Raw genomic sequence first — 72,089 nt, 5'->3', positions numbered from 1 at the left:
CTCCTTTATAATCATCATCTGTAATTTAATGAGACATGTTATCTCAGTAACTTCTCCGTTACATGTAACACAGTGCTGTTACATAACCCCCAACACTGATAATAAAGATAATTCATCCTTATTACTGCAGCACATTCACATAGATTTTAACACTTTGTCAAACTAAACAACTTCCTCATCTCAAGCTTTTCTACAAAAGTGGAACGAAGCCATGGCGGAGCGTTGTTGTGGATTCATTTAGTTGAGTATTTATTTATAACGTGCTCTGCTCACGTACGGAGCTGTTGCATTATTTGACGCCTGTAGCACACAACAGATTCAACATACACACAGACAGTAGATAAGACAAGTGACTATTCTCTACCACAGCATGTATATGTTCTGCATGGTGCACTTTGTGCTAAATGAATTGAGAAAGTGTTAATGGGTAACCTGAACCTGAATGTCTTATTCATTAATCTAGTGAATGAAATACCTGACTAATTAAACGTAGAGAGCCAAATATCATTTAAAAATCCATAAATGATAAAGAAACTCTGCTCATTGATTTGTAAAATTTCCCACAGTGGTCTAATGAGACCAGAGGGAACATATATAGATATATAGAGATATAAAGATATATATATATGTATATATATATATAAAACTAGAGGGAAACAATAGGTTGGTTTTTGCCTCTGTGTCGAGTTAATTATCTTTTCATACAAACACAACAGCACTAAATTCATTAATACTTTTGGGCTTTCCAATTGATTCAACCCAGATGATTATAAACAGATAAAGTATCAGCAGCTTCTCTTCTTAGACTTATGTGACTGAAAAAAGAATCTATTAAAAGCATCAGACCGTCGAGCCCCTTCACTGACTCCAAGGAGCATCATTAAGCTCCAGCTGCAGTAAATAAGTTCTTTAACAAAAGGGAATGAGATTGACTTTCCATTAAAGCCACTGGTTTAGTTGATGGGAGGACTGTTGCCATTAGAGCTGCACACGACTCGCTGGATGTAAAACAGGCTGCTGTGAATGAATCTTATAGATGAGATTCAGGTTTCACACAGTCACACAGTCTCTCCTGTTGAATACCACAAGCTGCAACACAACATACTGTCCCACGAGTGTATGTGTGTGTGTGTGTGTGTGTGTGTGTGGTGTGTGTGAGCCCTTGTATATACACGTGTGTGTGTGTGTGTTTGTGTGTCTGAGCATATGCATGTCGACAAGAGCGGCAGGAGTGAGAAAGCAAAGCAACGAGAGGAGCAGCGAGACGATGGATCAGGATTTTGGCTCAAATACAATCTGTGGAGGAGTCACTCAATGAGCTGACAGCCGTCAGTGAATCCTGGTGGGGAGAGGGCTGATCCACTGTGGTCAAACACACACACACACACATACACACACACACACACACACATACACAAACACAAACACAGAGAGGCTCCATCAGCACCGGGAAGCTCAAACAGACAGATGGGCTAATTCGTGACTGACTGTGTGTTATGAAACATTATCTCAGTGTCAGTGAAATCAAAATAACATTTTGGGTGTAAACGCCGAGCTTGTAACTGCCAACAGAACGCCACATGGCCACGATAGATGCATATGGACCGTGATGCATGGCCTCGGGAAAAAAAAGAAAGAAAGAAAAAAAAAAGAATGTTTTGTTGCTAAACTGCTGCAAACACTGTTTATTGAGTCATCTGGGGTGAACTGCATATGTTTGCCAATCGCATCCCACCTGCCAGCGCCAAATTAAGTCATCGAATCAATTTCAAGAGTCTGGAGGAAAATGAAGGCCATTATAGGCATTGAATTTTATTTGCTCTCTATTCAAAATTAAAGGCTATTTACAGACAGCTTTGTTTTGTTCTCTTTCAACCACTCTCCGGTTAGAGTGGGGATAGGTGCTCAATGCTGCATTTTTAATGGCCTGGCCCTTTAACGGACGGCTGCAGAGCCACTTTATAATCGCCCTCCCTGGGGATTTGTGTATGCGGGGAGTGTATTGTAGCTAACTGAACCTGGCTCACTGCTCTCCGCCGATGTTTTGTTGTCAAATAATGGGAGAGTGATGGGGTCCTACCCCGCTGCGAGCCACCGCAAAGATTAGACAGATCTTCACACTGGACGATTGGTGAAATTTATCACTGTCACTGGGTGCCAATCCAGGCAGTTTTTCTTTTTTTCTCCTTCTTCTTCTTCTTCTTCTTTCTCCTACCGCCGCCCCCCGCCCCCCTCACCCACACTGTTTGTGGAGGTTTCTCATTTGGAACCTGCAAACCAGTTGTCATGTGTACTTTCCACTCCGATAGTGATAGCTTTAAGCAGCGCCTCAAAAAATCACCCTCTGCTTCATGGTCTCTGCACAAATGCTCATTGCGTTCTCTGTCTGCCATGCATGTGAAATGTGTATGTGTGTATATGTATGTGTGTGTGTGTGTGTGTAGTGTGTGTGTGTGTGTGTAGTGTGTGCATTAAGCAAACATTTGGTATGTGATGGGTAAACGTATAGTGCCTTTCTCTCCCTCCCCTCCTTTCAAGTGATTAGCTTATCATTTCTTCACTTTACTTTACTTTAACCACAAAATGCTGACTTGACTAAAATATCCATATATTTATATTGATTGTGCAAAACTCTTTATTCTTTCACAGATTTGCTCTGCCAATAGGAAAATAGGTGTGTGTGTGTGTAATCATAATGCATAGAGTGTGTATAGTTTGAAGAATAACATCCAATCTCAAATTCCCAGGTTCAATCTCCATATGTATTCGGGGGTCTTGAACCAGCTGACGGATGATTCAAGAAATACCACGGCTGTATTTTCAGGGTGTTTTTTTTTTTTTTTTTTTTTTTTTCACACCTATATTTCACTTGCTTTGGTCTGAATCGGTGGATGAGTCGCCTTCTTTGTTGCATATGCGCTTTGGTTCGGTTTGGTTTCACGTGGCAAAATTTAAAAAGGTATCAACAGAAGCAATGTGGGAGCTGTCACTTCATTCATTGGTCAGAAATCTCATGGGAGGTTTAAGCGGAGGCAGAAAGGAGATTTTTTTTGTCTTCAGAATTGGCTACGATATTCATAAGGGACTTGATTTCTCCTTCGCTCCCCCTTTGTGGTAAAGAAAATGAAACTAATGTCTGAACCGTAGCACAGGTGTACTTGTTCCACACAGGAGGCTGGATTAGTCAAACGCTCTTTGAACATATTTTCTATCAGCAATAAAGTGTGCTACTGTTATTACTGAAATAAACAGTGTGTCTCTCTCCCTGCTCACTGCGCTCCACGCCTCTGTGCTGCTAAAAGACGCACAGCACAGTCTTCTTCTTTTCAACTGTTTTCTTATTCTTGCTATTCATATTCTAACTCTAAGAATAATGACAAATAAAAAAAAGCAAAATGGAGTGCTTTATAAATGGTGTGTCTGCCGTTTCTGACCATGAAAAACATATTTAACATAAGTTTTTCTTTTATTCCCCCCCCCCCCCCCCCAATGCCAACTATTGATACTCCAGCTCAGTTGTTTGGTTCACATGACAAGCCAAAACACACTTCAAGGCAACGTCTATTGCTTCACGTTATTCAAAGCAGACCTTCAGACAGCTGAAGAGGAGAAGGAAGAACATATTGAGAACGTACCATGACATAATAATAGATAATAATAATAAACAGCTGACTACAGGAGCCGAAAAATGCACAATGCTTCCTGCAGTTGGGTCAGGTCACATTCATACCACAAAGGAACCGTGCCGCTGTTTGTTTGTAACTAAACCGATTCCACATGTTCAACAAGGTCTCACATTGGTTTTGACCCACAACCTGAGTACGATAGCTGCGTTCACACCTGCACAAATGAACTGCACCAAGAGGGGTAAAAGATTAAACCCACCTAAACAAGACAGGTGTGAAAACGACACTGTGTGTGTGCAGCCGTGTGTTAACATGCATATGTGTGCAAACTGCATCATGCAGCACGGAGGATTTTTCTTTCTTTAGTGAGTTGAGAGGCCATGTTTCTCAGCTAGCAGATTTTGATCCCTTTCGAAGCGCCGGTGGAATTAGCATGCAGAAGAGAGCGCTGAAATGTGCTCCGGCCCTTAACTCAATCTCTCCCTCTCTCCCTTACCTCTCCCTCCCCTATTCCTCAGGTAAAAGTAATGGATTGTAGCTGGCTCTGGCCTCCGTCCTGTTGCGTCACGCCTGCTAGCCAGCCAGCCAGCCAGGCGAGAGGGCAGAGCTGTAGGCTCTGTTATTTAGCGTCCATTCCTCCACAGTCACACCCGCTAACTCTGAGGCCAGCTGTCCAAGCACACCAGGCCTCGGGGATGGCAGCGCCACCTTAACTGAGAGGTGACAACCCCCTCCATGTTCTTTAACAGATTGCCACCTCTGGCCAGCATGCCTGAATACCAATGAATGGAAAAAAAAAAAAAGAAATCCTGACTGCGGCAGTCACAGTGAGGTAAAATAAAAAAGATTAATGACAACAAATAATGAAATGTAAGTAGATGCGCAGTGAAATGTGCAAGTCGGAGTGAATGTTGATGTACAATCAGTGCAGAAGTCTCTCACCGAACTGACAGCTGTCTGTGAATCCTGGCAGAGAGGAGTCTGAGCCACTGTGCTTAATGATTGTGTGCTGCCATCAGCTCAGGATCTCAAACAAAGCAGCACACACACCAGCATGTGCTCTACTGTCACATTAGCCAAAAATGTAAAATAACACTGAAGAGAGAGAGAGAGGGAAAAAAAGTTGTTCATAGGAACTTTATCACAATTACTAACATTGCTACGGTGAGTCATATTAGGTTGAATGCCAATGAGGAGCATTGTAAGCTAGGAAAGAGGTCTGGCAAGCAGCACATACTTACTAAATGTGGTATTTCAAAGTAACACAACAGTTCTAAAGAGGAGAAATCATCAGAGCCCACATTACAAGTGCATCCGTCAAAAAAAACAAAAAAAACAACAACAACAAAAAATCAGCAAAATGATTTACTATCTCAAGGGGAGCGAGTCTGGAAAATGAGGACAACATCTGCCAAACACAAACTGCAACTGCAAAGAAACAAGCTGCAAAGAAACGAGCGGAGACTTCCCAATAAGCATGAGACAGACCTGCAGTGTTTAAAGTCACCTAATGACAAATGCTGCAAATTCGTATGAAGCCCTTGTGTTTAGAAATGTTATTGTATATTATATTTAGTATATATTTTACAATGCAGGCTTTAAAAGTAGGACTCACACTGCCTACATTGAAATTGTTGAATGCATTTAAATGTGATTGACAGCCAAGTAGCTCTGCATTAAGCGTGACAGTTGTCCTTTAAGGCCTTCCTATAATATTTTCTATTGTGTCCTGTATATATATATTCAAAGACACAAAAGCAATACTGTGGATGCACTGTGGTACAAAAAAAAAAGCTTTGAAAAGGCTTTTGAGAGGCACTCATGGACCACAAAAATGAGCAAAACACTGAAGTTCAAATACAGTTCTCAACTAAAAGGAGGCAAAAAGAAACAAATAACAACAAACAGGAAATGGATCAGGCTGAATACAGATTCAATAAGCTGAAAAATGCAGGAATCAGTCATGATGCATGAGGGAATACACTCCCAGTTATTAGGTCTATCCCCTGGACTATTATATTAACCCATACATACAGTACTGTTCATATTCTGACTCATAATTAGTCTCTCATTTACTTAATTCCCCATTAGTCATTAATTCAAGTTTGATTAATCTTATGGGATGATAAAAAAAAGACATTCACAGTCACTGATTTATGGTCCAGGAGAAGATTTGATAGAATATGATGAATACAACATATTTGAAAGTCACATTTGTACATTTGCATATATAGAAATGTGTATCAGCTGCACACAAATTTTAAAAAAAGATGAATTTTATTTCCATTTTTGTACACTGTGGGTCACATTAGGAAAAGTCTGGCTATAAGAAATGTGTATATAGTGCTTTTACAGCTCTTAAATGTAAAAATAGGTCAAATTTAGGGTTAAATGTTCTCACTATATCTGCAGTGAAAAGGAATTCAATGATAGTTTAGCCTCACTTATGACTATATTATTGTTTATGATGATAAAAATCATGTATGTATTTTTCCTTTCATGCTTCACACCTGAAACTCTTCATGATTACAATCCACTGGCAAGACTAAATTATTGTTTTCTTTTTTTTTTTACATTAATGTTTTATGATTGCTATTGTAAGACCACCAAACCTCACAATTACCCTGCTACACTTTAACCTGAAGCTGAACAGTGAAAAAAGGATCATGATTAAGATGAGTTCACAAAGAGAGACATTTGCTATAAGCGCTAGTTTTCCACAAGTGAGCAGAAGTAGCTGAAACACATGGGGGAATATAACTATATAAACCCCCCACCCCCCTCTCCTTAAAATGAAACACAACAGATTCATCCCATTTGACAGAATTCAACTTCAGCGTACTGAAGTGAAACAAGAAATATCCCCGCTCACTTAAGGTGACAAACAAAAGCACAGTCCATTAGAAACAGCATGCAGAGACATACTGCTGCATTAACAAATGTAATCGTGTCGAGCAGCACATGTATTTTTCATTTCTCCTGCCACTGCTTCATAAGGCCGCAGTCACGCAGCGGCAATCATATCACAAGACAAAATGAATTTGAAGAGCTCGCTGTGTGTATCTGCCTTCCACGCTGCCTTAACTTCTGTTCTGCCTCTTCACTGCCAGGAGAATTAAACCACAGTGTGCAGTAATGGCAAAAGTGAAAACAGTCCCCATTAAATGTGATAATAAGCTGTGTAATAAAACCATGTTCGGAAAAAACAAAACAAAACGGCAATACATGTGTCGTTCAACTTGATGTATTAGTTCAGGTAGCAATTTGTTTCTGCAGGGGCTGTTTTAATGGATTTTTTTTTTTTTTTTTTTTTTTTTTGGAGTCTAGGACTTTGGGAAGCGATGGCAAACATGCATTAAAAACAGATAGTACAAGCTTTGAATTGGGACATTAGTGGGTTTAGATAGGAAAGCTTGTTAACGTAACTTTGGGAGGGAGATTGTGTAATTGTTGTCAACAGAGGAAGAAAAGTGGGGTTAAAAGGACATGTCATATGGCCAACACGCCGTGACCCCCCTCCATCTGGAACTAAGAGCCAAAAAGCTTAAACTTTTTCCATCGACCGAAATCTGTCACACAGTCATTTGGCTGCAATGACAGCCATCTCCGAATGTCACCTAAGCAAACAATTAACAGAGCAGCAAAAATGTGAGGTCAGATATAATTAACATATGTGCTGCTCAGCTATAATTGCTCAAGTCGAAAGCAAGTAATAAAATCATTCAAAGCGAGCCATGCAGACAATGATTGAGGTTTTCACATCTGCAAAAGAGTGGGAGGGGTGAAGGTGGTGATGGGGAGGGGGGTGGGGGGTGGTATGAAGGAGCTGGTACGCTTTTGCACCTCCCCATCACACCACCCCTGGGACTGCCACAGCCGCATATTCACTGCACACACACACACATATACACACACACACACACACACACACAGAGCGAAGAAGCATTAGACACTCTGCTTGTAATCGTCTGGCAGGAATAGCTAATATTGAGCGGATGGCGGTTCTCTTCTTCCCATGAGCTAGTCGAGATCCTTCACCTCTTTCTTTATTCCCAGGAATCACAGAAGTTCAGTCACATGCTTAAGGTGCCTCTAATTGACGGCACGGAGAACCGCTCATTATGATACATGCGTCGGGCCAGGCTGTCAGGCAGAAGGAGGTTGGAAAGGGACCGGCATTACTGTAAGCGAGTGGCAGGAGCATTATCAGTCTATATTTCACAGGTGTCAGCGGGGACTTGTCCCCGTTTCGTCCTCTGGGTGTCATTTATTAAATGGAGGAATGAAAGGGATGTTTAAGGTAGAAATACAGGCTGCTTGGACAAGGGATTATACATTGTTACAGGAGGAAAAATTACATTTGAACCTCGGATACAAAATCCAGACTCGAGGGTATTTCATTAATTTATTGTGCTAACAGCTACTCATGGTTCCAGCTTGGTTAAAAAGTAGACGGCAAAGAAAAACTCACCGGACAGGTTTCTGAAGGAAGCGCTAAGCTAAAGGCTCAGACCTGCCAGCAGTTATAAAATCATTTCCATTGAAATTAGTTCGATCAGTGGATTTATTTGCTTTGCCACATATGAAATTCATCTTTTTTTTAAAGAAATATATCATGAATAAAGAGCAGTCGAGCAAATGCAAACACCTCTGAGCTTCAAGGGCTTTAAATAGAGGAAGCTACAATTTTAGCTGTGTGCACCTTCTAATTTCATGAGTTCTTTAAATCAAATAATGGAAAATGTTGATTGTAAAAGTTCAACAGTGAACACATAAAAGCATTTTCTGTTCTGACCAGGCGGGGAGTTCAGGTCCTCTGAAATGAGGCCAACGCGGAAGTAACTTAGAACTGCATTCTATCAAAAGGCCACCAGGGGGCGACCATCTCTATACAAGTCAATGGAGAATTCACCAACTTCTCACTTGATTTCTAACCTCAGTAAACGTTTTCAAAATGTGTTTATGGTCTCAATCGCTAGTTTAAAACCTTCTTCAATGCAGTATGATGTTCATTTGGGACATTTTGGCCTCCCTGATTTTATATTTGACGATAAAGCAGGGTATGCATTAGGGCGTGGCTACGTCCTGATTGACAGGCCGATTGACCAATGTCCTCGAGATCCAGCCCTCGCAACCATAGCAACCTCCCCGCTCCGCCCATGGCCATATAAGTAAAATCCGTGTTTTTATTTTTCCCAGCATGCACCTGAAATTTTCAAGATGGCGCTGCCCAGATCTGAAACTATTGGCTTCCGAGCAGCAGTCCACAAACCAATGGGTGACGTCACGTTTGTTACATCCATTTCTTCTATACAGTCTATGGTTCTGATACATCTATCAGCAGGACAACAGCATTAGTCAGTGTCTTCCAAAGCCATTAACACAGCTTATTGGGGTTAGTGGAAGCTGTGGTTTGGGTTCAAATAATTACTTGATAAGAGAATGACTGGCATTGTTAGATGAAACCAATGATCGCTGACCGGTGGGGGAATGGAAAGCAAACAGCGGTCACAACTCCAACGTGTGAACCCAACTCCTAACTCTGCAGACTGCCACCCTACTGCCTCATTTCATTTCTGACTGACAAGAATCACACTTCCTATCTATGAACACCGGAGGCCTTTATCACTTCAACGTTAACATGACGATGTCGCTGAAATTACAAGGAAGGACATACTCTAAGCTCGTGTTCTGCCAAGTGAGGAGAAACCTCAATAGATCCAAAGTTTGTTTTCATTTTTTGCCACAAACAAAAACCGGCAAGTACAAAACCTGCAAATCAATCAAATCCTTTTTTTTTTGGATTTGTGTTAAATTCTGTCTTTCACTTTTCTATTTCAGCACAGAGGAGAAAAATAAAAAACCAGGCACAACCACAACAAATCGGAAAGTAGTCTCTTTCTCTTTCATATTTTATGACAACGCCAAAAAAGAATTGTACTGTGCCACTTTCTGGTGCAACCAAGCACAATAAAAATACACATTCTCATTCATACATGTTGGTAATGTGGAGTCTTCAGTCCACCAAACTGGAGCACCCAAGGGAAACCCACCACAGGCATGAGGAGAGAACGTACAGCCCCCACACCCACACACACACACACACACACACATACACACACACCCACACACACACAGGGAGCAAAGTCTTTCCTGAGGATTTGTTTCTGTCAAATGAAGAAAGGCGCTGGCAACTTTTGACATTATGTTCTCAGCGGACCACGGATGAGGTCAGAAGCAGTACATCATCTTTTCTTTTTCCTTTTTCAATGGTAAAAACACAGCTATAGAGTGCCTTGTTACGGCTTCTGCTCATAATAAACCCGAGATGCTTTCAACCTGTCTGTCTAAGGCCTTCTCCAGTTAATTCAAAACACTTTGCGTGCGCTCTGTTCTTGACATTTAAAACCATATGAAAATGAAAATGGATCCCAATTAGAGCTGCAGGAAAGAATAAGGCCCTCTTGGTTCTTTTAGTAACTAGCTAGTTTAAACATCACCCCCACCTCCCCCCTCCCATGAAATGCCTTGAAAATTGACCTTCTCATTCTGCCAGCGGCGATAAAAAATCAGCCTTTAGTGGCCTCAGATACTGTAGTCGTCTATATTTTGATAGTTGACTACGAGGATGAAAATGTGGAAGTAAAAAAAAAAAAAAAAAAAAAAAGTGATAATAATAATAAGCAAAAGAGAACATAATCAGACAGTGTACGCTTTCAAGAGGTGGTGGCCCCGCACTTAAATGTTCCACATATACTCTCAGTAAAGAAACATGACATTAACCGCTGGGCATTAATGTAAATCACAGGAGCGGAAGGCACTAATAGCCACTTTAGGACAGGTGATCATTATTGATGTGATCGTCGGCAGTTTGACATTGTGTACTGAGAAAAAAAAAAAAAAAAGAAAATCTAAAAATGACATGAAATAATACACGAGTACATCATAAAGGGTTACTGACATAAACACAAAAGGCTAACGTGAAGGGATTGGTGGGAGAGAGAGAGAGAGAGAGAGAGAGAGAGAGAGAGAGAGAGAGAGAGAGAGAGAGAGAGAGAGAGAGAGAGAGAGAGAGAGAGAGAGAGAGAGAGAAAAAGTATGCTATATTTAAACTTGAGGGTGCCGAGGCAGTGATGTCGCTTGGATCACCTGTTGAAGAGCATTCATTTCAACAGGGGAACAAAGGTCAGCGTCCTTGCTGGAGCTTTGATTGGCAGGCGGGGGAGCTTGATGCCCACAGCAGCAGCCCAGCGGAGCAGCCAACGGTGGCGTGTGGCTTGGCTGGGCCACATTTCTGACTCAATGCTGACTAACTGAGTGTGTCTGCTGACAGTGTGTCTGACTGATAGGATCACCCCGGGAGGCTCTTCCAGGGCCTTTACAAAGTGTCTCTGATAGGCCAGGCCCGTAGCACTGCCGCGAGGGTCCGCCGACAAATTCAATTTAAGCCTTGCTAATGCATAGCGTAATCACGGAGTGAGGTGGTGATAAATTTTTCAGCGGGGTTACCATGGGCGCAGCAGAGGAAGAGCTCCGTGTTGAATCCGAGATGGCAAAAAAAAAAAAAAAAAATAGAGAGGAGAGAGGAGGAGAGGCGGCGGTAGCAGAGGAGGGGGGGGGGGGGGGGGGGATAGCCGAGTGTGACCTCAGCGCCGCGCTGAAAAATCCTGCGCTCAAAAAGCCAAGGACTCGTATGAAAGAACAACAATAACACGCCATTATGAGATGTAACATTTTGCGACGACCTGCGTTTCCAGGGGGAAATTTGAAAGAAAAGCAATTTCACATTAAACTATCTGACACAATGCAGGTCTGTGGAGTAGAGAAGGAGGGGTAGGGGAGGGGGGTGAGGAGGGAGGGGGGGGTGGCAGATAGCGAGGAGTGAGTGTCTGTGTGTATGTGTGTGTGTGTGTGTGTGTGAATGGTTGGAGGGTTGGTGGTGGCAGCGAAGGTGGCGGGGAGAGAGGGGAGAGGAGGGGGGGTGGTGGTGGTGGTGGTGGTGGGGGTGTTCAGGAGCTTCCCAACAGCCATTGGCCAACTGGAGCGAGACACACACATCCCCTCCGCCGAGTTAAAATGGATGGATTGGATGAAATTTCAAAGCCTCCCCTGCAGACACATACTCTGCTTTGCACACATCAGCACTGAGATGTTGAAATATTCGACTCCGCCGTTCCAGCCTGGTTCCCCCTCTCCTGTACGACGCTGGTATCAGACATGCTTTTTTTTTGCTGTGATTAATGAGAAAACCAAACCCAAAGAAAGCGGGCGGCTCTCCGTGCATATATATATACATGTGTGGCTACGAACACTCTTTACACAAGTCTAAATGCCCCCCCCCCCCCCATTCCTCCTCCTCCTCCTCCCCCTCTTCTCCTCCACGATGCGAAAAAACTGTCCTTAATTAAAAACTGTGTCTCTGAGTCACATATTCCCCATGATTACTTGCTGCAGGCTGTACAAGAAAGTGAAAGTCACTGTGAGATAAGAAGAGGGAAGTGGCTGACATTCACCTATTAAACTCCATTCACTTATTATGACCAACAATGCCCGCTCTGATTAACGGCCACATTTACATCGTTATAAGACACATTCCAGAAGAAGAGTACCTTCGCTGCCCTTGTGCAGACAATACAGAGCCCTCAGAGCTGCAGCAGCGTGTGTTCAGCTCTCCCTCCTCCGCTTTTATTTCCTGACTTGACAGCCTTGATTTGACCACTCGCCTCCTTTTTTTTTTCTTTTTTTTTCTTTTTACGAGCATCTCGCATACGCAACATCTGTACAGCCAATGTCACAGCAGCCTGAGCTATAAAACTAAACGCGGCACCGTTTTACTCTGATATACTATAAATCAAATGATAATATTCTGAGATATTCTTTTTAGTTGTTGTTGTTGATGTTGTTTTTTCTTTGTTTTCTTCTTTTTTTTCATGTTGGCAGCATCTTTGTTGCTAAGCAGTCGTTGCTGTGGTGATTTTGTACTGCACTTCCCAGAGATCACAAGTCATTCAAGAGTGTGGTCGACGCTGTGACGTCTTCCTTGGTGTATCTGATGAAAGGGGGGAACTTTTTCTTTTCTTATGCAAGTTGAATGCCTCACACCCAATTATTTTTCAATTTATTCCACAAGCACTGGAAGCATGAAACACATCATTTCACCATCATCAAAGGACTAAGCAGCATTTGTAAACGCTGTGTAGTTTATCAGCGATATAAAGTATCAAAATTGCAAACATATTCACAAAGAAACGGCTCGGATTTTTGACTTTTAAGACGTAGCACAATGTCATTCCTTCTGCAGACGGATGTGGGTAAATTGCTTGACTTGCTGACACATCTGGAAGGCTTTTCTACTTCTTCCTGTTGAGAGATCTCTAACATCGGAGGGAGTCAGGTTCATCTATCGACTGGTCTTCCACCAACCTCCCCCCCAAGCCGCCCCTCAGTCGTCTACTGGTATATGTACTCAGACTCAGACGCACCTCCAGAATCACTGTCACCCCTCTCTGAGTAATTACAGCGATTAATGCACGGATGGAGCTCGCCTCTGGCTTTGGACACTCTATCAAGACGCGCGAGATAATGGATGAAAGTACAATCTTAATAGAGAATCCATAGTGCCGAAACCTAGGAAAAGAAAAAAAAAAAAACATATACCTGCCTTTACCCACAATCCTCTTGGGGGAGATCGTTTACCAGCCTAGAAACAAGAGAGAAAGCGGTCAGGTTCTTCTGCCCTTGTCGTTGCGCTCACGCTGACCTCTAAAAATGGACAACAAAGATCATATCACGAAACCAATACTAGCGCCAACGGCCTTTGCACAAATTGATTTAGCCACCCAGAACTCACTCCCATCTCAATGAGGTGGCAGGATGCTCACAGCATATATCACTGTCACACAAGCACCCTCTAGTGAAATGTGATTTTTATCTTTATGAGCCCCCCCCCCCCCCCCCCCCACCCCTCACAACCATCCCCCCCCTTCCCCCTTTTGTGGTACAGCATGTATCGGGTTGTGATAAGTGATGAGAAATAAAGGGTTGGCACATTACGCTAATACAGGTGCTCTCAGTACATATGGGTGCTATCACACAGGGAGAATGACATTGTTGTGGTCCTGTGCATTTGAAAGCGGCTGGCGAGGCAGCAGGGGGGCCCCGTGGTATATGGCTCATAGATCACTAATGTGTGGGTGAGAGTTGTCACCAGCCAGCGCCCCGGCTGCGAAGCACAACATAGTTTATGGCGCACAACCCGCTAGACGTAAGCATGAATCGTGGCCCAGGCAACAATGAGGAAAAGCGCACTAAAAATAGATGATAAGCCTTTTTTTTTTTTTTTTACGTTCGCCCCAGAAACAATGGCTCCTTTTTGATTTTTCATGTGTTCAAACCGTGCTACAAAGGATAAAGGGAGCAGAGTATAATGTCTGACTGGGCCTGGAAAGATCAGAATAAATACAACTGAGAGAGGCTCACGCTAACCTGAAACGCACCCTGGTGAAAGCTGGAAAGACAATAAATGTTGCACTTTTAAGTGTGTTAAATGCACCAAGATTTAGGCTTTCTCCCTTTCCAACTGACAACCTCTGTTACACAGTTAATTACAGCCAAGTGCAACTCAGCGCTGTGTCAATTATCATCTGCTTTAGCTCTCTCCCAATGGATATTTTTCCTGCCTGGGTTTCACTGCTAAAGTTTCTACCTTCTTTTATTGCTATTCTGCCCAGGTCTTGAGGCTGAATTACATTCGGCAGACAGAGCTGTAAAAACAGAAGGGATTTAAGGATTCAGATTGGTGGAGGGTAACCTAATCTTCCGTAATTGGGGGAATGGTTCTCATTTATATCAGCCTACTTTAGAAAGCAAGCTCATCGGCAAGCTGGTATCATCCCTGGCGTTTTACTCTGACGATTCATTTTCATAAAGGCCGGAGAATGGGAGGTGGGCCGCCACGGTTACGAACGCACACATATTAAACACAATCATCATTAATCAAAACACTACTCTTACTTAGCAGGTTGTGGGAATCAACATACACAACAGAAACAGTGCACAAAGATCCCTCATGTGCTGGTTTTTCCTGAGCCGGCATGCTGCTGGAGTGCTGTGAAATAACACATTCTGGGCTGCGTTGTCTCAAAATGGAACTAAAATGGTAATCCTCTGCCAGGAGAAGCGTTCTCGCCTCGCCAGATGCTTAGTTCTGAAATTTGCCTAATTGCCACGCTCAGATCAATCCCTTTTACTCTGCCAAATGAATCTGCGAAAGGGTGTTGCGAGCATTTTTGTTGGCCCAATATGCTTTTTCACTTGCAAAAGATTTGAGTGTTTTTTCGTGACTCCCGGCGAAGGCCTGCGAGAAGGTTTCGGTCTCGGTGACATATCCACACAGCCGGATGCGTGTCCACCCCTGCTGACCTGTGTGCCCATTAGCCATGGCGTTGCAGTGAGGGCACAGGGCCTATCCATCTCAGCCCACACACACATACACACACACACACACACACACAGTACACCCACTCTTCATATGGCTCAGACACATGCCGTGGGCGGACTAAATGTGGCCCTTTGATCAAAGGCCAGCGTGTGGGAATGGACACTGACTTACTGACCCACACACACACACACACACACACACACACACACACAAGCACACAAGCACACAAGCACAAGCACACACATATACATACACATATATATTTATATAGGGCATATATATATATAGGCTATAACTCTATATATATTCTATGTGTGTGTGTGTGTGTGTGTGTGTGTGTGTGTGTGTGTGTGTGTGTGTGTGTGTCTATATCCATGTCCTGTATTCTCATCTCATTACACTGAGTGCATAAGATGATGACTCAGATGATGCATAATTCTGTGGCAACATGTTTCCTGCAGGCAAACACACACTCTACAAATGAACCCAAACTGAAAGTCTTTCACAATTATTGATACACACACACACACACATACACACATATGCAGGCACAAATGTTGAATGAACAAAACCCATTTGTGCAACTGCTACTGTACTCATTCAAACTAAGTGCATGTTATGAATGGCACATGCTAGGCACATCTTAATGTAGGTACAGTGTGTTCAAAGACAAACATCCATCTACAGTTCATCTTCCATCTCCACACACAAGACATGTCTCATATAATGATGAGAAATGACTATATGATACAAAAGTGCTCATGCCACAATGATGAGCAATGTCAGTAAGAGAGGGAAGAAGACAGAGGAGAGGAGCCTTTGTGTGCGTAAATATGGAAAGTGACGGATGAATCAGAAGTTTAGTCAACAGAGAAAACCTTGACTCCAGCTGCCCGGCTGTCTGATGAGCCACTCTATGCTTGTCAACATCATCCCCTATCATTCTCACACAACTATCTACTCACAAAACCAAGACCCGCCCCCTTCATCCCTTCAGCAATTCCACCATCCCTCCAAGAGAGAAACACCTCCGAAAGCAGAACGGGTGGCTCGCAGCAAGCAAGCAGCAGCAGGAGCAGCAGCAGCGGCAGCGGCGGCAGCAGCAATCTCTTCCCCCCCCACCACAACCCCCCCTCCCTCCTCCTCCCCTCTTCCCTTTTTGCTCTCCTCTCTATTTCTGTGCATCCTCTCTCATTCCTTTTTGTCTCCACTTCTTTTTTTTTCACCCTTCCCGCGCTGCCGCTGCATTTGGCGCGGCGGATGAAAACATAAAAGAGGGAAAGAATAAGAAAAAAAAGAGAGGAGGAGAGAGAGAAGGAGAGAGAGAGAGAGAGAGAAAGAGAGAGAGACAAACCGTCGTTAGGGAGGCTGGAGAAGCCAAATTAGCATGAGAATACTCACAGTGTTGTTGTTGAAGGAGCGCAGGGATGGGAGCGCAGCACCGGTCCCTCCGTCAGATACAACCTGCACACAGAAGATTGAAGAGGAAAAAAAAAAGAAAACTAGGCTGTGAGAGCGGCAAAGAGAGAGGAGAGAGGGGAGAGGAGGAGGAGGAGGAAGAGGAGGAGGAGAGAAGAGCAGAAAAAAGGAGGAGGAGGAGAAGAAGAAGAAGGAGGAGGGAGCAGAGCATCCAATGCACGCACCAACAGGAGCCCAAATAAAGAAATAGAGGATTCCTCGAGGAATGTGTGCATGTGTGTGTGTGTGTGACTGTGTGTGTGAGTGAGTGTGTGTGTTTGGCCAGTGTGTTTGTGTGTATTGTTATGAAGGAGGGGGGTGTGTATGTGTGTGTGGGGGGGTGAAGAGGTAGGTTGTCTCTGGGAAATATGAAACACACACACACACACACACACACACACACTCACACTCACATGCGGGGTTGCACTTGGGTGCGCAATCACATCTGACGGGTCTGATGTGCAGTCCACCTACCTCCTTATCGCTACCTCACTCTTCCACAGCACTGTGCTCTCTCTCTCTCTCTCTCTCTCTCTCTCTCTCTCCCTCACTCTCTCTCTCTCGCCCGCTCTCCCTCTCTCTCTCTCTCTCTGTTGCTCACACTGATGCCAGAGATTCAGCCGCTACAGGGGAGCTATCGCCTTCATCGCTGTATGCTACCAAAAGAGGGAGGGCACCGTCGGATCTCCCGTCCGCCCACTCCACCCGGCCCAAACTCCACCCCTACACCCCCCCACCCACCCTCCACCCCCCTTCATCACCACATAACTCTCCACCCTCCCCTTCACCTCCAGCTCCACCTCGAATGTACAGAGAAAGAGAATGCTTCAATTGAATGAAAACAATCCCAGTGGCATTGAGGCAATTATAGAGGCTGCTGGCGCTGTTTTCTGCTTCTTCTTTTTTTTTTTTTTCGTCCTCCCCTCCTCTTTCTCGTTCCCTCTGTCCTCTCTCAGGCTGGTGGAGGGTCTGTTTTCTCTCTCGTTCGGTCTCTCTGTGCCCTAGACATATGCCACTATTAATGTGGCTTCTGTCACTTCAGCTGTTTTGGTCAGATCACTTCTGTCTCCGCTTCTATCGGCGCTCGGCCCACGTCGAGTCCGCCTCTTCCTCTACCTGCCTGCCTGTGTGCCTGCTACAAGTTTCTTCCCACCTCCCAAACCCCTCCCCCCTCCCAAAAAGAAGCTCCACAAAGTCTGAATCTCAACTCCACTTTGCACAACCTGACAGCACTATTCAGCCCCAGCAGCTACAGAGAGGTAAAACATATTAATCCTCCTGGCCTTATCGGGTCTTGCACGGCACTGCACAGCACCAAACAGTGCAAATGATTCAGGAGAAATTTTAATAACTGTCTTTTAGGTGTGTTTTTTTTAAATGCATGCTGTTCCTGTATTTTCTTTCTTCCTTTTTTTCCCCCCGTAAAATCTTGTGCAGTGCGTACATCATCGAAAATAAAAGAAGAGCAGTAAGTCAAACACCTCAGCCTCTAATCAGGTAGCCCTCCCTCCTTCCCCTCCACCCCCACACATCGCATCCCTCCAGCCACTACTGCACTTTATCTCCCCTCAATTAACATCTTCTGAGCGAGCCTCTATTATCTTAACCACACAGAGCAGAGGGGTCCTCCGAGGAGACGCTGTGGAGGACGGCTGAGCTGTGGACAGAGGGCTCCCAGCCCTGCTGCCGCCGCTTCAATTCGCAGGCCTAATTAAAGCCCGAGTCTGACATGACAAACGGCGAGTGGAGGTGCAACAGAAACAAACACCGACAGAAGCGTTGCCTGGTGCGGGAGAGTGTAGCCTGCAGGATTCTCTTTGTGAGGATTATCTGCCAGAAAACAGGCACGTTCACGTCAATGTCATGACAACATCATCTAAATCTCTTTTGACTGTTTGCTTAGTTTGATCGTGTTTATCTTCTACCTTCTGTATAGGCATCACCGCAGTGCCAAAGCATCCACTATAAATCATTCTCCATATGAAGGAGACGTGGCGAGACAATGCCGCTACGCTATAGCCCAAGGATTGCTATAAAATACATATGTGATACAGTTGGTTGCCGTCATGCTTATATATAGCTAATTTCTCTGAATAATGCCCCCGGTGCCCTGTTTCATCTGTTTAGTTGCCCTCACCAGCTTCAATTTCACCCTATGAAGCCATCAAACCACCCATTAAGCCATCAAGCTGCCCTCTTTGTCCTTGCTTCCCTGTCTGACAACAACAGGGAGAGCCGGTGTCGCGTCCCCCCTGCACTCTCACCACGGAGGTAGCCTGGCTATTTGGCCGGCCCTGTCGCTGACTTTGGCTCGGGCCAGACTATTAAGAGTATTCTATTACTGTTGGGTTAACCTGTCACGCTTGGCTGTGGCTCTCTTTATTGTCTGGCTGCTCTGAAAGGGCAGGGGATAAAACTCCATCAGCGGGACAAACGACCACACATGCCGCCATTCATCAGATGCTCGGGGCTTTCCCCCCATGGATAGTGGCCACTGCTACCTCTCTGACGCTGCAGGGGTACCACCACCCCCCACCCCCACCCATCGCCACCTTAAAATGTGAGCTCCTATAGGGGTAAATATACACAACAGCGGATGGACAGAGTGTCTTTGATTGTATAAGGTTTCCCCTTCTTAATCATGACTTGGGGAATAGCAGTTCTGAAGGAGCTAATGTATTGACTAAGATCAGGTAGTGCAGCAGGCGGTGTGGGGAAGTGATTAAGAAAGCAGACTAGTGATCAGTGGATGACAGGGGTCAATCCCCTGTTGGGCAATTGGGTAGTGGCCTTGGGCTAGGTACTTAGCCCCAACCCACCAGCTAGACACTCAACTGCGCGAGTGGATAAAATGTCAAATTCAGCTTCACCCTTTGCAAAGGTTCAAAGCAAGGAGATGACAGCAAACGCTTTGGTTATTAAAAAATTCATATCGTAATGAAACAGCCGTGTTCCATCTTCACACATCCCCCTGCAGCAAACACGGCGCTCCTTTTTTCATGGGATCCATCAAGGGAGGGCCACAATTAAGTGACTAATTTGATTAGGAGATAATGTGAGTCCCACTTAATGGAAAGGACAGACTTCACAACACAGGCAGATTAGTTTGGTGGATGCCTGCTTATTAATTAAGACAGCCCTCCATGCCCATATTAAGTCAAATGCACAGATGCAGTTTTAATGGGTCAGGGTATGCACAAGTAAGACAAATGGAAATCAGAATGTGGGAAAAAAAAAAGAAAAAAGAAAAGAAAAAGAAAGCTGGTTGAGGTTGATGATGAAAACTGAGGATGACCATGAAATGTTTTAATTAAACTTGAAATAACTGCTACTTATAAAAAAGAAACAAAAGCATGAGTATACACTGAAAGTATTTACCCATTCATAATGTAATAGGAAGCTGGGCTTGTTGTTAAAACATGCCAAAGTACTTCTCATCTTGCATTTCACTGTGCTGTGTCTGTGTTTCCACTGTGTGTCATTGCACACCATAGCAACAGCCAGTCATTATACTTGTTCAAATTACCTCTCTTGCTGTCATTCAGTTTTTATCTCTGATACTACATAAGCCCTTCAGTAGAACTCTTGCTTTTTATTTATGATTTGATCTGCGCACTGACCCACTGCTTCAACTTGTGCTCCATCTCTCAGAATAATTGCCATGAACATACAATGAATAATTCATTAATAAACTAATTTAACCTTTTGAGCAAAAAGCTAATCAATGGGGCCAATTCTGACTTCTGTAAGCTTTGATTCAGGCTGAATTCTCGCCTTGACACATATAGACAGTGGGGTTTCCTGTGTGAACAACTCTGTACCAAAGTAATTTTCTTTCAGCTTTCTCATATGATATTTCTTTTCAGAAGTCCAACAGATTTTGTTTGTAGCTTATGTCCTGCATGCCCCAACGGTTGCCCGCTGTACACTGACAATCAGCCAGACGGATCTCCAGTGCGACGATTTCTGAGTCCCTGTAGGAGAAGGTAAAAACCACAGACCTAAGCATGAGAGATTACTGTATTTGCAGCAGTCCTTGAGTTTGTGCTAGGCGTCTGGCTGGCGTGTTCAGCCGCTGCGGTGCTCTGTCATTCCGGGCACAACGCACACTCCCAAGCGCTCTATTTACGGTGGCCGAATCCCCGCTGTGTGGAGCGGGAAGGGTATAATCTCCCAGCGGTATTCTGGGTGGTGAATCTGCCGGTGTTGTCTGTGCATACCAATGGCAACCTCACCTCTGTCTAAGGAGTTATGATCTATAAAGAAAGGGGGGGGGGGGACAACAACTGCAAGGCAGTCCATGATGCGTCAAGATGTTGGGAGGGGAAATGGAGGTGTCTGGAAATCCCCAGTGAAGAAAAACATTCACATCACTCCTATCAACACTGCTAGTGCCAGTGTTACCTCTTTGGCGGCTGCTACTCCTACCACCTGCCTTTGTGCGGTCACACTGCTCTGGATTCAATCAAGCAGCCATGTAACTCAGTGTTTATGCATGCCGCCACCTGCAGACACGTGACTCATTCCAAGGGCTATGATCGTCTCAGTCCACAACAGTGTGATTGAATTTATTTGACAAGTGGAACATTTTATGCACACTGAGAGGTTAAGGAAGATGTAGGTTAAACTGCTGTGAGACTTATTGTCTTTGGATTACATGAAAAAGGAACAACTCCCTGAGAGAATATACACACGGCTCTAAAATCTGTTTAGTAAAACTTGCAGAGTTTACACCACACATGCGCGTATAGTTGCCATATACATACATCATGTGACAAAGCCCCAGAGTGAAAAAGCCCACTGAAGCCATGCGAAAGGCTAGTGTCTGCAGAGCGAGGCGTCAGGTGACTTCCCTCCTGGCTATATGCGTGTCTCATTGGTATGTGCGGCTCGATGAGGCCTTGGCTCTCTTCTGATTATGATGTCTGCTGAGAGCTGGGCCAGCCCAGGGTGAGAGCCAAACCGACAATGCTGAGATGGAGGGAAGATTCAGAGAGCCTCTGTTCTCTCACCGGGGGATCCCCCACATCATTTAGCGCCTCATGCAGATCGCTGCTAGTGGTAACACAGCCCTCTGGGCCCAGGGAATTAATGTACCAAGCAATGGCAGAAGTGATTTATTAAAATAACACACCCTGATGAGAGAGAGGAGCCAGGGTTGCTCTTCCTCAGCTTGTCCCCATATGCTGCAGAGGGAGGAAATGGAATCATATACGTGCTACGGAGAAAAGCAACAGAGGAGAGACTGAGAGAAAGTGGACAGCCACTGCACAAATTGTGCGACAGTCCTCGCTGTCATTGCTTATTTATTTACCCTCTTTCCATTTGAGTCAGGCCTTGTATTAAATTGATCCCTCCTGCCGCGTTTTGCCTTGTTGAACAAGCGCAAAGCCCCGTTAAGTGTCTGTGAAAGGCTGGTGATTGTGTTTGCGGCGCCCCGGGTGCGCCGCGGCCGTCCGCTCCCCTCTATCTCCCCCGGACAGACGGGATTAGAAGCTGGGAGAGGGGCTGAATGACCCTCTGGGGGGGACGGGAGACAGGCAGGCAGTGAGCAGCTTGATTCGGGGCTCACACACAAATACGCACCGACAAATACAAGCCTATGTATGCTCATGCACACACATTTTCCCAGTCACACGCACACAAAGTGTTTAAGGTTGAGCTTAGCTTGCCCCTAGACAGATGCATGGCAATCCAGAGGCTCGGCCACGTGCAAAGGTAGACGTGCACTTATCCATGAGGTCACACATTAGCTAGTGTATAATCAGAGGACTACTGTATGTGGCTTCCCACTGCTGAGGATATGTAAACATCAGCTGTGTAGCTAAACATATGCTGTTAAATAGCTCAGAATGAAGCTCTGATACTCTACTTTTTTCCTTGTATTCCAACCAAACCAATCAAGTTTCTGCCGACCTCAGCCCCGAATGTTACTGTAAGCTGGATACACAGAGGTGCTGAACACTGGGGCACTCTGTAGACAAATGAAAGGAGTTGATGTGATTCCCTACTAGAGCTGCTGATGGTTATGCACAGTCAGACATGGAGCTGTGCACAGGAGTTTTCACATTTACATACATTTACATCTTAGACATTTAGCTGACACTCTTATCCAGAGTGGCTTACTCTACCTATAAGAGTGGAGTAATTTCAAATTACTGAATTGCAAACACCGTAAGGAGCTGACAATAAGGAGTGCAGAGGTTAAATTAAGAGTAGCTAGATGACAGAAGAAAGAAAATCTCTCAAAAGTGTGATAAGCAAAGTTGATTTTTTTTTGGGAGACATTGGTAAAATCAGATTCAAGAATGCAGCAGCAGTCTGAGATTTGAAATGTTCATCCTTGAGAAGAAAAAAATGAATGCCCAGAAAAATAGATGTACTGTACATCTCGGATTCTGGAGAAGCCACAGCACACATCTCCCAGCCTGCTCCATCTGAGACCCCAGGGAACATTACTGTACGGCTCCCCCGTCAAAGCAATGGAGCAGCACTCATTCACATCAAGGAGCACGCTTTGAATCCATTCAGATCAGATGATTACGATGCCGGGCACCTGCCTCGGCGGGGCAGATAAGTGGAGAGGCTCCATTCGACATTTACATCTCATACACCTCATCAAACACCAGGTCTTTGTAGTCATGTGTAACATTTGAATAAAGCAAAGTTAGAATTTTTAAGCACTGTGGAAATTCATCAAACCTCCCGTCCGGTGAGGCCCTTGTCTCTCCTAGCAAATAACTCTTGGTTACCTTATTCAAACTGAAAGTGGCAGGGCTCAAATGAAATCAAGTCAAATCAAATTGTGCTCAGATGAAAAAGTGAGGCGTGGGGAAGGAGAGGAAAAGGGCTCGAAAACAGTCACATTTTCTAAGGCAGTCCAGGTTTCTTTCTACCCTTTAATAGCTCAGAACAGCAATTTACTAAATCATGCAGATGAATTTGCACAAAGCTAGCTTTAAAGCAGCAACAGTTTTATTGAAGTCAATGTCAAGTGTGGAGGAAGGTAAGGAAGCCAGTGCAGAGAATACAGAGATCAGTAAAAGCTTTTGAGTTTTATTCATGTTGCGCTCAATACTGCGACCTTTTATTGTGTAATTGTTTCTCGGGCTGTGACAATAACTGCCTTACAGCGATACTGCGGGATGCCTGCTGCAAGGTTGAGCTCATTACTATTATCACTGCAATTTAAAAAAAAAAGAAGTTTTAATGTCAAACACGACTGGATAGTTACGTTGGAGAATCTGTGTTGTCTTGCTCCGAGAGCCAGACCATAAGACCTCGGCATTGTCAGGAGGATGCTGAAAGTGTACAGTGAGCCAGCATCCAAGCTAAGCTAAAGGCTAACGCCAGTCAACCAGCTCCCCCGTCAGTCTTCTTCACCAATGTCCACTCCTTCAACAATAAACTACATTATACCTAAGACTGCTGTACCCCTAATTTTCACCAAGACAAGGCTGCATCAGTGTATCGCTAACTCTATTGCTATCAAGCTAGCCTGGCTGGTTGGAAAGGATGGCTTCAGTGTCTGGTAAGACTTGAAGTGTGTTTATATCAGCAAAGTCTGGGCGTTTTAAAGGGGGAGTGCATCCCAAAACCTTACACTCAAGCACACATGGAAAAAGATTGTTGTTCAATGACATGTCTTTATGCTATAAAAGTGCATTTTCTAGGATGAACAGATCCAGACATAGAAAGAGCTGAATGGAGACAAAGGCAGAGGAGGTAGGCAGACTAACAGACACAGAGTGAGAGGTAACCTTGATGATTCGCACTGGGTTCCTCTGCCTTCAGCTTGAACTTTCGTGGCAAAGATGAAATGAAATAACAATGGGTTACCATAGCAATAACAGTGGAGCACATAACTAAGTAGTATGAGAAATGGGGAGCATCTCGGGGGGGCATCCAGCTTTTATCTGTCAGCCGCAATCCTCCATCATCAAAGCTCTTCTCCACTTTCAGTGCCAAGACTGAAAGACGCCAGTGGATCATTAGTCTCCAGTGAAGAAGACAGTCATTTATCCATATGGCTTTTTTTTTTTTTTTTTTTTTACCCCTTCTTTTCCACAAAAGTTAAGAGTGAAAGAGGGTTTGTGTGGGTAAGAAGAAGTGAAAGAGAGAAAAAGAGTAAAAAGAGGGAGTAATCTTTTTTTTCAGCAAGTCAATTTCTCTGGGCGCTAACCTGGCTCCCTTTGGGCTACCTGTGCAGGTATCAAGCCTGCGGTCTGACGGGCTCCTCTCTCTGTGAAGCGGCAGCCCTTTGCAGCACATCAATACACTGAACTTTTCCTGCCGAGTACCTGAGCTCTCCTGCATGACCCGCTCCTCCTTTATCTATTCTGTTTAAAGATACCGGTTGCAGGAGAAGGAGCTTGATTACCTCCTGGGACAACCCCGCTCCTCTTTAAGTTTGCCAAGTGAGAAAGTCTTCAGAAGTTTGTTGACAGATCTCTGCTGCGGTGGGAGGGAGCAATGGACATGGTAACCTTGGCTCTCCAAAGGACAAACGGGAGAGATTTGAAAAGATCAAGTGGGAGGGTGTGTGTTTATGGAGGAGACGGACAGGAACAGGACGCAGGTGTGCATGGGAAAAATATATTATACAATACGCAAAGCTTTCTGGGATTCCTATCCTACTTATGGATATGATCGAGATAAAGCGGCGTCCCTAGAATTCCTTTTACATGAAGAGGAATACAAATGAGAGCCTAACATGTTAAAGAGAGCAATGCGCCAAGCAGGACAAAAGACTTCATTTAAATGTGTTAAACAGGCAAGCTTTCATTCCTCTGCTGCATTGATAAATTTTGGTACGGCATGTTCCTGTACAGTCCAACAAGGATGCTTGATAGTGCAGGAATGCATATATTTTTAATAATACGTTTGTATTTTCATGTGAAAGTCTCTGGCTATCTTTTTGTAAAGCAAAAAATAAAAAAGTGCTTCAGGCAAGTGTTGGACAGGCAAAAAAAAGTGGCATTTCAGCATTGGAGATGTTCGGCACTGAGGATGCAGCATATTTTTCGGCAAGGTAATAAATACTAATTATATAAAAAAAGGAGAAAGCAGTGTTTCGCTCGAGATTCTCTTCGGCAGTGATGGTGTTGTGAGCATACAGAACCCTTGAGACATAGACACATATTTGCGCACACCAGCAGGAGAATAACTTAAAACTACATTTGAATTGTTCCAGATAGGTTTAGCAGTAGCATAAACCATGTTTCCACCACAGAAACTTTCCCCAGGTACTAAAAACTTTTTAAGGAAATCAGTTCCACTACCTGTTTCCAGCAGAGACACCAGGGTCTAAATTAAGTTCCAGGGAGATTATTTTACCCCCAAAAAAGTCCAAGCTCAGGGCGTGATACTTGCCAAAAGTACAGGAATTTTTAGGGAAGAGTTTGCACATCACAATATTTCCACTTGCAACATCCCAGCCAGCATGTCCATGTTGGCCCCATAAGGGTTACATTTGGGCTTCCATTGGGTTCAGGTGGGGCCCAACTGTTTGAGACGAATCTAGGGCCCATATGTTTACCCATGTGGGGTCTAACTGGGATCAGAATGGACCTTAAATGGGGCCCATGTTTCTGAGACAATATGGGGCCCATACAATTTGCCCTGTTTATGCCTATGCCTGCTTAGCCCACTTACAGTACATCCCTTAATGGGGCTCATATAGTCGGCCCACATTACTGAAACCATGTTGGACCCACAATATTTGGGCAATTCAAACCCAAGCCCACTCAGCACCTACCTAGCCTGCATTTAACCCATTGACAGCAAGTATTGATACTTTTATTTTTCAGATTTTTAAATGCAGGACCTCTCAGAATTATTTGAGCTACTTTGTCTTACCATTAGCAGAGTGCCACCATCCTCCATCTCAAGGCAATGAGCATACTAGTGACGGTCAACTGGAAGGTAATTGTAGGTGGCAATGAAGAAGAGATGCAAGCAAGATGACCAGCCATGAACAGCTGCTGTCATACTCTCTGTATCGACACTAGCAACACATAAACCGCTAACCATGACAGTCACTAGAAGCACATTCATGGGTTATCGGTGTTGTAGCTGAGATAAAATAGTATGCTGATATTTATACAAACTGAGGCTATAGTTAGCATTATTGTGATATTTATACTTAGTGGCATCTCTTTGCTATTAAACTAATGTACCACATAGTCTGATTATTATTAGTTCCTCTGGTTCTAAAGTACCTGGAAGCTTTGGTCACATATGTGTTAATGGGCTCTGGAGGCCTGAAAGCTATATATTATATTATATTATATTTTTCATTGAATATAAATATGATATGAAAATAGATAAGATATGAAATAACAAAACAGGGGACATAATAACAGTGTCTACTCAACTACTACACCACAATCCTATCCAACATATTAATACCACTGTTCGCTATACAGTAGTAATAACCACTTTGACTAGTATCACTACCTTCTTCACTGTATACCACCACCTCTCTCTGCTCTGACACAATTGGTTGTACATTCACTCTTTCCAGCAACATTATTAGGACACGCTCTGTAGCTATGGTGACTGTGTGTATGTGTGGGTGTGGTGTGGCGGGGGTGGGTGGGTGTGGGTGTGTGGGTGGGGGGGCACGGTGTTCCCAATCGCTCACCACCACTAACTCCAGTCAGCTGCTGAAAGCGTTTGGAAAAGCGCACATGGTTTGCATTCATTGTAATTATTATGTACAATGTCAAACTTCAGCAGCAGCATTCATCATTTAGCAGCACCAATGTTGAAAGCATATAGGTGAAACAGTGTGAAAATGGAGACTGCATAAAGTAAATGTTAAACAAGTGATTCATTTGGCGTTTATTCAATTCAGCATTTGGGAGATTGGGTCTAGCCTGGCTTAGTCTACCCTTTATAATGGATCAAGGTGTCAGGGTCGGACAAAGTTCAATAGTATATGTATGCTTTTTACAATCTGTTCATACTGTTTGTGAAAGCTTCTCTCAATACTTTCAAAAAGCCAATACATGTATAATGCAACTGATAAAAACTGACAAGCGAACAATTTGGTGTCAAAGCATTTCAGCATTTGGGCTGTTTGATGTTGGACTGCAGAGTGTTTGGTATGTGATGGATAACATATATCTAGTCGAGCCTGTATAATGGATTCATGTGTCATAGTGTGACTTCTAGTCCAAGAGGAAAGTATTATAATACAGAGATTATCATTACATTACATTACAGCCCTTGTATAATGTGTATATGAGAGCTTTTGTTAGCATTTTCAAAGGTACAGCCGTAATTACATGAAACATCTGTTACACAGGTGAACAATTTGTCGTTCAGGCAATTCAACATTGGCACTGGAGTGTATTTGGACAAGATGATGAATATACCATACATCTAGTCAAGACTGTATAATGGATCCATGTGTCAGAGTGTGACTTCGAGGTGTTTCCTGAGGAGCACTGTGTGTCTCCGGGCCTTTATGAGATCCAGTTGGTTGTATAAGTGTGTGTGTGTGTGTGGCTTTGTAGCTGCTGGGCTCCACAGGTACACAGGCCATCGATCACACGATGTGACCATTATACACAGGCAGGGGTGGAGGTGGATAATGCTCCCACCGCTGCCACCGCCAGGGCCTCGACTGCTTGCAGGTCAAGCGTTTGGCTGGCCAGCGGTAATCAAGCCGACAGCGGGCTGCCTGTCTGCATGACAGATAATGTCACTAACACTCATCTGTACTCACGAGCACGCAAATACACCCAACCCACCCACACATACACACACACACTTACACACACACACACACACAGTCTACTGGTTGGCTTCTGTGATCTAAAAATAACCTGTTTTTAGATTAACTGACAACATTTCACAATAAATTACATCACATAAATTGATATTAAAAGATAAAACCTACTGTATTTTTCATGAAGAGACCATAACCAACAATGAATTTATTTTACCAACAAGCCCCGTCTGTGTTGCCACAACCTAATGTTGCTCAACGTGTATTAAAAACACATAAAAGAGCAATACTGTAGCATTTGGGTGACGCATTCTTTCATTTTGAAAAACACTTTTGTTTTTCTTTTAGCTCATCTACTGCAGTATGAATACTTAAAATCCTCCCAGAGCATGCTCAGTGACGTCTCGCCAACACACAATTACTCTCCAGAGATCAAAAATGCTATCATAGAGTTCTTCCACAATGAAACATGCTTGCCATATTCCTCATAATGAAGTAATATGTTATTCTTGTGCAATAATGTGGCTGTCTGTGTGTTTTTAATACTTTTTCTGCACAAAAAAAAAAAACTATGAAAGAAAATAAGATATATAGCATGAAGGCATAAGCTACACAGGCAATACTTGTTAGCAGGATAAACTCATTGTTGGTTTTGGGCTCTTCAGGGGATTTGTTTATAAAATTAAAAAGAAAAAAAGATAAAACAGCACCAGCATTATCCTTTAAAGCTGCTGTATGAGATATTTCTGCAATAATACAGTAACCTCATTAACTTCAAACCAAGGAAAGGAGGCAACATCAAAAGAGTGTTTCACTCCTAATTTTAAGGCTAGCTGAAAGTGAAGATTCAAAACGAGCAGGTTAAATATAAAACCTTTACACAGCACCTGTTCAACTCCTCCGCCTTCACTACTCAAAAAGACATTGACCATGACCATGAAGTGTGCATGCACTGATACATAATCATCCCTTACATCCAGATGCCAAGAATTTAGGCCGGAAAGATGTGTATAATGCAGTTATTTTAGGAAGAAAATGCAAATAGCAGATAACAACAACAACCACACACTTAATTTCAAGTTTACTTTACGCCAGATTGTATTTGCTAAATTTCTAATTTGCAAAAGCAGACAACATCCATGCAAACCGTCTACTCAACGTCAAAGCATCTGCTGTTTGAGCCTCCAAATGGCAGGTGGAAGACCGAGCGAAAGGAAGCAGGTGAGACACAGACGGGGAAAGGAGACAGAAAGAGATGGAGACAGAAATAGAGGAGAGCAGATAAAGAGAGGGGAGAGGATGTGGTGAGGAAGCAGAGCGTAGTAGAGCCGGCCGCTGGGACTGTGAGGAATGAGCTGGCTGTGCTATAGGAGGCCTTAATGAGCATTCTCTCTAAACCCTGGAGAGTCTCTCTACAGCTCTCGCCCAATCTCTGTCTTTTCTCACAGCCAACAAGGTACAGAAACACAAAGCTGGTTGCATGATGTCGTATGCACAGATTCATACAGAACTTAAAAGAAGGTTGATGCAGACACAAATATGCAAGCGCACACATAAAGCGGCACGGTAACTCACACGCTGCGGTCTGAATTTGTCCGGTTATAATTCATTGTCACCTCTGCGGGGCTCACAGCCGTCTAAATCCTCTCTCATAATGAAACAGCATTAACGGGCTACATGACACAGTTCTCTCTGCTCCTGCAGTAAACACTAATATCTTGCTCTTTTTCAATTCCATTGCATTAAATTGGTACAGTGAAGTCAGTGTGGATCCTAATGAACCAATAAACCTGAACCAAAGGGAGAAGTGTGGCAGCCGTGCTCAGATAATGGCCACTTTATGCATTAGCAAAACACCTGTGGTAATAATGGCTTCCTACTGTAGGTCTCTTTTTTTTATTTTTTTTCCCTCTGCAGACTAATGCGCCCTTGATTCTCTCTCACTTATCACTCCTCCCAGCTGTAGTTATGGATGGAAGGGCACGACAGAGGTACCCTTGTAAGTGTTTGTGTGTAAAAGCCTCGGGTTCTTATCCCCACCCTCTTAAAAAACAGCCCCTTTATTTTTCCCCGGGAAATGGCTGAATGACAAGGTATCCGGCGATCCTGAATTATGGCTCGACGCATGCGGGCCTGAAAAATGGAAAAATGATGAACAACAGGACAAAAAATTCAGGGGGAACAAGTTGCAGAGGCGACAGGGACAGCTGTAAATCTGTTTCTGGGACAGCGCAGGAGATGAGGCAGAAACACGACTGGAGGAGTGTGTAGAGATACATGTTTGTTTTCTCTCTTATCACCTACATAGATATCTGCAGTGAATGAAGAACAGACCACCCTCATTTAGCAAAGTGATTAGACCTCTGTGTTACCTCTCAATTCTAGCCCTGAGTGGCTATGAGGCTGCTGCCCATGAGCTGGCCAGGCCTTGGAAACCATCCAGAGCCTCTGAACGACTCACTCTCATTAACTATTAACCAGTGACTCGGGCCTTAAATCATCTCAGTGGTCCCCAGCCTGCTGACCCTGCTGTGGATGGTGGAGGCAGCGGCCGAGTGGTGTTTCATCAGAGCCTGCCCACCGGACACCCTGCTGATTTAATGGGCTACAATTACACTGCTTCTGACACAATATACGGCAAACATTTATAGATTTCCCTCCCACCAACTCCACAGCCAGCAGCGCCAATACATTTTTTTTCCCCCTTCGCCAACCTGCTTGACAACCAGAGCGTTAGTATGACTAAATTACATGTTGTGAATTCAGCACCGGGCTGACCCAGAGGCCAATGCATATGGTAAATTCTGCCTTGCCTGAGGCTATTGTATCATGTATACAGTACATATAAACATACTATACAGTAGACCATCACTGTACTCATTATGCAGCTAGTTATTATTTATTTCATTCCATGCTGGAGAAGGAAGACTGAAGACAGCAGCTCACTAGTTGTTTTAAAGAAGTCACGTAATGAGGAACTAGCCACGGTGGAACCATATGGCTGGCCTGCTATTTATGTATAGATGGTCTGATTAAGTCAGGTCTGGAGGCCCAAGAGTACAGCAGTTAGTTGATGGTGACTGGAATGGGCTACTAGGACGCCACCGAGCCCAATCAAGCATGACGGGAAAAAAATTAGACAACACTCCCCCGAGAACCGTGCCTTGTTTTTTTGTTCGTTCGTTAAAGAATACATGCTAATGTGTATCATATTATAAGTGGATCACAACTGGGATAGTGCATGGGGCTTTGGGTCATCATCAATCATACTGTTGATGTCTATTGATTCTGTCCAGACTCATTATGACAGACGCCTGGCCTCCACATGTGTCCTGTACGTTACTGGCATCATTAGGGATTTGTAGATTTGATGCTCAGATGAACATGTAGTAGAAAGTTTTTGGTCCGAGAGTGACAGCGGCCTTTCATTTTTTAAATTAGCTAATTAATGCAAAAAGTTGTACACTGTAAAGTAGCCTTTTCATGACATTCATGTTTGCTTGTTTTCCGGATTTGGTTTTGCAATTACATGGCTCAGCAATGCTGCACCAAGAATCTGAATGTCACCTGGGCTAAAATATCACATTTATAACTTTCCTTTTCTATCATTTTAACTTGTTTTACTTTCTATCCCTCTTGCCCAGAACAACATTGATTAATGGTGGCTATTTTCACTGTTGTTTTTTCACTAAATTATGCTGTAGCTTCTTCAAAGAGCATGAATGAATGAATGCTTGGAAGCCTGATCAGACGTCCCATTTCAGCATCAACATTTGGTACTCACTCGATACCCAACCCCTTTAAGATATCAACTGCAATAAATAAATCGATGCCAAGTAGTATCGAAACATCTGCCATCAAATGATACCCGCGATCGATCCTCTTCTGCACCCAGAGCTAGAAAATATGACTATTTATATGGACTTGCTCGCAGCCAATCAACACAAGCATTATTCAGTTTAATGCGACATGTGATTGGCCCACTGCCACAGCAGCTACGACCCGGCTGTGGCGGTGAAGTCGTGGTGAATTTGAGTTAGGGCACTTAGCAGTTAAGCAGCCAAGATGCTGCCTAAACGATCTAAAGTGTGTCAACACTACACACCTGTTACACCAGATGAAGAAGCAGGTGCACAAAATGTGTATTGGATTTCCTCTTCCTCCATTGAGTACTGCAATTAAAGTGCTCAATTGGTTTCGGTATCACTTTAAGGGTACTTGGAGTGGTACTGGTATGGTAATTTTTTAATTGATACCCAGTCCTAGTAGTGACCATAGACAGTATAAAAGAAATGGACGTAACATCCGTGACGTCACCCATTGGTTTGTGGACTGCTGCTCGGAAGCCAATAGTTTCAGATCTGGGCAGCGCCATGTTGAAAATTTTAGGTGCATGCTGGGAAAAATAAAAACACAGATTGTACTTATATAGGCATGAGGCGGAGCCATGATCGGAGCCATGAGCCGAGCGGGAAGGTTGCTATGGTTGCGAGGGCTGGATCTTGAGGACATTGGGCAATCAACCTGTCAATCATGATGTAGCCACGCCCTAATGCATACCCTGCTTCATCGTCAAATATAAAATCAGGGAGGCCAAAATGTCCCAAATGAACATCATACTGCATTGAAGAAGGCTTTAAACTAGCGATTGAGACCATAAACACATTTTGAAAACGTTTACTGAGGTTAGAAATCAAGTGAGAAGTTGGTGAATTCTCCATTGACTTGTATAGAGACGGTCGCCCCCTGGTGGCCTTTTGATAGAATGCAGCTCTAAGTTACTTCCACGTTGGCCTCATTTCAGAGGACCAGAACTTCCTGCCTGGTAGTGACTGGTGTTAATTTCTTACCCTTGAATCAACCCTGACCCATGACACACATACAAACACAACCAACTGTCCTCCAAGTATATACTAATCTTGTAGTATTACCAAAGTAATCTCATTGAAATACTGTTTATGTCTCCAGAGTTTTGACAGCAGCCTGGAGTTTTTTGGTTATCAACATTTCGTGGAGGCAGACCCTCAGAGGAAGAAATAATTAGTCAGATAATCAGATTGCATTGCCTCTTTGTTTTCTCTACTTTATTTGGTTTGACATCATGTACGTGTTAACTATTTTTCTGTTTGGTAAGGGTTATTATTTCTCCCAAACAAATCAGAAGTGACTAACTTATCCATTATGTCAGTGTAATGTTCAGTTGACACAGAAGCTTTATCAACATTTTTCATGTCAATCAAAGAAATGTGTCAGTTAAAAAGTTGACATATAGTTTAATCTGAAATTTAATTGCCTTCTTCTCCTCTCCTACAGCATAAAAACTCTATAAATCACCTGTCTTGTGAGAAAAATGTAGTAACCAGGTAGCAGAGACTTCTTTAATTAGTTACAGCTGAAAAACTACGTCATCAAAATATAAACAGATAATGTATATACCACTTTATCAAAACTAAATATCACAACTTATTGATTGCATATAGCACTGAAACAACACTAGCTAAATTAGAACGACGGGAAAATGGATATAAAAGAAGACATTGATGAGTTGGATTGGAATGATAATTGTTTGAAAAGCACAAAAACAGATAATAAATACAATATACATTCAAATGACTCCAATATAAGTGAATGTACATAACTCCTGTCACATTACTTCATATGTCTAATAATATTCTGGTTTGTTTGCACTAAATGTTTGGATGAGAAATGTCCTCTATCTGTAGCATTGTCCAAAAAAAAAAACCTTCTGAAAAGATGTTGTAAAATGTTCTGTACTGTAAGAAATGTTTAACACCAAAGTCCCTTTAAATGCCAAACTCTGTGTGCTTGGAATATATCCAACAGACTACGTACAAACTACAAACTCTTGAAGCAAAGTAAGTAAGATTTGGACTTCTTAATGCCAGGAGAGCTATTGCATTATGCCAAAAGAGTATGGACGCTCCATCAATAGGAGTTATCTACTTGTATTGGGCTGGAGAGACTAACTTACATCACTAAGGGCAACCGTATATATGTGTAATAGATATATTGTCTGTCTCTTTGAACTGTGAATGAATGAACTGTGTCTCACTGCCCCTTATTTATATATTTATTATATTTTAGAACACATATTTAAGTTTTATGGGTATTGATATGAATGTGTATACTGGTGATGGGTATGGGTGAGATGAGTTTTGGCTCGTGCGTGTGTGTGTGCTAGTGTTAGGTGTATATATTTTAATTTTATATTTTATATTTTTATATTTTTATGCCGCATTGGACTGCTGAAACAGAGTCTCATTGTATAGAATAACAATAACGATCTATTCTATTCTCTCCTTTAGTCAGAGTGTTGTATTGTTACCGTGTTACTGTAGGTGTCTTGTGGGAAGAAAAAATAAACATGACAATAAACATATGGTAGGTGACGAAATTTTAAATCCTTGTTCATGTAGGCTGAAGTCTTTTTTTTTTAAACAGCAAACCAAATATTAAAAAAAGCAATAAGATGGTGTGTAGTATTAGGGTTAGAGCAGACAGTCACACTGAGCCTGATTGCATCCTGTTACACAACACAAAAACCGCAGACTCTGAACAACAACCCACATTAACTTTCCTGTTAAACTCTCCTTCTTTATCTAACCTACAAAACATGGACCCACATCTCGTCCTGCACCTTAGCTTTTTGAACGAGCCACCAAATAAACATTCACCGGGGGGGGGAAAGTGCACCTAGATGGCTAATTAGATGCTCAGCCGCAGCATATTAAATAGCATGTAAACATACCTATAAATGTCCCTTCAGACCCATTAGATGTTGGTTTGGTGCTTGCTCATCAAAATGTTAGCTTGTTATCCTGCATGTTACCCTTTTGGCAACATGCTGTCTGTCCATGATTTAATGCTTGGGAGGTTTCTTACTTTCCAGTTTCTTTACTTTATCTCCATTTGATGAATTTGAAAATTTGAACATCTACCAGCCGCCGTCAATCAAATAAGCCTCCACCTTTCCCCTACCTCCAAAAAAAAAGAAAAAAAAGAAAAGAGCATTTCTGATATTTCCCCAATTCTAACAATACAACACATGCTGGCATTACGTTTGACTGTAAAGAGGGATGATTACATGTGATTTCAGTTGGACTGTAAAACAACTTCCATCCCACATTTGGTGCCATCCAGAGGAAGACGGAGAAACAGCCTTAAATGTGCAGCAACAACAGACCTATTTGAACTGCTGAAAAAGTGGAGATGTTGATAGCAGTTCAGTCTGGAATCAGGATGAGATATAAAAGACAAAAACTTAATATTTAAATATAAGCTATAATGAAAATGTTAGCTAGGGTGACATAATAAAGTGATACATCTTTAGTACTTTAGTAAGAATACACTCAGTAAAAATGGTGAGCTCTTTCCATAAAAGTTTACTTCAACTCGTGCTATTATTCCTGCCTGTAGAGCAGCTCTGCCTTTGAGAAAAAAAACACAGTATTCTCCTTCTTTTCTGTCATTATTTTGCAGGTAGGAAGGGAATGCATCACATTTCTTTCGACAAAGAACAGCAGACAGGGGTTTTCAGAAGGCTACTGTCTGTCAGAAGAACACCAATCTCAGTAATGTAGGAGTAATACAAAATTCTGACAAAAAGTGACAGTGACACCTGCATTATCCATTAGCTGGTTTTAGCTCTGTCACTATTGGGCTCTGTGGAAAAGCCTCTGTAAGACTTAATGATTCAGACCGGGATCTAGTGGGAGGGAACCTGCTGGGTAAAACCGGCCTGTAGGAGTTGGCCTCCGGGCATGTAGGAGGCCTTTGTGCCAAACACAAGGCCTGAATCCACCACACCACCGCACAGTGACAGGAAGAAGGAAAGAGCTGAGATATCGGGCCTGTCCTCCTACTCTGTACTTCCTGAGATGAGTGTGTGTATGTGTGTGTGTGCTTACCCGCTCTACGAGGTGGTGTATATATATATATATATATGTGCTGTATATGTCTATTGTAAACAGAGTGCCCCTCTGCTAATACTCCATATGTTGTATAACATTACTTTGAGGTGTGTTTGCTGGCTTTCTGGGTTTTGTTTGGTGGGCAGTGTGGATGCTTCAGGAGCAGAGCGGTGTGGAGGCGACCACAGCGTTCTCCATGGCTCAGGCCTGGCCTTTGGACCAGACGTGCAGTGTAGGCCTGCTGACAGGAATGGGACTGATGCACTTCACAGCTCCTTGTGACCCCCCCTCCCCACCACCACACACACACATACACACACATAGTAGAAGTGAGCTTGACTTGGCCCCTTGATTTAGCACTGTGGGTGGTAGAAGCCAGAAGACAGGAATCTAAAAGGAATAGAAAATGGCCTGACTTGTCTGTCGTTTTCTGCCTTACAGTATTTTTTATTTTTTTTATTTCACAAATCCTTGAGCTACACTCGGTATGAAACTTTGGCATCTTTAGTCTTCTTCTTTTGTATGCTGGCTGTCATTAAAAATGTGAAAGCAAATTTCAATGTGATACCTGTGTTTCAGTACGGAGCTGAAATATATATTTAAAAAAATATAACTTTGAGAAATATAAACATACACGGTAACCAATAAAGTTGGAATATAATATTTTTTACCTCTTCTCATGAAATGATTGTGACAATGTGATTTATTCTTGATAGATAAAGTCTATATATTCTCAAAATTGTATTGATAAATCTCATTATACCTGATCAAAGGTGATTACTGATGTGTATAAATAGAAAATAAATAGAGGAATGTGTCTGAAAACTAAATTATTCCAACTTTATGGGCAACAGTATATAAAAACTTTTCTTTAACTTGACTATTAATGTCTCAACTTTGAATAAATACAACACAGCCAGAAAAAATGAGCTAAATGAGTATCAATATCATGGATGGGGGTCAATAATTAACCTGAGACAGATTGCCTATTAAAACCAGGTGTAAATATGTTTACAGTAAGTTATAATTCACATGGGGGCTTCCAGGCAGGAGGAGGAAGGGTCTTCTTTCCATAAGCAATCAACCAAGCTTGAAAACCTGATAACCCGTCTGGGGATAGTTGATATTCTGAGCAAATATTCAAAATTTTAATACAATCTCCACATCAAACATCCCACATTTGTTCTTTTTTTCCTCTGTCTCCTCCACCGCTTCATTTCTCCCATACTTTCCAGTCATGCTTTGTACCTTCATCATTTGGTTATGTTTTTATAACCTTGATTTGTCATTATTCTTTATTAGCTCATCATATTTTTTTTTTTTTTTGGTTCTATTTTCTGCTGCAATAATGCTGTTTCCTTATAGACACAGTTTAATGATTTCCTCAATTTTTCCGAGGCTTGTCAGAATGGAAAAGCCTCTGTTAAAAAAAAAAAAGAGCTCTTCATTAAAGAGTAACTACACCCAGGCTAACAGTCCTGCTAACACTGCCAACAGTTTCTGCTTGTTAATTGATCGAATGAATTGATAGCGCATCAGGCTGCTGCCAGTCTCTCTCTCTCTCTCTCTCGACTCACTCTATCTATCTATCTATCTATCTCTCTGTCTCTCGCTCTCTTTCTGTCTCTCTCTCTCTCTCTCTCTCTCTCTCTCTCTCTCTCTCTCTTGTTATCTTCGGGTCTATTCCACCTCAGGTCAGGTGTCTCTTTTATGAAAATGAATTTATGTACATCAGGTTTTTCGAGTAGCTTTTCTGAAGCCATTTAAGATTGGGTCTATTATTTTGGACTCATAGAGACCTCTACTGCAGACTGACTGATAATTCTCTGTAGGTTCATCACTCCTCTAACACACACTGTCATCCATTGTTATTGTGGATATGATGATTATAATAGTCTCTTTATAGCTGAGGAGAATAATAATGGCATTACATCATTTTGTAAAATCCATCTAGGAAGTCACACTGGTCTCATTTCAGGTTCTAAAAAAAAAAAAAAAAAAAAAAGTAGAGCATTGATGATTATCATAAAGATGTTATCACACACACACACACACACACACACACACACACACACACACACACAGCTTCATCATAATTGGTTTGGTGACCAGGCAGAAGGATTTTTTAATAACTTCTTTATATCAACAAATTGGCTCTGTGTGTCCAACCTGAAAAAAAGGTACACTGGCCTTTACAGACAAAAGGAAAACAACAACAGCAAATCTCAAGAGCGTGCTAACTTTCACCATCACCATCGCCATCACCATCGCCATCACTTGACGCGGGTCTATCAAATATCTTTCAGTGCTGCAACCATGACAACACAGACTCAAAGCAAGGCAGGGTGAACTGCTTCTTTCTTCCTTTCCCTTTTCTGACAGCTGGCCTGAAACGACAATTTTAAAGACTGAATATTAAAGGTTTCGAAAATCACTTTAATCTGATTACCTGTCGGCTGCAAATTACCACACGGGGAAACTTTATCGACCGGGGAGAGTGAGAAAAGAGGTAAAAATACATCCAGTGCACAATATTTTGACAAATGCGATGATAAATGGAAGTTAACCGGTCGACAGAAAATAAGTGTAGAAGTGCGGCTGCCTGCTGCTGTCTGTTTTAGATGTGGGGAGGAAAAAAAAAAAATGTTTTCAAAGATGATATTACCACTATCCATCACTTATGTGTCACCATTACTCATGCATGATCCATCAATCAGATTAGCTATTATGCAGCGTCTATAATAATGTTTACTGATGGTGCTCCCAACAGAGGAAATATAATAATATATATTAGTATGTTTTATATATGTCGTCCTCCTGGGTCAAAGTGACCCTGTTTGTTGTTTGTGACTGTTCCTTCCTTCCTTCCTTGCTTCCTTCCATCCTTCCTCCCTCCCACCCTCCTTCCTTTCCTTCCGCCTTCATTCCTCCCTGCTTCCTCCCCTTCCTTCCTCCCTTCCTTCATTTCTTCCTTTGTCCCTCTTCCCTCCTCCTTTCCTTCCTTCTTCCTTCCTCCCTTCCTTTCCTTCCTCCCTTCCCTCTATCCTTCCTTCTTTACTTCCTCCCTTCCTCCCTCCCTCCCTCATTCCTTCCTTCCTCTCTCCTTCCTTCCTTCTTTCCCTCCCTCCTTTCCTTTCCTTCCTTCCTTCCTTCTTCCTTCCTCCCTTCCTTCTGCCCTCCCTTCTTCCTTCCTCCGCCCCTCCTGTCCTCCCTCCTTTCCTTCCTTCCTTCGATCCCTCCTCCCTCCCTCCTTTCCTTCCTTTCTTCCTTTCTTCTTCCTTCCTTCCTCCCTCCCTCCTTTCCTTCCTTCATTCGATCCCTCCCCCCTCCTTTCCTTCCTTCTTCCTTCCTTCCTTCCTTCCTCCCTCCCTCCTTTCCTTCCTTCTCCCTCCCTCCCTTCCTTCCTTCCTTGACTCGAGGACAACAGGAGGGTTAAATAAGCACAGATGCTGCAGAGATCTGCCCAGATGTTGGTGACCATCCTAGTTTATATAGTGAACACCTTCATGTTTGTTTTAAGAGCATCACTGTCATCAATTACCACCAAACTGGCATGGAAATATGTCCGCCATCCACAACCAGCAAACGCCCCTCAAAAACCACCTTAGACTGTCAGACAGAGGTCCAGTCAACGCTCGCTGGCACCAGACACAATTAATTGGACGAGTGTTTGACTTCCACCGGCAGGCCCTGACAGTCAAGGTTGTTTTTTGATTTATTTTGTTTGTTTTGTTCTCGGTGTTGTCTTTCTTCTGTAGCCAAAAATCTACAGACTAAGTTGCTTCCTTGTACTGTAGGCACACATCGCACATCAGAATAATTAAATGCTCTCGTTATTTTGATATTACAAGCTTCTTCTTTTTTTTTTTTTAAAGATAAGATTCCTCATTTTCCTCAATTGGATATTGCTCTGTGTTTATTTGCTTTGCTGTTTAAGGTCATTTTTATCATTTAGATTTTATCGAAACCAATTCAGATTCAGATTATGCTTCTCAGTTATGGTTCATATTAATTCCTGGATCAGATTTTTGGCCCCAAAAAAAAGAGAGACATATTTAAACCAGAAATAACCTCTATTTTCCGCATCTCTACGCTACCAAAGGCAAACTTGTCTCGTAGAAATTACATCCATTTACTACTAATTTGCAACCACAAATATGTTTTGTGAGAGATGAACGCTGCCAGGAAAATATTTTTATGAACAAAACGCAGCCAGTTTCTGCTGAGTATTCACACTGATCTCTCAAGTATTTGATTTGTTCTTTCTATATTATCAGCTCACGGCAACCGATTCATAATTTAACATCTTATGGTGATGTTTAGGTTACTCGAAGCGCTTGCCAAAGGATATGGAAATAATATTATCTTAGTTAAATAATGAAAAACACAATAGTGATACAACACAGGATCTAGTCTTTTCTTTTCAAAATCCTACTACACACACACACACACACACACAGACACACACACACACACATACACACACACAGGATGAGAACTGGCATACAATGTAAAAACCCTGCATCTTACATTATATGCCCACGTCCATCCTGACAACCTCCCTATAATTTCTGCGTGGTTTAAACATTTCCTGGACTCGGAAAAACACAATTATGTTTTTTTGTCCAGAACATGTGAGATGAGACTATTCAGAGATGTGTAATTGTAATTTCTAATCATCTGGAATCTGCTTGTTTTCATCTGCTCTTTAACCTTCTCTCTTCCTCTTTCTTTCCTCCCTTCCTGTCTTCTTTCCTTCCTTCTCTCTTTTTTTCCTCCCCCCTACCGTCCTCCCTTGCTTCTTTCCTCTGTCCTTCTTTCCTTCCTTCCTTATTTCCTCCCTTCCTTCCTCCCATCTGTCCTTCCTTCCTCCTTCTCTCTTTCTTTCCTCCCTTCTTTCCTCCCTCCCTCACTCCTTCCTCCCTTCCTTCCTTCTTCCCTCCCTCCTTCCTACCTTCCTTCCCTCCCCCCTACCTTCCTCTTTTCCTTTCTCCCTCCTTCTTTCCATCCTTCCTCCCTTTCTCTGTTCCTTTCTCCTTCCCTCCTTCCTTGCATCTTTCCTCCGTCCTTCTTTCCTTTCCTCCCTCCTACCTTCCTTCCTTGCTCCCTCCCTTCCTCCTTTCCTTCCTTCTTCGTCCCTTCCATCCTTCCTTCCTCCCTCCCTTCCTTAATGCAAATACCACCTAATATATTTGTCACTGCTTAATAATTCTGACCAACCAACAAGTGCTAGAAGTGTGAAAACAAATAGGGCCAAAAAAAAAGTATGTTGCGAGACAGAAACACGGATTATTAAAGCTGATTTTATTTTAAAGAATTTATTAATCTTATTAAGTTGTCAAGTAATTGTATCCTCTCTACAGGAGCCATATTGTTATTCTTCAACACTCCCAGACAGTAGTGACAAAATAAACTTTATTTTTCTCCTTTCTGCATCTGAATTCAGTTATTAAAACTGGCATGTGAACAGAAAATAAAGTCACTGTATTAAGGGTACAGTCATATCTAATGTGAAGTATGAAAAACCTCGTAATTGGGCTGCTGCTCTGATGAAAAGTTAAGATTGCATGCAGAGCACCACGGCCCACATGTCAGGGAGCTAGCTGTTTGTAGCAACAGCTGAGTGGGGCAGGTGGTATTTAAGTCGGGGAAAAACACTTTGAAACAGTTGACCGGTCGGAGTGAGGATGTCACCGACTGGCAAGATATCAGCCTGATCCACAACTCATTAGTCAAGGTACAGAGACCAGCCAAACAGCTGTGGAACATTTTAATTCCAGCCCCAAATCAGCAGCTTGGACCTGTGCTGCTGCTGCTTCCAATGACCCGCCGCCTGCTTCCACTGCAGAGAATACAACACACGCACCAACACGACTATACAGTGAATAATTCTTCTGTCCCTCATTTACCCCTCAGCTCCACCCATGCACCCCCCTCACTCTCCCCCCACCACCACCCTCTTCCTCTGCTCCTCCCTTATTCTAGCAGCTACTTCCAGAGCCCAAGGCCACGGTGTTGATATTGCTTACCCAAGTCTCAATGAGCTAATTAAGGGGGCTGTTTCTAAAGTGCTCTTGCGTTTTGTTTATCTGTGTATCACCGGAGCCCCACAAATTACACAGACCAAAGGCTTGTCTGAACTTTTAATCTAATCACGCCTACCGCAAGCCCCCGTTTCCTGGTGTCAGTTTGCTTTAATGAGGCCTGGTCTGAGCCGTGGCCATTAGTGGAGCTCAGTAGTGGAACAGTACCGCGACGAGACAGGCTCGGCGCGATGCTGCTGCTACAGAGCCTAATCCCCGGTCGCTCCCCGCGGACCCGCGGCCATGAAGTGAGTTGTAAAAACCCCTGCTGTGCAGAACATGGATGACATTTGAAAACATACAGTCTGTGTGTGTGTGTGTGTGTGAGTGTGTGTGGTGCAAATTAAAAGATGAATGCATTAAAAACCGGCACTTAAACGGCATAAAAACGACTGCCAGGTGCGGCGTGAATAGATTATTGAGCCATTTTTAGCCATGTGACATAAGCGGAGAGGCAAAATGCTGGGATCAGGCGATGTCATGTTAGCTGTCGAGTGCACAAACTTTCATGTGTAATAGTCATATTAATGCAGGAGTGTTTATTATCATTGACAACATGATGGTTTAATGCCACTTACCTTTTTTTTAATATATCAGCTTGCATTCTATGAACTAGCAGTATTTTTGCTTTGGACAGTGGCACTAACATACCCATTAGTACAATAATCATGTGGAGAAGGTCCCTACACTATTCATTTTCCATGTAACTTTCATTAATTCAAATTCTGAGAGAATTTAGTGCGCTTTCCCGTTTCCAATTTAAAGTGCTTTGAATTCTGCTCACTGCACCCGTTTCTGTGTCATCAGCCCACTCAAAGCCTGAATAATTCATAACAATATTTATTAGCACTCTGAGGTACAATTAGATGAATTGGGATTAAGAATTGGCTCGTCTGTGGAAGAGAAAGTAGAACAGCTCTGCCGATGGATTTGGGCAGGCGTAGCTCTAAAACATTATCAAAATAAAGCCAAGCGGATTAATTCCCTTTCTCTGCTGTTCAACCCCCCCCCCCTCCCCCTCCCCTCCATACTCCATCCCCCTCCCCACTTCTGTTTAAAAGAACATACTTAATATTCCATCTGCAAGAGTAAATCAGAGATGACAAGTTAAAACAGAGGCAGAGGAGAGACCTCACGTTTTTACTTAATCTCATATTCTTTGGCTAACGTACAATTCTACCAAAATCTCTCTTTCTTTCTTTCTCTCTCTTTTTTTTTTTTAAAGCACTGATGGATCATTTCATTTGAAGTTATACCTTTACATTTCAACACCATCTGACCCCCAGGAAACCACTGAATACTAACAAGATTTTACTGTTTCTGCAAAAGGAGCAACACTTTTCTTCTTTTTATAAAGCATGCTTTGATTCAAAACTAGATTTGTAGGAATAATATCATGTTTAATAGTGTTTATTTTGGCATCTAATTTTAATTTCACACTTTTTACTCAGTTGATGACTGATAGTTTTAAAACATTCATATTTTAAGTCATCAAAAACTAAAGACATGTTACTCAGGCTAGCTTACAAACATGAAAAAAAAGCTAATTGTCAGTAATGTTGACCTTAAAGAATGTCACGTTGATGCTAGCTAACGTTTTAATTAAATATCGGAGTGCTGGCTTCCTGTTTTTGTGGTTTGTGTGAAATGTCTTTCTTCTTGTCTAATTAAATTCAATAAATGTATGTTCCTTTCAAGAGACAAAAACATTTCATTAGCATTACTGAAATGTAAGAACAAAAAATGACAAGCGCCCACACCAGGCATTTCAGCTTGTCCCTGCAAATACCTCGGTCCACATTAAAAACGGGTAATTCTCCTCCTAATAAGCTTGCTCAGAGGCGAGTGAGCCAGTCAGACACAGAAAACTAGAAAAGAAGATGCAGTAGAAGAAGTATACAATTTCTGTTTCTCTGCTGGTTTCCTGCAATTTGAACCAAATTGTTTATTGCAAGTTGCAAATTACAATAATTCAAGTGAGAGAAGGGTGGCAGATAGCTACCTTTAACTCTAGACAAGCTATCAAAGTAAACAATAAGCCATCCACCATTGTTGTCATGCATGATGTTTTATTTCTTCTTCTCCATGTGGGTTTGATTGAGGCAGGGAGGTCTGGTCCTCTGAAATGAGGCCGACGCGGAAGTAACTTAGAACTGCATTCTATCAAAAGGCCACCAGGGGGCGACCGTCTCTCTACAAGTCAATGGAGAGTTCACCAACTTCTCACTTGATTTCTAACCTCAGTAAACGTTTTCAAAATGTGTTTATGGTCTCAATCGCTAGTTTAAAGCCTTCTTCAATGCAGTATGATGTTCATTTGGGACATTTTGGCCTCCCTGATTTTATATGTGACGATAAAGCAGGGTATGCATTAGGGCGTGGCTACGTCCTGATTGACAGGTTGATTGACCAATGTCCTCGAGATCCAGCCCTCGCAACCATAGCAACTTTCCCGCTCTGCCCATGGCTCCGCCTCATACCCATATAAGTAGAATCCATGTTTTTATTTTTCCCAGCATGCACCTGAAATTTTCAAGATGGCGCTGGCCAGGTCCGACACTATTGGCTTCCGAGCAGCAGTCCACAAACCAATGGGTGACGTCACGGATGTTACGTCCATTTCTTTTATACAGTCTATGGTTTTAATTCAAGAAAACGATGAAATGTTGCGCTACTGCCACCACCTGTTCAGTCACTGATATGACAATGTTTCCATAAAGCTCTATTCTCTCCGTACGCTTTATAAAATCAAGCTATCTTTTTTAGATTTACACACTCTGGAGGCTGTTTTACAAAAGCTAAGTTAGTAGAGAATAATGCCGTTTTAGTGAAAGGAGAGAAAAGGCTGCGTATCCAAAATTAGCTGGCTTAGCATTGAGATAGTTTTAGTGCAACAGGTCAAGCAGCAAAACCAACTTCTAAGCAACCAAGAAGACTTTCCAGTTTTTAAAACATATGTGACATCTGCCTTTTTGCACATTCATACAATACAATACATTCAATCCCATTTTATAATTAAAACAGGGCTTCTCATTCTCCTTAGGTTAAGTCTCATTTTCATTTCAGTGACAAAATGAGCACTCAGTAAACAAAACACTTGGTTTAAATTAGAAAAAAATCTGTAAATATGTATGTCTTTTAAACAGTAGTCAGCATAAATCTGAGTGTTTATGTAGATAGTTGTTGGGTTTTTTTTTTTTTTTCATTGAGAAAATAAATACTAATGTCACACTGTAGCTCTCTGAGTCACCTCCTCCACATCCTCAGGTCATATCAGCATCCACATCGCTGGCCTGTGTAATTTACAGCACTTACAAAATGGTTAAAAAAAAAAAGAAAAAAGAAAAAAAAGAAAAGCTGGTTCTGAACAAAGGCAGATATTAAGAATATATGAATTACAGCTTCCAACTCTAAACTCATTATCTCGCTGCGCACAAATAGAAAATGAAGCTGTGACAAAGTTAATCATGCTGGAAGAGAGAAGAGGATTGGAGGTTTCTATGAAAAATGTTGACCTCAACGCATGACCCATCTACTCAGCTCAATTGTTTCTTTTTTTTTTCTCTTCCCCCCACTCCGTCTTTCTTCCCTCATCCCCAATTAAAAGGAGCTTCCGTCTGCCCGTCTCTGTAACGGATGAAGCCAGCAGTTCTTGAACTCTGCGTTAATTAAACATAAGTGCATGCCTCGCTGTAACTTACTGTACGGTGGCTCGTAGTCTCTCCTCTATCCAGATAATACTCCTAACTCCTGCGGGTCATCACGTCATCACAAACAACGACTAATCTCTACCTGTTTATTGAAAGAAAAAAAAAACTGCCTTAAGGATGTACCTGGGAGCTCTTACGCAACAGCCGAAGCTCAACACAGGCGAGGGCCAATTTATTTGATGTGTGGGTGTGTAGGCAACAAGCTGACTATGCTGTCAATTAAAAATCCTCCAGCTCATCTTGGGAGTTCAGCTCATCAGGATTCATCCAGAGCTAACTTTAAACCTTTATTTGAGGCGTTTTAGGGATTAACCTGTGCATGCACGTGTGTGTGTGTGTGTGTGTGTGTATTAAAAGCTATAGGTGCATGCAATCTCACAGTTATGTATACGATCCGATATGTATCTGTGAGTCGTGGTGGATATGTATAGCATGCAGTGAGTAAACTTCAACTTCATGGCTCACCTGCCAGCAGCTGGTATATTCCAAACAAATACAGCCGCTAACAGCGTTGAGCAGGTTATCACTGCATGACAAAGAGTGCAGTGGATTTTCCTGATTTCCCTGCAAAAGCAGAGTGGGTATTATTCGTTATTATCACAACACAGCAGAACTTCAAATGGCTTTACTATCATCTGATGTCAGCATTTAATGTTGCTTTTGTAGATTTCCTTTCTGACCAGCCTGAAGAACTTCAAGTGGACTTTCATCCTATTCTAGTGTTTCCAGTGTCGCCCTTTAAGACAAAATATTTAAAAGTCTATTTCAGATGACTATATTTTTTATTTTACTTGCATGAAGGCTTATCCTTTATAACTTCATAACGTCATTATTAGCTGCAGTTCATGATGTTGATATTCAGCACAAGTGAAAATGTTGTAAATGGTAACCTCCAGAGACAAATCTTCAGACAAAATCCACCTTAAAAAACTACAGAGAAGTGAGGCTAAGCGCTAGATTTTCAAAGCTTAAATGTAATGTATGTAAGTAGGACTTGTTTTAATGTTAGGGTTAGGGTGTAATGATGACATTTGATTTGATTCACCTATGTCTTCTTCAGTGAGGGTTCAATTCCTCTTCACACAGGGTATTAAAATATTTGGAAATATCTTGAATATGTGATGGAGATCATTTGAGTATCAAGGACATTTCCACATTAATGTCAGGCTAAAATAGTGACATCACTATCTTACTGCGATATGCTAATTTTACTGACTTAAAGAGACAGTAGTAAAAATAAATAAACCACTACAAATGCCATTCAGTCTTGCTTGCTCACAGGAATCGATGACTAAACGTTTCCCCCGCTCTATTTGATCTGTTTTATGAAGACCCCGAAGACTCTAACCCTGGCCAGCCGAGCCGGGGCTTCATCGAGGGGGGCGACGGAGACACGAACGCCTTTGTTATCAATGGAACAGTGGTGGGTAAACACAAGATAAAGAGGCTGAGTGAGACTCTGCCATGTCTGTTTTCCCATCTTGTCAGTTAGAATGACTCAAGCCATTAAGGCAGTTACCACAACATGCTGACAACATGTTCGGATGCCACCTGGACCCAGATGTGCCTCAGCGGTGGGTAAATGGAGAGAATGATGGAGAGGAAGTTTAGGGGCCATGTCTGCGCCAGCATATGCCCCAACCTGTACGTCCTATTACTCTTCCTCTAGATAGTCGGGGCCGACTGACTCCCGATGAGGGACAGAAACAATAAGCCATTGTTATTCTTTATGAAGAGGACACAAAAAGCCACAATGGAGCAAGAAAAAAAGAGAAGTGGAATCACTGTAAAGTCCTTTGCCAACTCGGCCCGCATCCCCCCCCCCACCCCCAACGTCGCCTTTTGATGTGCACGGCGAATTGAAAAGAGGAAAAAAAAGAGGCAAAGGTATTGTTGATCGTTGCCCTTTCTCATGCCTGAATACCGGAGTACATATTTTCATACAGTGTCTATGGTTCAATGAAAGCGATCACTTGGGGATGGAGGTTGGGGGGGGGGGGGGGGGTTTTGTTTGCGGAGACAATCACTGGTTCTGTGTAGAATATAGACTGGGGACATCGGGGATCATAAAGAACAGACCAGCGATGAGCACAGAGACAACAAAAGCCCCTTGCACTCTTATCCCATCTGTGTCGATACAAACCCCCCACCTCCCAAAAAAAAAACAACAATGGAGGATGAGTCCACCCCGATTGCCACGTCCAACCAAATCATCCTCAATATTCAACTCTATGTCAGGAATATCACGCCAAGCACTCTCACTGTCTCTGTCTCTCTCTCTCTCTTGTGTTATAAGCAGAAGGGTATCAAGCAATTACAGACCAAGGTCTCCACTCAGTTGGGGATTCTTTCATCCCATAAAGTTTTACTACAAAAGACTGACAAGGACCTTCACAGGGTCAAAAAATCGAGCAAGAGGCATCCAGTGCCTATTTAAATGATACGGACTCTTTATGGAGCCTTCACAAAAGATTTAGTGGAATAACACGACGCAGATAATACTGTTGATATATAGAAGAGCTGTGTCAATGTTACAGCATGAACCTCCGATGTGATGCGTAAAACTACTTCTTTACTAATGCAGGCTTTTTAAAAAACTCACATTCATCATGATTTATCTCACCGGTGTCTCGTACGGACAAATTTGCAGCCAAAAAAAAAAAAAAAAACAATGTTTGGGATGTAGAAAATATGCAGACCAAAAAAAAGAGACTCTATGCATTTATATGAGTGTAGAGAGGGAAAAAAAGTGATTTTAATATATAGTAGTTGAAGAAGTTGTTTGTGAGGTGATTCATCTTGAGCCAAACAGTGATTTAAAGATATCTCAAGAGCTGTAACTAATATTTTCATTATCTAGTATTTCTATGATTAACCCTCCTGTTGTCTGTGAGTCAAGGAAGGAAGGAAGGAAGGAAGGAAGGAAGAAGGAAGGAAGGGGGGAAGGAATGAAGAAGGGAAGGAAGGAAGGAAGGAAGGAAGGGGGGAAGGAAGAGAGGGAGGAAGGAAGGAAGGAAGGAAGGAATGAATGAAGGAATGGAGGAAGAAGGAAGGAAGGGAGGGAGGAAGAAGAAGGAAGGAAGGGAGGGAGGAATGGAGGAAGGATGGAGGGAGGGAAGGAGGAAGGAAGGAAAGGAGGAAGGAAGGAAGAAGGAAAGGAGGAAGGAAGGGAGGAAGAAGGAAGGACAGAAGGAAGGACGGAAGGAAGGGAGGAAGAAAGGGAGGAAGGAAGGAAGGAAGGAAGGAAGAAGGAAGGCAGGGAGAGATGAAGGAAGAAGGAAGGAAGGGAGGGAGGGAGGGAGGAAGAAAGGGAGGGAGGAAGGGAGGAAGGGAGGGAGGAAGGGAGGAAGTAAGGAAGGAAGGAAAGGAGGAAGGAAAGGAAGTAGGAAGGAAGGAAAGGAGGAAGGGAGGAAGGAAGGAAGGAAGCAAGCAAGGAAAGAACAGTCAAAACAGACGGGTTCAATTTGACACAAAGTTTAATCCATTAAATGTGAAATAAAATATCACCAAAGAGTGAAACTATCCGTTACAAATATGCAGAGCTTAAAAAAAAATAATAATAATGTGTGCAGCTGGAAGACAAAGATATTCAAAACACAACTATGATAAATAAAGTGAACTCACACATGAGACTCTGGGAGCAGACACGGCACTTCCACTTGATAAACGACTCATACCATTAATTAATTACTGTTGTCAATTAGTACTAAGATACAGGACCTAATAAAAAAAACACAGTGTGCAGATGGAGGTGTGAGCCTATCTAAATCTCTGTGCCTGGGTGTTGGGGGTAATGTCATTGAGAGAGACACAGCCTCTTGTGACTTGCTGTGATGCCTCTGCACTTAAAAAGGGTTTAGAGCACAAATCAATCACCAAAAGTCTGACAAATGAAAAGCATCACAAACTTAGACTTTTAATCTGCCAAACAATCTGGGCTAGGTCACCTCTCTGATTTGGGGAAGATTTTCTCACTTTTTCAATCTACCCCCACAGGTTATCTTCACCCAGCCCCCCCCCCCCCTCAACCCTCCCTCTCCTCCCCAAACACGAGGCCAGTGGGGGCTTGTTTCGAAGCACTAGGCCACCCTGGGGAAATGTAATTCCCTTCCTCTGGTCGGTCAGGGGAGCGAGGACTTGGAGGAAGAGGAGGAGGAAGAAGAGGAGGCAGAGGAGGAGGAGGGTGGATGCTATGCTGCTGCTCGGCTCCCTCTCTGATTAGGAGCCGAGGATGTTGAACGGTGTGGTTTCAGGAAACACCCGCGTGCATGTTTAAGGTGATCAGAAAGGTGGACCGCAGCGATCACGCAGCGCTACACAAAGCAAAACAAATGACCAGCTGTGAGTCGCGGTAAGGTAAGGGGGCGAGCATCAAACGCTTCCAGCCTCCCCACCTGCTGGCGTAGCTCACCCAGCCTCCTCTGCGCTCTGCCTGCAGGGGCCAGTAGCCGGGTATGAAGGAGAAGGCAGGGGTTAGGGGAACTGGGACCCCCTCTCTGTCTATTACTCATAAGCGTCCTGGTGTTTCCAATCCCCATTCACAATAGGGTTTTTGAGTGATCACACGGCAAATACCATGATCACACACTGAACTGATTATAGTGCGCTGCGAGGGGGGGTGTGGGGGGGGACTGGCTGGGGGGGGGGGGCACAATCCGCTCCTGTAACCTTTAGCTGCACAGCTCCTGTTCCTTCACACTGCAGCTGGACGGCAACCATTAGTGGGAGACATTTGAATCTCTGCTTACACCTTCAGGCGACTCTGTTGGCTTTTTCCACATTTTCACTTCATTTTTATTCTGTGCACAAAAAAAAATGGATGTGAATTTCTTACAACTTTGCTCTTATTTTTTTGTAGCTATGTGACACTAACACTGTACTCACACTGAGATCTGAGAGTGTTGCAGCTAAATTAAATCTGAGGGATCAGGAAACACAAGCGAACCTCCAGGTTAGCCAAACATATTAGGAAGATCTGGAGGGTGGCGAAAATTAGATTAGATAATCCAGTTAAACTGTTGTTTACAAGCTGTCTGACTGTCTTACTCCTCATGTTTCTTGCCATTTATCAAATGCCTAAAATTACCTATATTTACGTATGTTTGCCCGACAAGGACGACTGACGGCTGCAAATTACGACTCTTGTCTCTTTGCTCTGGCAGCGGTGTCGCCCCCCTAATCATACGGGTCGTTTTAGGAGGCAATGTCAAAGTGACTGTCGGTTGTCAGATCTCAGCTATTACTTTATGATACACACATAGAGAGAAAAATAAAGAAATAAAGATAGGAATGAAGCTTTATTTATTATTAGTATAGGGGGGATGGGGGGTTAATTGTATGCTATATAAATAAAACTGCCTTGCCATGCCTTATTAAATGATTCTCTACACCGACAAACTGTCTCTTGCCATGTTGCAGATGCTTCTTTAAAAAAAAAAAAACCTGTTATCATGGCAGTCCTTTCCCTGTAAGTAACTGTGAATCTCTGGATAGCGATTCCTCAGCGAGCCTCTCACAGATTAATCCGGCAGATTCTCTCTTTAATATCCAATGGCGCCAATACATTTTAATGCAGCCCTGAGATCTGGGTATGAGACCTGTCCTTAAAAAGTCTCTCTCCCTACAGGCTTAAAGGAATGCCTGTCCTCTCTCAACGTAATTGAAAAAGATGGATCTCACCAAGTGTTTCACTGACGCAGCGGGGAGGAATTGGATTGGGAAATGTGTTCTGTATCATATTGCTATGTATGTGTTCGCCAGAGGCTCGCAGCACACAGTTGGTGAGAAGCAACGTATTCATGCTGCCCATATTGAAAGGCAGGAAAACAGAGGAGGGAGACATTTGCAATTTTATTACTACTTTAATGGGTTTCTCTATCATTCAGGAATTGCACTTTCTAATGCATTGGGCCCATAAATACAAGGTTCAATAGACAGCCGCTCTGCTCTCCTCATTATTCATACATTCAAACAAATTAGAACAGAAGGTTGAATAAAATATGCTGTCCATTTCCAACGTGACACCATCAAAAGTTGATCATGCATACAATCTAATCGGTGGAGTAGTAGGAGATGTAATATCTAAAAACTTGCACATAGCTGGGCTACACGTGTATCTACAATACTAATCATTGGTAACGTCGCCTCCAAATAGCACTAGAGTGATTATTGACGGTTTCTGGTGAAAATTGGACAAGCTGCTCCTCTCTCCGTTCTTATAATGAAAAAGTGTTATGTCGGCATAAATACTAAATCACCAGGTATGTCAGTAAAGTTTTGTTAATGCAACACACAAAGCTCACTCATGTCAGTCTGAGTTTTCAGAAATAATTTCACCTACTCTCCATTTACTGGAGGAATAAAAGTGTTTTTTGTAAAGGGGGGGTGGGGGAGGGGGTTACTTAACCTGCTCGATTTGATTTCCAGTGATGGCTCACACAGGGGCAGTTAGAGAGTAGAAAGAAATAAACACTTCATATTTTTTTTCACAGTTATTTCTGGAAAAAAAAGAAAGAAAGATGTTTCTCTCTGAGTATGTCATTATTGATTTCAGAGATAATAATCAAAACATAATCCCCCCCCTCCTTTACCCCCCTCAACCCCCGCCCCCCTTTCCAAACAAGTACATGAGAAACAACATGAGCGCTGGTTAAATCAAAGGTAGATGTTTCATGAGTGGTGCGGAAACAATTAGTTGCTTTTAGTCTGTTGGGTTGTCAATCAAATAGTTAATTAACCCCCCTGTTGTCCTCGAGTCAAGGAAGGAAAGTAGGAAGAAGGATGGAAGGAAGGAAGGAAGGAAGGAAAGGAGGAGGGAGGAAGAAAGAAGGAAAGAAGGATGAATGGAAGGGAGGAAGAAGGAAGGAAGGAGGGAAGGAGGGAAGGAAGGAAGGGAGGAAGAAGGAAGGAGGGAGGTAGGAAACAAGGAAATGAGGAAGAAGGATGAATGGAAGGGAGGAAGAAGGAAGGACAGAGGAAAGAAGGAAGGAAGGAAAAAAGGTAGGAGGGAGAGAGGAAACAAGGAAAGAGGGAGGGAAAGAAGGAAGGAAAGGAAGGAAGGAGGAAGGAAAGAAGGAGGGAGGGAGAAAGGGAGGACAGAAGGAAGGAGGGAGGAAGGACAGACAGAAGGAAAGAAAGGAGGAAGGAAGGAGGAAGGGAGGAAGGAAGGAAGTAAGGACGGAAGGAGGAAGGAAGGGAGGAAGAAGGAAGGACGGAGGAAAGAAGGAAGGAAGGAGGGAGGGAGGAAGAAGGAAGGACGGAGGAAACAAGGAAAGAGAGAGGGAGGGAGAAAGGAAGCAAGGAAGGACAAAGGAAAGTAGGAAGGAAAGGAAGGAGGGAGAAAGGAAGGAAGGAAGGAAGAAGGAAAGAAGGAAGGAAGGAAGGAAGGTAGGAAACAAGGAAAGAGGGAGGGAGGGAGAAATTAAGGAAGGTAGGACAGAGGAAAGAAGGAGGGAGGGAGGGAGGAAGGAAGGACAGAAGGAAGGAAAGGAAGGAAGGAGGGAGGGAGGAAGTAAGGGAGCACAGAAGGAAGGGAGGAACAGTCAACAGGAAGGTTAAAGAATATTAATATTAATCAGCAGCTATCTAAATCATCTATTACATAAAACTTCTGCCTTTTTTCCATTTTTGAGACAAAATTGGGGAAAACACTAATAAAAATATGCGATGTGTAATTTAGCTCTCATTTGAAGAAAGGTTAGAGTTAAACGAGCCGACAGATGTACGACTAATAAAACTCAATCGTTTACACACACACAGAAAAAAAAAAAAAAAAGAAATAAGAATTTCAAATGAAGGTAAAGAAAAACTATTTAAAATATTTAGTTCAATTAAATTTGTGTCAGTTATGTTCAAAGCCTAAAAAAAACAGATTGCTGCTGGAAGTGAGCAGTGGAAGATGTTTTGAGGTTGTTTGTGTGAAGATTTTGGCAACGATGATCAAATAGAGACATTTACATCATAAACTTGGCAATATGTTTTTGTATTTGTTTAATTTTGACGATTCCCATGAAATGCTAACAATGCAGAGTATGTCCCTCAATACTCTCACAAGCCAATTACTATGTGTGTTTTGAAGTATTTTAAGATTAAATATTCCTTTATTAGTCCCATAATGGGGGGATTTGCATTATTACAGCAGCAAGTGGACAGTTATAGAAGAAAAGTAGGGAAAAAAAACTATAAGAACAATAATAATAATAAGAGATATGTAGTAAAACAGTAAGAGTACTATTGGTATTGAGTGATAATATACCAGATATTCTTATTACACAGATTAAAGTGAAATAAAATATATATTTCTGATGTCCGTTGAGCATAAATGGGCCCATAGAAGAAAAATAATAAAGAATAATAAATAATAAGTACAAAAAAAACAAACTATAAGAACAATAACAACAATAATCATGACATTATTTACATTATTTACTAGACTAATATTGGTATTGAGTGATAATATAGCAGATATTCTTATTACACAGCTTAAAGTGAAATAAATATATATGTATATTATATTAATATTGCACACAATTGAAATTATTAGTGTTGTCCATATACTTATTGAAAGTATTGACAGGCAATTAATCTATAATTATGTTACAGTATGTTTATAAGTGGCATGTAAGACTATTATTAGATATTTTACTTTTACTTACTTATTGAAAGTATTAAGATTATGTCATGTTGAAGAGGGGCATGTAAGACTTTTATTCTGTTTTACTGATTGTGTGTTAAATACAGAAAAAGACAATAAATGTAATAAATGTAGAAAGTAATTGATTATACAAAAATTATGATAATACTAATACATATAATGGAAATGAATAATTAGCTTTAGATCAGAGGTCACTAAGAGACAGCAACTGAAAAAATATTGAGGATTTTTACATTTTGTCAGGTGCAGCTTTTCCAGCTATTACGGTAAAAGTGGAGCGGCCCTCAAAAACCTTTCTGACCAATGATCATAGAGAATCTGCTCACCTGACGCAAATCAGCCAATCAAATGTGTGCATTTGGACAGTTTAAAGACTCAACTGTCTAGTCTATGTTATGTTTATAAGGGACATGTAAGACTTTTATTCTGTTTTACTGATTGTGTGTTAAATACAGAAAAAGCCAATAAATTTAAAAGTAATTATTTCCAACTTTTCATAGACTGGAGAAGTAATTGATTATACAAAAATTATGATAATACTAATATATATAATGAAACTAATTAGTTACTTTAGATCAGAGGTCACTAATAGACAGTAACTGACAAAAATGTACAGGTGCAGCTTTTCCAGCTATTACGGTAAAAGTGGAGCGGCCCTCGAAAACCTCACTGACCAATGAGCATAGAGAATCTGCTCACCTGACACTAATCAGCCAATCAAATGCGTGCATTCAGACACATGGAAAGAAGACTCGACTGTCTAGTGAGATACACACGGAGAAAAGAGGAGAGACGCTTTGTTATAGAGTTATTAGATGTGAAATTAAGTTTATGGTTTAAGTCAAATTTTCTTAAACATTTTATATCAGAAGCTTTCTCTACTGCATTTCCCTTCTTATTTGACACAAGAAAAGCACATTTATGTCTCTTATTTAAATTTTATATATGCTATTATTAATTTGAATCCCACCAGTTCAGTGTAAATACTAATAAATGAATTATACTGTATTTATTGACTAGTCTATAATCAATCTACCAACTAGACTCTGATAGCTGGTGCTGCAAAATAACACAGATATGATGTTCCAGACCTTTCCACAGATTGAACCTGAGTGAGTTTGAACTGTTTTTAGATGGACAAGCTGTATCTCCTCCACAGTAAAACGGAGGTCCATGTCAGCAGAGGAACACTTCAACCTGTCTCATCCAGGAAACAATGGGGGGACTATAATAATGATTCCTTCTGGGTTCACTTAGCTCACTCACTCACCATCACTTACTTTTTTTTTTTTTTTTTTTTTTTTTTTTTGTGGGAGGAAAAACTTACTTTTTGGCATGTAAGCAAGTCTAAATTTAAGTTTTCATCCACTATCCATAAGAAGCATGCAAGACAATTAGAAGACTGACTGACTGGATGCCAAGCTAGCGTTGATGCTGCCTGGCTTTTAGCACAGTGACAGACAAGATACGAATGGAAATCTGATCTGTGAGCTGGTCGACCCCCGCAGCCCCCCCCCTCCCTCCCTCCCTCTCCCAAAACCCCTCCACCCTCCTCCACCGTTTCCCCCTGCCACGCCACCTCGTTCCTGCCTCTCAGATCTAAACTGTTTTCATAAAGCTGGAGCCCTATGGCCAGCCAACTGGAAGGAAGAGAGGAGGGATGTCAGGGGGGAAAGAAAAAAAAAAAAAAAAAAAAAAAATCAAGACGTGGTGATAAAAGAGAAAAAGATCAAGTGTGGATAAAAGAGATCAGCTTATCCGTCTGACTAAAATCGAGTGACAGCCAAAGAGAGAGAGGATATGAGAAAGGAAGGACTGGAAGACAACAAAATGACTCTGAACTAAAAGAGAGAAGAGGAGGAGGAAAAAAAAAAAAATCAGTGCAGGAACGGGTACATTATAAGATGGATGGCAATTTGAACGACTCCAAATGGGCTCATAACACGTCTGCTGCAGCCGCTGCATAAAATCTTTTTTGGAAATGAGGTCGTTTTAGGTTTTTTTTTTTTTTTTTTTTTCCAGCTTTGATGATAATCAGCTGTTGTGAATTTCAGTTTTTAACACTGTAACTGCAAGACAGCACACATGCTAAATGAGCTACAAAGCAAGCAGGTATTCAATTATTCATTAATTGGTCAGTATTCTGTTGTAGTGCAGTACTGATCTGAAACATGACTTGTGTGTGTGTGTGTGTGCGTGTGCGTGTGCGTGTGTGTGTGTGTGTGTGTGTGTGTGTGTGTTTCTATCCTGGTGGGGACCGCAACCTGACATATTACAAATCCATGGGGACCGACTCCTGGTCCCTGGACCTTTTCCTGACAAAGTGTGTAAGTGTGTAGCATATTAGCTTTGCATTAGCAAATTAGCTTAGCGATTAGCCCCCTAGCTAACTGAATTATTAGATGCAGTGTTAATGGTTAGGGTTAGGGTTTCAATCCAACATTTGTTCAAATACTGAATATGAATTGTACTGTGGTCAACAGTGATGTCAATTGTATGCTAATAGACGTTAGCATTACGGGTCTCAACAAGGGGGGCAACATTCAGGTTTCAACTTTATGTGAGAGTTATTGATATTTCAAGTCATTTTTTGTTGAAACAGAATTATGATGAATTGGAGTTAAAATTACATCTCTAGACCCTTTAGAAAGGCTGGAGGGTCAGGGTCCCCATGAGGTAGTAAAAACAGGTATGTGTGTGTGTGTGTGTGTGTGTGTGTCTGTTTCATTGCACTTGCACTAAGAAAGCAGTGAGTTCAAACACCACAGCGCTGTTTTACTCCAAAAAGAAACACGAATATGTTGCAAAGCTGCAGAAATCAGATATCAGAGAGCAACAAAAACAACACAGTATGTCATACCATATAAAACCCAGGTACACCACTATACAGCAGCAGCTATCATTAGACAGTAAAAGTGTCATGGGGAGCTTGGAAATGGAGTGCATCTAATCAGGGCAAAGGAAAGAGTCCCTTCCTCCAGCCTCCCAGAGGAGGCAGCTGTTCCCAGGCCCTCCACCGCTTGTTCATTAATTACTGTGAATTAATGCTTTTCTTGCCGCCGAGAATAAATAAAAAGATTGTGGTAAGGCCTCACTAATCAAGAGTGGCTTATTTTTAAATACTGTGAAAATGTTAGCTTGGTTGCGGTTCAAATTGGGAAAAAAAAAAGGGGGGAAAACGTTCTGATCCGGCTCCACTCCAATCAAAACATGTCATGCTGGCCCAGGCTAAATTGCCAGCACCTGTTTCAACCGAGCCTGAAGATGTATTGTCTTTGTCCAAAGTGAGGGGGGGGCTGTGGGGGTGCAGGTGGGTGGGTGGGTGGGTGGGATTGGATGGAGGACGAGGGGATAGGGAGTGGGGGGGGCAGCAGCAGTTTGTATCCAGGGCCAACCTTCACTGAGGCCGCGGGTTAGTTCAGCCTCTCAGGAATCGACATCAAATAAGACTATTGACTGCCAGTGCTTGCTATGTTCCACTAGTGGAGCCTTTGTTTGGTCAGTTTTGTCTGTCGGTGCTTGATCTGAGATGTGCTGGTGTTTCAGTCAACCCGAGGCTCAACCTCTACATGTATGTCCACGGGATGAAATGCATGCTACAAGTGCAGGAGTGATCAGGAAAGGAAAGAAGAAAGGAAGGGAGGAAAGAAAAGAAGGAAGAAAGGGAGGAAGGAAAGAAGGAAGGAAGGGAGAAAAGGAAGGGAGGAAGAAGGATGGAAAGGAGGGAGGGAGGAAGGAAGAAGGAAGGAGGGAGGGAAGGAAGGACGGGAGGAAAGAAAAGAAGGAAGGAAGGGCGGAAAGGAAAGAAGGAAGGAAGGAAGGAAAGGAGGAAGAAGGAGAACGCTCTGCTCAGTTTCCTACTTCCTTTAAATCTGAATGAGGCTTTCTTGATTAACCCTTGTGTCGTCCTCCCCAGTCAAGTTGACGCCATCTCCTTCCTTCCTCCCTCTTTCTTTATTTTTTCTTTCTTTGCTCCCTCCTCCTTCCATACTTCTTTCTTCACTTCCTTCCTTCCTTCCTTCTTTCCTTCCTTCCTTCCTGCCTTCCTTCCTCCCTCCGTCCTTCCTTCCTTCCTTCCTTCCTCCCTCCCTCCTTTCCTTCCTTTTTCCTCCCTTCCTTCCTTATTCCTCCCTTCCTTCTTTCCTCTGTCCTTCCTTCTTTCCTTCCTTCCTCCCTTCCTCCGTTGTTCCTTCCTTCCTTCCTTCTCTCCTTACTTCCTATCTCTTTTCCTCCCTCCCTCCTTACTCCTTTACTTCCTCATTTCTTCCTTCCTTCCTCATTCCTTCCTTGACCTGAGGACAACAGAAGGGTTAAATAAAAGGAGATAAAGAGCTTGTTTCATTCAAGCAACAGCCCAAAAGTGTTAATTAAATATCCCAAAAGAGATTTGATTAACCCCTTACATACTGTTCAGGGTCTAATTTGACCCATTTTTACATTTAAGAGAAGAAAAAAACACTTTAAAAACTTTTCTTTTAGCCAGGAATGTGATGACTTATCCTCACGTGACTCTGAATATACAAAAAAAAGGAAATATTTCAACTCAATAAACAACTTAAAAAAATTACATAGATGATGAAAATAAAGTAAAATATATATTTAGGGCTCCTATCAGCAGACACAATGATTGATGAAGCCAACAGGTGAGGGTTAGGTTTAACCCTCACCTGTTGTCCTTGAGTCAAGGAAGGAAGGGAGGAAGAAGGAAGGAAGGAAAGGATGGAGGAAAGAAGGAAGGGAGGAAGGAAGGAAGGAGGGAAGGAAGGAAGGAGGGAAAGGAGGATGGAAGGGAGGGAGGAAGAAGGAAGGAGGGAAAGAAGGGAGGAAGGGAGGGAGGAAGGAAGGATGGAAGGGAGGAAGAAGGAAGGAGGGAAAGGAGGATGGAAGGGAGGAAGGGAGGGAGGAATGAAGGATGGAAAGGAGGGAGGAAGGAAGGAAGGAAGGAAGGAAGGGAGGAAGAAGGATGGAAAGGAGGAAGGGAAGAAGGAAAGGAGGAAGGAAGGAAGGAAGGAGGGAAAGGAGGTAGGAAGGAAGGGAGGAAAGAAAATAAGGAAGGAGGGAAAGGAGGGAGGAAGGAGGAAAGGGAACAGTCAAAACAGACGGGGTCAATATGTTTTTTAATAGTTATTATACTATCTTATTATTTATTGTTCTTTATGTTCTTTTCATTGAAGCTTTTTTTTAATGTCTACTTTACTTCTGTTGATACTGTATTATAAACTTCCTCCATTGTGGGACTAATATAGCAATATCTCATCTCATCCTAATGAATTCATTTAATTTATGTATTTATTCATTAATATAATTACAGGATACCAGCACATTGATTCTCCCAAGATGCTGAGTGCAATGAGAAAAGAAAAAAAAAAAAGGAAAAAGAAAAAGAAACAGGAAACAAACCACAGACATGTTTATCTGTGCTATAGTGTAACATTAACACAGCTAGAGTACAGATAAGGTGTGTTTCCTCCCTTCTTTCCTCCCTCTCTTTCTTTCCTTCTTTCTTTTCATTCCTCCATCCCCTCTTCCTCCCTCCCTCCCTTCTTTCCTCACTCACTCCTCTCTTTCTTTCCTCCCCTCTACTTTCCTCACTTCCTTCTTTCCTCTGTCCTTCTTTCTTTCCTTCCACTTTTCCTTTCTCCCTCCCTCATGTCCTTCCTTCCTTCCCTCCTCCCTCCTTTCCTTCCTTCCTCCCTTGTTTCCTTCCTTCCTTCCCTCATCCCTCCTTTCCTTCCTTCCTTCCGTCCTCCCTCCATTCCTTCCTTCCTCCCTTGTGTCCTCCCTTCCTTCCCTCCTCCCTCCTTTCCTTCCATCCTTCCCTCCTCCCTCCCTCCTTTCCTTCTTTATGTAAAGCACATTGAGTTGCCATTGTGTATAAAATGCGCTATATAAATAAAACTGCCTTGCATTCCTTCCTCCCTCCTTTCCTTCCTCCCTAATTTCCTTCCTTCCTTCCCTCCTCCCTCCTTTCCTTCCTTTCTTCCTTCCTTCCGTCCCTCCTCCCTACTTTCCATCCTTCCTTCCCTCCTCCTTCCTTTCCTTCCTTCCTTCCTTCCCTCCTCCCTCCTTTCCTTCCTTCCTCCCTCATTTCCTTCCTTCCTTCCCTTCTCCCTGCTTTCCTTCCCTCCTCCCTCCTTTCCTTCCTTCCTCCCTCCTTTCCTCCCTTCCTTCCCTCCTCCCTCCTTTCCTTCCTTCCTCCCTCGCTCCCTTCCTCCCTCCTTTCCTTCCATCCTTCCCTCTTCCCTCCTTTCCTTCCTTCCTTGACTCGAGGATTAAGCAGCACCCTAAGTTTCTCTCTTCTGGTCATTCCAGACGGAGTAAACCTCTGAGTTCACTGCATTGTTTCCGTTTCATTTTGTAAGAGGAAAGTTTTTTATCCCACACAGTCTTACTTTCAGATCCCATTTCTGTTGGCTTGTCTGAATCGTCCAAGTTAAGATCCCATAACAAAAGAAAAACACGAGGGCAGGAGTTGGACGGGAATGAATCCGACAGCGACTTTCGGCTGATGAGAACAAATGGAGAGCCTGGTGATTCATTGTGAGAAATGACACATCACATCCACAAAACGCCGCACCACGTTTTTTTTTTTTTTTTTATAATACAGAAGCCGTTTCAAAAAACAGATGGGAGAGAGAACAGCTGTGTGTTTTAATTGGTCACACATGCGATATCAAGCACGCAGCCCATCTAAAAACTGTAAGGACGATTCTCTCTCTCTCTGTTCAATTTTCTCCGAGATAACTTGGACGGATCGTTCGCCACAAGGACAAAAACAAACACTGACTCTTGGCTGGCTCGTATTTGATGCTCACGCTCTGTATACGCAGGGAGAGAGAGGGAGAGAGAGAGAGAGAGAGAGAGAGAGAGAGAGACAGAGACAGAGACAGAGAGAGAGAGAGAGAGGGAGAGGGAGAAGGAGAGGGAGAGAGAGACAGAGAGAGAGAGAGAGAGAGAGAGACAGAGAGACAGAGAGAGAGAGAGAGAGACAGAGAGACAGAGAGAGAGAGAGAGACAGAGACAGAGAGAGAGAGAGAGAGAGAGAGAGAGAACAATATCTGCTTCCTGTTTTGAGCAATCTGTCTTTGCACCATAAAACAGTCGAGCAGATTTACACCAAATGTAACTGTGTGCCGTTGAGTTGGGTTTTATGACAGCAGAGGTAACTATAAAAAATACAGCACAACATAATCCGGTGCAGGTATTTTAAACTATGTATGCAACAAGTCAAAGCAGACATGGATATGATTGGACTAGACTGTAAAAAATGTCTTTTTAATAACTTTTGTTCTTTAATTTCGTTATTCACATTTAGTGGAGTGAATCCTCCAAAAGTCATCGTTTGTCGCCATAGTTACATTATGGAGGCTTGTTATGTGTATTATGTGTATTTTTAAATATTGAATAAAGGGAAAATACTTTGAAATAATGTATTAATTCGTAAATGGGTGAGTGAAAAATAAGGGTTGGCAAGATGAGCAATTCAAAAATATAATAAAATGTACACTTTGTATTTTTGTTGGTTTTATATCATTTGAAATGACATTTGTAAGACTGAATGCTGCTGAAAATGTCAAATGGTGTAACCACAAAAGAATGATAAATATTAAATGTTTTATCCACCTACAGTGTATTTAAGTGGACTCATACTAATAATGTAAATGTTTCCTGATCTCCATGGTTACCCAGAGTGAATGTAATATTTAGAACAATTGTATTCCATTACCTTTATTTAATATAAATATAAATTCCTTCCTTCCTCCCTCCTTTACTTCCTTCTTCCTTCTTTTCTCCCTCCTTTCCTTCCTTCCTTCCTTCTTCCTTTCTTCCTCCCCCCTTTCCTTCCTTCTTCCTCCCTTGCATCCTTCCTTCCTCCCTCCTTTCCTTCCTTCTGTCTCTCTTCCTTCCTTTGACTCGTGGACAACAGGAGTGTTAAGCAAGTTGAATTATTTGGTACAAAGTATTTATGGTTAGACCACTTAGACATTTTTACCATAATCCTCTAATATATTCTCTCAAAATTGATTAAAAGCTGAAATTTGATGCTGGGTCCACAAAATCTTCCTCTCTTCCATCCTTCCTTCCTTCCTTCCTTCTTCCTCCCTTCCATCCTTTCTTCTCCCTCCTTTCCTTCCTTCTTCCTCCCTTGCATCCTTCCTCCTTCCCTCCTTCCTTCCTTCCTCCTTTCCTTCCTTCTTCCTCCCTTGCATCCTTCCTTCCTCCCTCCTTTCCTTCCTTCTTCCTCTCTTCCTTCCTTGACTCGTGGACAACAGGAGGGTTAAGCAAGTTGAATTATTTGGTACAAAGTTTTTATGGTTACACCACTTAGACATTTTTGCCATAATCCTCTAATATATTCTCTCAAAATGGATTAAAAGCTGAAATTTGATGCTGGGTCCACAAAATCTTCATCCCTTACATTCCTTCCTTCCTCCCTCCTTTCCTTCCGTCTTCCTCCCTTCCTCCCTCCCTCCTTTCCTTCCTTCCTTCTTCCTCCCTTCCCTCCTTTCTTCCTCCCCCCTTTCCTTCCTTCTTCCTCCCTTGCATCCTTCCTCCCTTGCATCCTTCCTTCCTTCCTCCCCCCTTTCCTTCCTTTTTCCTCCCTTGCATCCTGCAAACCAAAAGTATTTATGGTTACACCACTTAGACATTTTTGCCATAATCCTCTAATATATTCTCTCAAAATGGATAAAAAGCATTAATTTGATGTTGGGTGCAAGTTATTCATATGTTTATTTTCACATTTTAACACCTGTAAATTTAAACTAAACCACATGGACACTTAAAAAAACCCGTAATTGAACCAAATACACATAAATGTTTCCTTACAAGTAGTTAATTTCTTTGTGAAGTAGCCGTTATAAATGAGTAGTGTATAAATATAACCTGACGCGCCAGATGGTTTGTTACACAGAACCATATGAGAAGTCGTCCTTGAAAACAGTTTGGAAAAAAGGGCAGACACTTTCAAAAAAAAAAAAAAAAAAAAAGTTTGGCAGGTGATTGGATGAACCATCTGTCCATCATCGTCTATCACAATGAGAGGCAGCTGGATTTACGACGTTGATTGGTCCGAACCAACAGAAGCTCATAACGTGAAGCCTGACAAGATGGATTCTAGAGATATCTGGTGATGGTCTGATCTCGTCAATTAACCCTCCTGTTTGTCCTCAGGTCAAGGGAGGAAGGAAGGAAGGAAGAAAAGAAGGAAAGAAAGAAGTAAGGAGGGAGGGAGGAAGGAATGAGGAAGGAATGAGGAAAGAGGAAAGAAGGAAAGAAGGAAAGAAAGGAGTAAGGAGGGAGGAAGGAATGAGGAAGGAAGAAATGAGAAAAGAAGGAAGGAATGAGGAAGGAAGGAAGGAGGGAAGGAATGAGGAAGGAAGGAAGGAAGGAAGTGAGGACGGAAAGGAGTAAGGTGGGAGCGAGGGAAAAAGGAAGTAAGTGAGGAAAGAAGGAAAGGAGGAAGGAAGGAAAGAAAGAAAGGAGTAAGGAGGGAGGGAGGAAGGAATGAGGAAGGAAGGAAGGAAGGAAAGAAAGGAGTAAGGAGGGAGGGAAGGAAAAGAGGAAGTAAGTAAGGAGAGAAGGAAGGGAGTGAGGAAAGAAGTTTGGAAGGAGGATGGAGCAAGGGAAGGAGGGGAAGAACAAAAGAAAAAGAAAGAGGAAGGAAGGAAGGAAGGAAGGAAGGAAGGAAGGAAGGAAGGAAGGAAAGAGGAAAGAAGGAAGGAAGGAATGAAGGAAGGAAGGAAGGAATGAAGGAAGGAAGGAAGGAAGGATGGAACAGTCAAAAGAGATCATGAGGGATTAGAGTCATAATTGGTAGTAAAAGCCCTGAAAATGTAAAGTTGTTAGCTGAACTTCAGTTTTACATTGAATAAACTATTTTGATGATGAGTCAGTTAACTGAGTTTTTTTAGGGCAGCTTCACATAATTTAATGTTTAAACTTTAACTTTGAACAGTGAACACACACACACACACACAAACACACACACACACACACACACACACATATGATGACAGATCTGTGTGTGTTTCTTCTTCTTCATGTAATAAAAACGTTAAATAAATGAACAAGAATGATCCAGTTCTCAGCGGTTGATAATAACCAGGACACTCGCTTTTACTCGGCCGACATTTGGCAGACATGTTTTTTTATTTTTTTTTTCTAACTTATCTCAGTCGAGTTAATGTCGAACACAATTACTACTTCATTTTGACTAAATCTCAAAGGGGAACTTCACCAATTTCACACATCAAAAGCAGTTTTCCAGTCTTTGGGAGCAGTGCTAGCAGAATATCTGAACATAGCTGTATAATGTTGTCTGTGGCTCAGAAGTCTGAAATTGGGTGTAGACTTGTGTGTGTGTGACATGAGTGTTTACCAGGCAGGCGGGGGAAAAGACACTATACTGTGTTGCATTCTGGGAAGTTTAGATTCAAGCCTTATATACTGTTTAGGTTCAAATTTGAGAGATGTAAAAACAACATATACACATTTCTTTTAGCTGGACTTTTCCTCATATAAAGCACAGTATATACAAATGGACATAAAGTGTGTGTGTGTTTGTGTGTGTGTGTGAGTCTGTGTGTGTGTGTGAGTCTGTGTGTGCAGCTGATACACATTTTTTATACATGCAAATGAACAAATTCAACCTGTGTTTCAGCTTTTCTGTATTCATCATATTCTATAAACTTAAGGATGGAAGAAAGGAGTAAGGAAGGAGGGAGGGAGGGAGGGAGGGAGGGAGGGAGGGAGGGAAGGAGGAAGGAAGGAAATAAGGATGGAAGGAAGGAGTAAGGAAGGAGGGAGGGAGGGAGGGAAGGAGGAAGGAAGAAAGGAAAGGAGTAAAGAAAGGAGGTAGGAAGGAAGGAAAGGAGTAAGGACGAAAAGAGGAAGGAATTTAGGAGAGAAGGAAGGAAGGATGGAAGGAAGGAAAGAAGGATGGAAGGAAGGAGGGAGGAGGGAGGGAGGAAAGGAGGAAGGAAGAAAGGAAAGGACGTAGGAAGGAAGGAAGGAAGGAAGGAGTAAGGACGAAAAAGGAAGGAATTTAGGAGAGGAGGAAGGGAGGAAGGAAGGAAGGAAGGAAGGAAAGAAGGATGGAAGGAAGGAGTAAGGAGGGAGTGAGGGAAGGAGGAAGGAGGAAGGAAGGAAGGAAAGGAGTAAGGACGAAAAGAGGAAGGAATTTAGGAGAGAAGGAAGGGAGGAATGGAGGAAGAAAGGAAGGAAAGAAGGACGGAAGGAAGGAGTAAGGAGGGAGGGAGGGAAGGAGGAAGGAGGAAAGAAAGGAAAGGAAGAAGGAAAGGAGGTAGGAAGGAAGGAAGGAAGCATGAAAGGATGGAAGGAGGAAGGAGCAAAGAAAGAGGGGAGGAGGGGAAGAAGTAAGGAAACATTAAAGAAAGAGGGACGAAGGAAGGAAAGAAGGAAGGAAAGAAGGAACAGTCAAAAGAGACGGGGTCAATTTGACCCACAGGGAGGACGACAGGAGGCACGCTCGTCTTTAATTTAAAAGAAAGACAAAACAACACATGTTGAGCTTGGCAACACTTTTACCTCCATTGATGACATTTTTAGGACTCAGTCTTTGTGACAAGTATTTGCAATAACGCTTCTTTATTGACATACAGTTCTTGGTTTTATAGCCGGCTGACTCCATCTTGGAGCCTTTATGGGTGTAACAGTGGAGTAACTAGTGATACAGGGACAAAAAAATCACTTTGAAGTAGCCTTGGTTACTTTGACACTTTGCTTGGCTGATAGTAAATTGCTTAAAGCTCACCGCAAACAAAGCATTATGCAAAACGCACGCAATTAATCATTGAGAGGGCGGTTCATATTTTTTATGATAATTAATGGCCTTTGCCATGCTGTGGGGTCATCTCACCTCTCTGAAATATTTACATCATAAACAGCATGAATTATGGGGTTGCGGGAAGGGCGCTGCTTTAAAATACAGTTTCCTTTATTTTCATCAGCTGGGGCGGTCAGAGAAACTAGCCATCCGCAGAGATCTGTATGGAAATGAGATGCTTCTTCTAAGTCACGTGATGCCCGAAGGACGCTGTTAGGATTCAAATCTGCTGTTTCGGTCAGTGTGGTGGGAGAAGTTAGGAAAGTAGCTTCCAGCTCATTAGCCACAGTACGAGAACAATATGATAATGCTGACACATAGGAAACAGTGATTGAGATGTAATTCAAATAGGACACTTGTGTTTTTTTTAAGAAGTGAATAATAAACAGGAAGGATTGGATAGTTTCCCGTCATATTTCTGGTTCCCTTTCGACCTTTTGCTGCTTCTAACTTTCATAATATGATATAATGGAGCAAGAAAACATATTCAGGCAGTTGTAGAAAATGTTCTGGCTTGATATCAGTAACATATATACCTCCAGGCTGCTGCTAATATACAAAAAAAAGAAGTAAAATAATATAGCTGGCTGCAGGATGTGTTTGCTTGTCTCCATTTCATTTGCCAGCTTTTGCACAGGACATTTGTTAAACGATGCTTTTTGGTTTGTTTGACTCTCTTTCTGGATACTTAAAGAGGCGTTCAGAGGTATTTAGTGCATTTCTAAATTGAGATAGTTTGCTTTTTAAGTACACTTGAAAGTTGTTGTGCAGGTTTGTGAACTTTTTTTTTTTTTTTGCATGGAGCAACTGTGCAAGCTTTGTCATCTATGCATAAAAACAAGCATCATGCATTATTTATATTTATGCATTAGAAACATGTTAAGCCACTAACACGCCAAGACACTTTGTTAAAGTACTACATGCATAACAAAATACATGCTGATTCGACAGTATTAACGCTTCTGTGGCAGCCCCCTTGATAATTGTACATGCTCACTAATGAAAGGCGTGACTCAATATCACGATATTACTCATGCAGCTGGATCATGTTTAAAACATGTGGAAAGAAGTTGAGAGTTTGAAAATAAATATGTATTTGTATTGTTATTTATCTGCATGTTTAAGAAATACTGTTTTTCTAATCATGCTATTATTTATTATATAATATTGTTATCCATTTATTATCTCATGTGTGACTGTCAATTACTCATGTTGATGTTTTTTCAGTTGCCATGACGATTATATTCAGCTACAGTAATAATATTGATATGTTGATGTTTATCTGATGATATTAGGAAGTTATATGTTTAACATTGTGTAGTATTATTGGATTGTTTAGACTATAAATGCATCTGACTGCCACCTTCAGGCCATTCTGTGTACTGCAAATATCTGATGGCTATTGCACGAATCAATGCATTTTACCTGTTAGTTTGCATTATCCCATTAATGTCTAAATCTTATTGGTTGGTTTTATTGTCTAATCATGGACAAAAAATGGCGAGGAGCATGTACAGTATGAGATAAGGAACAAATCACAAATAAAATCTAACCTATTTCTTCAATTAATAGTGGTTATTTCACTGTTAGCAACCGCTATCGCTAACGTTTTATATTTTTGGTCGACAGTATATTGTTTAATTAAATAGAAAATACATCACTTTCTATTTCTATCTATTTTTTCTCTGACTTTTATTTTATAAACGTGCAAATAAACCAATAAACCAATCACTCACTATTGATTGGTTAGGGGCAAAATAACAATCCCTCCCAATTTTAGCAACAAAGCTAAAATATAGGTATTAGCTTATTAGTAGATGTGTATTAGTACAATGTGGTTATAATATATTTGTGGTTACTATTTTTCGTCTTTCAAGCCCAGAAACCAAGCTCCTACCACAGACCACAAACACATAATACATGCATTTACTTCATCTCTATATCTGCGTCCAAACATGAAGCAAATTTAATTTTCCTGAATGCGGTTCGAAACAATACGAATCAAGCAAATCAGACCTATTCCCTCAGTTCCTTTTTGTTCTATTCTAATCCTTTTGAAGGTCTGTAAATGCTGCTGTTGTTGTGTGCACAAACGCAGCCAGTTTTCAGAGAAGGGAAATCGTCCTTGGAGCAGATCATCAGGAGAGAGAAAGACCGAGGATGCCTCCACCTCCTGTTGTTTGTCCGGGATGCCAAGCTCACGCTCAGCATGCCAGGCCCCATGCGGGCGCCCAGGCCGGCCGGAAAAGACAGAGCTCTTGGAAGACTCGGGTCTGGTCGGAGCCAACACGATGCTCATGCCAGGCAGAGCAACTGTGGCCAGCGTCTGCTAGTGCATCTCTCCCCCTTTACCAGTCGGCACACGGAGGACCTCAGGGGAAAGGATGCGACCATCAGGGGACCGTTAGTCCATCCGGGCCGAGCTGGAGGACAGACCCCATGTGACTAAGAGTGGGAGGTTTGTGGCTGTTACTCAAAAAAGAGCTAGCATGCTTGGAGTCTTGTTTTAGTTTCCTAACACTGATGTCTAATTTAAGCCAAAGCATCCCCACTGCTTTTAAAAGTGCGACGTGAGGCATTTTTAAACATGAACACATTGTATAGTAATATGGTCCAATTAATTGTGATTCATTTGTGGCCTGTGGTGATATTGGTGGTAGTATTTTTTTTTTTAATTGTGGTCCCAATTAATAGAAATTCAATCACTTCCTGGGAGTAAAGGGAAGGAGGAAGGAGGACAGTGGTTAAAAAATATAAAATACTCATACTAGGGTGGAAGTTTAGGTGCAAAAATGTCATCACTATCCCAAAATGTATGACTCATTGCATGTGATCCATCTCTATGATGACCAGATTTTAATAGTTTGCAATGCCGGTCACCAAAAAACAAGCTATAGCTTCGTTGGAGTGACAGACGCCATCTAGTGGCCATAGTGATTATGACCTGGAAAGTGCTGCAGTTCATAAGTGGCATATTGGGTGACTGGTTAGGTCCTAACTTACAAAAAAAGACCAAAAATGTAACTACAGTTGTTGTTTTTTGCTGTTGCCATGACAACTAAGGGTTACCTAACTTTAAGGAAGTTGTAACTCTAACCATGACCAAGTGGATTTTGTGCTTAAACCTGACTAGACCCTAACCACTGCATCTTCACATCATAAAACATTATTAGTTTTTAACATTGATGTGTAATAGTTTTGCAATTACGTTGTCAGGTTACCAGGTTAGAAAATGGTCCATGGTTAAACTATTAAGTCATTTAAATGAGAAGACTTTGAGTGTAGCCATTCAGAAACGGTATAAAAACGTTCAGCTTTAAATGTTGGTTGGACAACACCTCATACAGCCTTGTTTGTTTGAAGCATACTAAGCCCCTAGGCTATATTCAGCAGGTCCTTTGTACCTGCAGCCATCAGGCTTTACAACAATAAAATCATTAGATAGTCACAGGGGGCAATGCAATACTGGACAATACTGGACAATGTGCAATATTTTGTCTCCTCTTAACTGTGTCACATTGTCATTTTCTTACATATTTATTGAGTTTTTAGGTTGCTTTTTAATCTGCTCTTATCTTCCTTTTTAACTTCAGGGTCTTTGTATATTTATGTGTCTGTATGAGCTACTAGATACCTGAATTTCCCCAAGGAGGTGAATGAAGTATCTATCTATCTATCTATCTATCTATCTATCTATCTATCGTATCTATCTATCTACTGTATCTGTCTATCTATCGGTCTGTCTGTCTGTCTGTCTGTCTATCTAGCTATCTATCTGTCTATCATATGCACTGTACAAATAGCTTATTTGTGCAATAAAGTCAAATATTTGCTCATATTTGTCCCAGTGTTACATGCATCTCCTTTTTAAGTCTCACCACTGATTGTATTTTTCTTACCTTTTCACAATTTGGAAGATTAAATATACTTGCTTTGAAGGGGAAGCCATAGTAAAAGGTATCATGGTCATGTTTACAACTTGTGTATTTTATACCTCTTCAATGTATAAATCCACAAGAGTAAAATGTAAAGTCAAAACTATGATCAATGTTTTGTTGTACACCTGCTTTTCTACTCATACCAAGGTATGGACCGAATGAAAAAGGTGGAAATGATGCAATCAGCCTGGAAATCCTATACGACTGTCCTGTGCAAATACATACGAAATGTGTGTACTTTCCATTGAAGACCGTTTTAAAATATGCATACATTCATATTTCTATCATGGAGTCTATCTTGCGGGTGATGAGAATGCTGCAGTTCTCGTGCAGGATATGGAGGATGTGTGACACATAAAAACTAGCCACTTGTTTTTGCTGCTGCTCTGAATTCTGAATTAGTGGGCGTTTTTTTTTTTTTTTTTTTTTTGCGGAAATCCTGATGAGAAAAGGAGTTAACGGAGCTTGTATGCAATCACTCTTTCTGCAGCTGGTTGATGTGACTGATCATCTCAGCAGGATTTACTGAAATATCTCAGCTGTGACCTGCATGCACCTGACTGAGAGGACCAGAGGATTCGGCTAACACAACAGTCATCCGACGCACAGGATAAAAATGAAGTTTCTGGTTGACACACAGCATGAGTTTTATCTGTTTCACTGTGTTATTTTCCCTGTTTGTTTTATTTTAATGCCGCCATGCTGCCAGTCAGATAAGACCTTTGCCACTGAAGCTGTGACAGTACATCTGAGGCAGATCAGGTTGCCACACTGCTTTTGAATGATAATGCTGCGGCATCATGTTTCACATTGATTCATTTTCAAAAGGGAGTCAGTATTATTTTTTATCGATCACCCTTTTTCTTTATAAACAAAGATGATATATAGGCCTAGTAATAGGAGGATTAAATTACATGCCCTGAAAATAAGCCGGATCGATAAAAAAAGTAATTTAGCACAATTCGGTTCAATTTGTTTGAGGAATCTCGGGCCGTCTGTGTGTCTGAGTTAGCAGGTGAGGTGAAATGCCACAGACGGGATCGAGCCGATGCTACATGCTTCGACTATTTCCACGCTTTACATCATTTTTCTTCCACGTTATCAATGCAATCCGACAGCGAAAGTTTGTCGGGTTTAACTAGTTGACAGAAAACTACTGATACTGCAGTAATGTTGTATCATTCAACAGACAGTTGCAGCTGTTGATGAAACCCTCACATCATCATGTTCCAAGTGTGGGAGGACTGAAATTAACATAACGGGGGAGCAGAAACAGATTTTCCGCCACGTCTCAACACATACTAACCAGGTGTATATGAATGCCGCAAGAATGAGGTGGCCCCCTCCTACCGCGCCCAACTCCGCCGCGCCGCACCCCCCCCCCCCCTACCTCCACCTTCCCTCCCTCTCCCTCATCAGTGCCGCTAAACCAAATGCTGTGACTCTCATTTGGGGCATTTGTTTGCCTGTGTGAAAAATAATGGCGGCAGGAGCAGGTGGAATATTGCTTCAGCAGCTTACCCATATGGATCAGAAAAAGCTGCTTGCCAAGTCCAAACTCCACTTTTACAAGCACATCTGGAGCAAAATCTCCATATTAATTGCCAGTTAATGTGTTTACACACAACAAGGATTAATCCCTGAGAGAAGTTGGTTGACCTGGGT

Source organism: Scomber japonicus, chromosome 18, assembly GCF_027409825.1.
Source record: "Scomber japonicus isolate fScoJap1 chromosome 18, fScoJap1.pri, whole genome shotgun sequence".
NCBI lineage: Eukaryota > Metazoa > Chordata > Actinopteri > Scombriformes > Scombridae > Scomber > Scomber japonicus.
This window is presented reverse-complemented; position numbering follows the sequence as displayed.